This window comes from Mytilus edulis, chromosome 12 (assembly GCF_963676685.1).
Source record: "Mytilus edulis chromosome 12, xbMytEdul2.2, whole genome shotgun sequence".
NCBI lineage: Eukaryota > Metazoa > Mollusca > Bivalvia > Mytilida > Mytilidae > Mytilus > Mytilus edulis.
In genome coordinates this window covers 25776337-25848425 of record NC_092355.1, presented here as the reverse complement: position 1 = coordinate 25848425, position 72089 = coordinate 25776337, and the positions used below count along the sequence as shown (strand labels likewise).

The following is a 72089-nucleotide window of genomic DNA, read 5'->3' as shown; positions in this document are numbered from 1 at the left end:
ACTCAAATAGGGGCGAATGATACCAAAGGCACATTCAAACTCATAAATCGAACTTAAATTCCAAACGCCATTATTATAAAAAAAACAAAACAAACATCCAACAAACAAACAAACAAAATTAATGAAAACAAACAATATAGAAAAAGAAAGACTAAACAAAACGAACTCCATCAAAAACTTAGGGTGATTTTAGGTGCTCCGAAGGGTAAGTAGATCATGCTCAATATGTGGCGGTCGTACATTATCGAGAAATATATCAATATATCACTAGTACTGGTGGTATCATGTTCGTTACTATCAGATCTACCTCCAATTAACTCATTCGTCCCCTACTACCACGTCAGAACTCACAACACCGTTGTTGAAAATAGGAAGATGTGGTGTGACTCCACCAGAGTCCAAATGACCTATAGAAGTTAGTGACTATAAGTCATCGTAAAGTACACCGCATATGCAGCTATAAAAGTCCCCCAAAATGAAAAATTTAAACCAATTGAAACAACAATTCACTCGTTACCTTTTAAATATAAATCGATTCATTTGGAATAATAGTGTCATGGAATCAATATTTTAAAAAACTTGGAAAATTTCCATTTTGCTATAAAAATTTCCTTAAACATTGCATATTTTTGCATCTATATAAGATAATTGAATATCTTTAAGTAAATTATTCCTGCAATGTTGAGATATTGGCCAAATGCAGAGAAGTTGAACCATCCTCTAAGTATTAAATTCTTTAAACTCTATTCATGGAATAGTAACGAGCAAATTTAAATTAGTGTTTTTAAAAACATACCTGAACCAACTATTAGGCTAGCTACAAAAAACAACAGCATCTTCGTTTCAAATGGAATTGATAAACTGAACACTATCTCTTGCTTTATACCGATACTGCATTCACATCTGTTTGATGATTTCTCTTTGAACCTAATTAAATCACACACTTATACATTGTTTAACAGTTACTAAAAAGGAAACAGTCACTTGTAAAATACGTAATTTTTCTAATATTTTTTTTTATTTTCCTTTGTTAAATTATGGTTTATACAATGATCAAACTAACTATCTATAGCATTACCAACATCTTACAAATATCATAAAAACTGTTACTAAAAAGATAAGTGACTTGTAAAATACATATTTCTTTATATTCCTTTTTTATTATCCTTTGTGAAATTATGGTTGATACAACGATCAAACAAACTATTCGTAGCACTACCAACAGCTTATAATTACTTATATTAAAAAAAACTCATGGAACATTTTCTAGAAATATTGAAATGTTCAAATTGTTGCTCAGATCGTATGCTTCTTGGATTTTGTACATCCAAATAATTCATACAATTAATTTTAAAGGAGTACATGTACTAGCTACGAGATATATAAAAAATATGAGATATGATTTTTTTTAAGTGAAATAGTGAAATAGTGAAATAATATATCGCTGTAAGCTGTCTGTAAGGACTTTTCTCACAATAAGCTAAGAAACATTGATGATGAATTTTTCACTTTATTTTTGGTTATTCTATTTAAAATGGAGACCCTTGCAGACAACCAGGGTATGGCAGCAGTGGACGACACAATTGCTTGTCAATCTAAACAGTGACCTACACATAGGCTTAACTGATCTATCGACACTACCAACTATGATCCCCGTTAAATTTCAAACCATGCTAAGCACGCTGACGGGTCAACACTTGAAAAAAGCTGGTGTTATTGCTAGATTCCTCATGGATTTGAGGAAAGAACAATAAATCAGACCAGTTATGAATCTGATTATATTCAGGCGAATCTGTTACTAGTAAACACCTCTTCAGATGACAGATATTCCAAAGGATTCGAAACGTCGCGGAAGTGGTGCTTGAATTCTTTTACACCGCCGCCATATCTCTCGGTAACCGATAGCCGGCATTTTCCTTCTTAAACACGAGATTCAAGACATGGAGCTTCAAATTTCTGAAGTATACTCAATAATGTTGAGCACAATTTACATATTTAAATATGACTTTTGAGCACAAATCAAAATTTGCAGAAATTATCCCGAGTACTGAACAAACTTTTATGCCCGGAAGGCCTGGGTTCTTGTTAATTCAACGTTACTCGGTTCTTAGAGTACACATAATTTGTTCGAAACACCATCGGATGTTGGGTTGATAGGTTTACCCTGATCAAAACTATCTCAATTGTAAAACGAACTCAAGGAAAATGCAAAACAAAAAGTCCTTTAACAAAAAAGCAAAATCAAACCTCAAACACATTAAACGAATGAAAAACAACTGTCATTTACCTGACTTGATACAAGAATTTGTTATATAGAATACGGTGAAATAAAACTGGGTTTACAGTTAGCTAGACCTCTGATTTGAATGACAATCGCATAAAGGTACATTATACTGACAATTATGTGTGAGCAAAACATGTTCTTATAAAACATAAGACAAATCAAGAATTGTAAATACCCTAAAAATTAGGATGTGCTTTTCCGATTTGAATCTGTTTTTTTTAAGTACAGTCATGCTTCCAAACCAAATCTATGTATCTATGGGAGACTGAAGCAAAGATTTAAATCATTTGTGATAATAACATCCCTGGTTTTATAATATACATGTACCAGTAATATATAAATAACGCTCATTGAAATCCAATATACTTCTCTACAGACAAGGCGAGTTCGGATATAAATACCGTAAGACGGTGCCAAAGGAGCATCATCGTCCAAAAAGGAAAATTAAACATGTTGTCTTACAACAGTCTAAACAATGCATGTCATTAACACACAACTATATGTAAGCCCTTTTTAGATATATGAAGATGTGGTATGAGTGCCAATGAGACAACAAGGTCATTATACGCGTTTCAGAATCTTATGTAAAATCCAATTATTGAATACCTACGAAAAGGGATTTTAATAAATAGAGAAAAAGGGAAAAGAGAAGAAAACATTGAAATTAATAATAAGAATTGAGGAATATGGACACAAAATAGAAAAGAATAGATAATAATGGAATAGTGAAACAAAAAGAATAGAGAATAAGGATACAAATAAATAAATAACGGCCGGGGGAACATTAGGTTAAAAGTTTACAGAAATAAAGGACCCCTTCCAAAATCTTTACAATGATAGCATGACGCCATCTAACTTCTTTAAAGTACATATTCGTGTTTCTAAAAAGAGAAATGGTAAATTGATTATATTTATGCATGCTTTATGATCAGAAAAACTACTTATTCAACAGTAAGAGGTTCTGTATTTCAACAGCTTCCTTTTTCACGTGTTACATTAATCATGGACATCCTACTTCTAGATCAGTATACGTGTATTGAAATATGCGTGAAATCTTTCTTTTCATCCTTTGATTATTTAGACGAGAAAATGTCTAATAATCCATAAACCACTTATGTACCTTAAATGTCTCTTTTCTTAAGATCTTATGAATAATATTTCGACTAGCTTTATATCAATTTGTAAGTATCATTCAACCATTCAGCGAGGAAATAGACAACAAAAGACTTCTTTTTTGCAATAAATAACTATGTACTTTTTGAAACAAAATGTCGATTGTCTATAGATCTGATAAAAAATATTTAGTCAAGCTTAAAACAAATTACAAGAATAAATCAACTATCCAATGAAAATGGTCAGAAATATACTTCTCTTTTGCCATAAATAACCAGTGCACAAGTGTAACTTTTCTTATTAAAATGGCGTTTTTCTGATGATGTTATGAATAATATTTCGACTTTATCTATATAACAAATTTGAAGTATTGATATTAATAACCATCCAGAGGAAATATCCAGAAATAGACTGAATTGTTGATATTTTGTAAGGTTGGTTGCAAGAAGTACAAAATGAACGGCCAATTGTGCTTATAAAATTAAAGATCAAAAAGGAGAATTGAGAATATAAGAGTGCTTCAATGGTAAGAATAGAGAATACAGGTCACCAGAAATGAAGAAAAAAAAATGTCTTCAAAGTTGAAGCTCAGTATTTTTGCTATTTTACTTTATTCAGCAACATTGTTCAAACAGTGTTATATGTTCTTAATTTTCACAACTCCCGCGGATACTTTTCATTACTCCCGCCGTTACTTTTCATTACTGCCGCCGTTACTTTTCACTACAACTGCTATACTAGGATATCCAGATGACGATACATAATCAATAAATAAACTACCTTATTGACTTCAGACTCAAAGTGGATCAAAGTAAGTAATATTATTAATGCAAATTGTACTCTTCTGTAAAATTTTGGTTGCATTTGCAGATTAAATGCTTATTAAATATTTATTTTACTTTCCCTGCCGAATAAAATGCAAAACATTTAACAAGTCAAAATGATAATCACTAATATAGTGGAGCGGCGAACGTTGATAAAGTCGCTTAGTTAACAAGTTTAAATTACCTAAAAACCTCATGGAATTTCAATATCTTAAATTATATATAGATTATTCAGCTTCAGAAAAAAATTATTTGTCGTAAATATCAAATCTGGTACAAATGGCGGGTCTAAATCATTTTTTTTCCTAATTTAGGATTTCTCTATATTTTTTCATCAATGAACTTTATCATATACTTAATAGAAAAACGAAATAAAAACATGGGGTCACCGTTCATTTAAGCTCACAATCTGCCTTCGAAGGAAACATACATTTTTGTTAATGTCCTTTTTTTCTGTTGAACTTATAGGAGACATAAAGGTAATATCGAAATAAAAAAATTTATGAACTAAATTACAGAAATCGCTAAAATTTTACAATTGTTTAGCTTATTTGAAAACAATAATTAAAAATATAGGTCACCGATGAGTTAAAAAAGATATTTCAATTTAAATGCTCAAAAATGGCTTTTTTTGCACCAAAGGGAGATAATTTAGAGCTTTTTTCAATGACAAAAACATTTTAAAAGTCATCTGGGCCAAACCGAATCGATTTTGTTGGTTGATTTTTGTACCATATCATAAAGTAATAACTGATAGTGTTATAAATAAAATTTGTAATGAAAAAATATTACATGTTTAATGTTTTGCCGAAATCTTTGTAGACAAACTGTTTACAGTGACCCGGCCAACCAACCAAGATGGCTGCCATGGCTAAAAAACATAGGGGTAAAATGTAGATTTTAGCTTATATCTAATCAAAGCATTTAGAGCAAATCTGACTAGATAAAATTGTTTATCAGGTCAAGATATATCTGCCCTGAAATTTACAGATGATTCAGACAACCCCTTGTTGGGTTGCTGCCCCTGAATTAGTAATTTTGGGGAAATTTTGCAGGTTTTGGTTATTATCTTGAATATTATCATATATGGAGATACACATAAGTAAATATCATGAGATCATCATGTTTGATGAAGAATGAAACAGTAAAGGATAATGCTAGCTACTTTTCATTGTTTTTGTTTTACTTCTCTGTTTGAAAATCATAGAAATTTAAGAATAAGAGGTTTCAAATTGTCTAAAATTATCATGATTAGTGTTAACATCTTGACAGATTAAAAAAAACAGCTTATTAACTTTAACTGTACAATGGACAACAGCGTGATAATATGTAAAAGGGTGACAAAAGAAGTCTTTGAAAAAGTGATGGCTATATATCCCTCATCTGAGATCTATAATGGCGGCGACTATCTACCTGACTATTTCGATATGCTAATTGATATGCCAAACAACGAGATGTATGCTGCTGTAATTGGAGATAAATTTGTATGATTAAATTTTAACTTAAGCTTCGTCATAGCTATTTATTCAATTATAAACAATGCACGATTTAGAAAAATGGATTGAAATCAAGAGAAACATAAAAAAAAATCATTGCAAAAAAAAAAAGGCGGATCATCATTAAATCCAATAAAAAAAAAACGGGTTGTCTAGGGTGGTCTAGAGGGATTTTGAGATCCTGTGCAATATTTATTTCTCTGTAAGCTGCGACTGGTGTGTGACGTCATGTCAAATGTGTGTACTTTCAGAACTCAGGATTGGAAATACATGTAAATAAGGTATATTGCTAGACAATTAAATGTTTGTAAACACTTCAAACATTTAAAAATGCTGTTTTATTACCATTATATATCTTTCCAAATTTGTCTTTAAACTAAATTACAAATGTTCCCCTTCCTCTCTTCTCATTACAAATGACTGTTGCTTAGGTTATCAGTGTTTTGACAGAGTCTAATTGTTCTATACATGTATTTAGAATATATATACTATATATGTAATTCAGTTTCAAATGGTTATACGTGATATGTCTGTAAATGTTTTTTTTTAACTCTCTATCTGCTGTCGTTCATCTCAGACGCATTTTAATGAGCTAGTTCCCAAACAAAGGCAAAACTTTCAGTTTATTGACGACGCCCTAATCGTCACATAGTCGAGAGACCCTTAAAAGATTTTAAGAAGAAATTTACAAAGCGTTGAGAAATATCTGTGCAGGTTTCACGACACAATCAATGTCATTTCTGAAAATGTGACCCGGTATAAGAGTACTAGTACTTGACACCTGTTTGTTATTCGCCAATGTGACTAGGACATATTTTATGAATTATGAGATCATTTTGACCAGTAACTTATACGACCAAAAATAATTTATGGCGCAATTTTTTCCAGAAACACTTTTTTTGTTTACTCTCTGTCTGATTAAAAACAGTCGTTTATGTTAGACAGGTTTTCATGAGCTAGTTCTCAAACTAAAAACTAAAGTTAAATGATGAGGTCCATAATATAACACATTTTAAGCTTCTTGTAGTAGCCAGCACATTATGACGCTGATTTTGAATAAATTTGACATAGGGTAATGTGAGCTTCTACCATTTCTTGGCGTCCGTCATACCTCTATCTAGGTCTGCTGTCCAGAGTTTGCCTTTCAACTCCTCAATTCCGAAACTGTTCAATGGAATGATATCGAAGTTTGTCTCTTCCACCCACTTAATTCACTATGCAACTTTTCGGTTTCGATTTAAAATTACAGTTTTAATTGATATCTTGAGAAGTAAAAGAGTATAAGAAAACTAACTTGGGAAAATGGCCAAACGAGATACATGTATTATCTACCCTTAATAATGAATATGCTTAATCTTTCTCATTATATATACGCTGATAACCTTCTGCGTAATTCTTTACTACACCTTCAAGATAATGATAGATAATAAAACAATAAACCTCCTAGCTGAATTCAGACGCAATTTAAAACTGTGAGTATTTATAAAAGAAGTACTCTTCCGCAAATTTGCGATTATGTCCTGACTAAATGTATATATTTATGTCTTGTAAGTTATTTATTATATCACTGTCGATTAAAGCACGAAATATACGAATACAAAATAGTCGAATACCTTAAATTTGAAATGAAGGGTGTAGTAAATGGATCAACATTACAGTCACTAGTGGTATTGGTGTTATTTGTATATTCACATAGATTTGTTATAATTCATTAGCAAAAAACCTTTCGCAATTAAACCAAAATATTACAAGGTTATACAGCAATGTATAATGCCATACAAAAGCAGTGATTATGTATCAATTTTGACCAATTGAAATGTGTACTGCATCTTGAACATTTGAGACAATGAACCTTGTTTGTCTTATATCAAATTTAATTGCTTGTAATTGACTTATATCTCACGGACCAAACCCCTTAGATATAAGAAGCTTACATATAACATTCTATGATCTACAAAAAAACTGTCTTTCGTACGAGCACGTCTTATCATAACGATACTGTACACAATGGATAAATGTACGCCTTATATATGTAGAACTCAAATCTATAGTGTGTTCCAAATCTATGACAAATTTCTAATCTATGGCAAATGTGACGAAATCTATAGCAGATTTATACAATCCTAATCTATGGCGGATTTTTATAAGCCTAATCTGTGGCCGATTTTTGTTTTAATTTATGGTAAATTTTGTGCAAAGGAAGAACAATGCTGAGTACAAATACAAGCACTGACCTGACTTGAATAAGTTGAAATGTACGACAAGGTGAGCATGTCTATACACATTTGAGATAAATAAAAATATATATAAAGATCAACCAAGTCGTGATGTCAACCATATAAAAGTGTAAAAGTGATATACCATAATACAGAAATGAAGATTAAAATGATCGTCTCCGGAAAAAAGCATTTCCTAATCTCTGCATGGCATGTTCAACCCATTAATCCAAATGACTACAAAAAATGAAAATCCCTTAACAAGAAAGTCAATTTTCTTTTAAACAGTATGATTTTTTTCTGAATATTTTAAACACAGGACTTCAGGAAAGTTTAAGAGGCTACATGGCGTTATTTTATTGTGACGTTATATTTCACACTTTTCTCCGGAAAATTATATAATTCATTAATCTGCCATCGATAAAAAAAACAAAAATCTACCAATGTCTTAATTTATCTTGACAACAACAAAACTAGAATCTTATAATGTTATTGTATAAGTAACCAGTATTAAGGAAGGTAAACCCATGCCGGTGGGGGTAGTGGGGCTACTGACTATCCTTTTGTGTATAACTGTGCCGACAGCACTTGCAAAATCGTACCCTGTTCTAACCAGAAAACATTGAAAAACATACCATATAAAAAAGAAGATGTGGTATGATTGCCAATGAGACAACTATCCACAAAAGACCAAAATGACACAGACATTAACAACTTTAGGTCACCGTACGGCCTTCAACAATGAGCAAAGCCCATACCGCATAGTCAGCTATAAAAGGCCCCGATAAGACAATGTAAAACAATTCAAACGAGAAAACTAACGGCCTTATTAACGAAAAACAAATATGTAACACATAAACAAACGACAACCACTGAATTACAGGATCCTGTTATCATGTTCTTAACAGATATATGGAAAAATATACCCTGTTCAAGACCTTATAAAATAGATGCTGTTCTAGACCCGGATTCTAGACTGTATACTAAACAGTTATATAAGTTATAATGTTTTAAACAAATACTTTGTTATACAAAGACACTGTTCTCACCAGCAGGGCATGAAAAAGTGACCCTGTTCTTATCAGCAGGACATGAAAGATATATACCATTAAAGATATAGGAAGTACCCCACCCCCCCCCCCCTTTATTTTGAATGTCCTTTATTACGGTATTGAAACTGGTCTTCAACAAAATAATCAAAGAAAGGAAAACTCCTGAAAACCTCAAAACCGGAATTAAAACCTGGTATGCAAACAAGGTAAAGACAGCAGCCTGTAAGACAGCTATAGAGGATTGACAGGCTCCTCAATATTAGGGAAAACATTTGAACATGCATTACTCAATAAAATTATTAAAAACTTGATAACAACTCATCTAAAAAATTTGGCTTTTAACAAGGATTATCCCGTCTATGGCAGTTCTACTATTTTTGGAAGAGAAGTGAATATATGTGTATTCAATATTAACTGCAGTGACTAATCAATATAGCTGTCGTTGAATATTATCACCTGTATGCTTGGAATTTTGTACGCTTAACGTAGCATTAATGAATCGTTTTATGTGGCTTGGTTTTCTCGGTAGAATAACAGTAACATTAGTGGCCTTGTCTTGCTATGTTGTGCTGATAACAAATAAACCGTTTATCATTTTTTGAAAAACTAAGGCTTTTCTTATCCCAGGCATATATTACCTTAGCCGAATTTGGCATAATACTTTGAAATTAATTTTGATCCTCAATGCTCTCAACTTAGTACTTGCTTGACTTTATAACTATTGAGATATGAGTCTTATGTAGACGACACGCACGTCTGGCTTACTTAATTATAATTATAGTACCTTGATTACTGATTATATGAAAAACTTTTAAATATTTCAGTCTGAAATTTTTAATTTGTATGTATATATTAACATTTTTAACAGTGCATACTTTTCTGATAGAAGTTTTTAATTGACTCTCTATGTGGCATACATTTGAAATGGATAATATTCATGGATATTGTGACCGTTTAATATCGGAAAAAAATAAAGTCCGTTTGGATATGCTCCTCATTAGCAGGAGGAAGATACAGAAAAGAAGAAGCAGAAACCACAATGGACAACAGCCTGATAAGATGTAAAAGGGTGACAAAAGAAGATTATGAGAAAGTTATGGCTATCATACCTCCCTCTGAGATCTATAATGGCGGTGATTATCTACCCGACTATTTCCATATACTAATTGATATGCCAAACAACGAGATGTATGCTGCTGTCATAGGAGATAAATTTGTATGATTATATTTTAATTTAAGTTTCGGGAAGTCTAGTGTTTATTTCTCTACTTCTTTTTGGAAACAATTAACAGAACACTATCTAACATCTTAAAACGAGGTTGGCTATAGTGCATCGGAAGTACAAGGAGATGCTGAGACAAACTCATTAAACAAATGCAATCTACCTATCTCTGGTAGCTTCCACTTGGTTTGTAAAGTCATGACAAATTTGTGTAATTTAAGAAATGAAGGATTTTAACACACGTAGAAAGTAAATTCACAAAAATACTGAACTCCGATGAAAAAAAACCGGAAAGTAATAGAACACAATAAACGAATGGACAACAGCTGTCATATTCCTGACTTGTTACAGACATTTTCAACATTAATTTTCAAATGTAAAAAATTGTTGATCGAAACTGGTTTTATATTGCTTAACCTCTCAATTGTATGACAGATGAATCAAATTCAATTATATTTTCAACGAAGTGTAAACAAAACAGACATAATAGGTAGATGAGGTTTATTGTTTGACAATTCAATGTTTGTAAACACTTCAAACAATTAAAAAAAAGAAAATAAAAAATGATTTATGCATTATCATTGTTTACTTATATTTCCTATTGTCTCATCTCATTACTGATGACTTTTGTTTTGGTTAGCAGTGTCTAACAACATGAACAATTCAAATGTTCTTATCCTGATAAAAACCCAATATTTCAGGTTATACATTTTGTCAATTTCTTTAAGCAGGATATGTTCAACGAATCTTAGTAGTAGTTACATGACGGGCAAGGAACAGAAACCGCGTACTCATCGATAATGGACGAATTCATTACTGTTTGGGGTCGTGTGGCTTATATTTTGTTCGTGCTGAATGGTTGACTTTTGATTGTCTTTTTCTTAAACTGATATATTGTTGATTGGGCTTATTAAGTATTTTTGTCAATTGTTTATTTTTGAAATAGATACGAACAGAACAATTTAGGAACCTGAAATATAGTGTTGATGATATAAAATGATGTTTCATACTCTAGGTAGGATTTACTTTAAAGACAACGATAGATAATGGTAGAAGTGTAGTTACTAGGGCAGTGAGAGTTTCAAAGAAATATGCTGGTAAAGGAATCGCTGGTATTATGTCTGAATGGATGGATATAGGAGGACCTCTTTACCGACCGGAAGTAATTTGGCATAAATTTACTGCAAATAGAACCCATTCACCATTACTTCAACTGACTGACAAAGGAATCCACATAAAAACATCAGAACAAGTAAGTTCATCAAGTTTTCTACCTCAAATCTTATAAAATGGGGTAGGTAGGAAAATCATTTTGTGTATTATATTCATGAACTTGACAACACATTTAATGAATATGCGCAGTTAAAAAAGACGCGAAAATTATCAAAGGACATTCAAACCCATAAGTTGAAAAGAAACTGTCAAAAGCTTAACAGAAAAAAAATCAACAGACACACAACATGCACACAACCCAACATAAAAGCTAAAAGCTAAAAGATTGAGCACGTAGCTACTACTTAAACATGGGTGATATGAGGTGCTCCGGAAGGTTCAGTAGATCCTACTCCACATAGGTCAATTGTTGTGCTACTCATGATAGCACAAACATGTAACTATGCAATTAATGTATGCTTTTGGAAAATATAAGAATTAATGAACTTTAGAAACAAGACGAAAAGCGATGCTCTGCCGAGATTTTCTACTGTTTCCTAGCGAGTACAAACACATTTTATATTTTTTATGTACATATATTGTTTTTATCCTGAAATTAATCAAAATACTTGAAACTTCAGTTATCAAAGTCAAAATCATTGTCTATAATTTCTCAAGAAATCGACATAGTTGAAACGAGGACTAAGAAGAGGACACCAAAATGAACTGATTAGGAAACAGAAATATCCATTTTACCGCTTGCTTCACGTGAATGTGGGGTAACAGGAGATATTATGTGTACTGGTACAAATAAAGCAAAATTATATTGTATTCCTGTTATTTGTACAATTGTTGGCTAATATTTCAGGATAAATTAGTCTTATTTCGTAGATTGCATTCCGAGAAAAGGGGTCAGAATTGTATTGGCATACTATAATAGTCAACCAACGAAAGATGGCGCCTGTACAATTTACGAAGAGGTGATATCAACTTCACCAATTGAAACCCTTGGTCACATTCGGAAAAAATCGGATGTGATTGTAGTCACGACATAAGAAACATAATTATCCGACATCATCTTTGAAACGGATATTCTATAACGGTAAAAAGTAAAATCACAAAAAAACTGAACTCTGAGGAAAAAGGTTTTGAATGTTACACATAGACCTAGTTTGTCATGTGAACGTGTCCTCGCGTTTTTTTTTATGATTTACTGCTTAAAAATGAAAGTTACTCAAAAGTTATCAGGATTGACGATTCTATTTTTTTCTGTAGTTAAAAGATGATGTTGCATCTTCCTCTTAAGTAGTTTGATAGGATCGTCTTTCGATTGATCAATAATATGTTCTATAAAGTTGCATTACTGTCAGTACGTATCAGTTTGACGACTTATATCAGTCTCTGTCTCCTGGGGCATAGTTTAAAGACTTTTAATTGGCTACTTTTTATTAGTTTAAAGAGTTCTGCTTAAGTTACTTTGATATGAATCTATATTAATTAGTATTCCACCTATAGCATGGTCCCATGAATTTGAATTAACAAGCAATGTTCGATGTTTTCTGTTATAAGTTATCTGCAGAAGTCAGTTCAGCTACTTACAATAGCAAAAAATATTTCCTACACTACTGTGTGTAGATCTCATGTTTTCGACAATATCCAGGCCTTGTCAACTGGATCAGCGATTGAACTAATAAACAATGCTGCTGTAAATCTTTTTTTTTAATTGTATACTGCTGGCGAGATATAGTTCACCAGTGATGCCCGTTTTATTTGATTACTTTTCGCTTTACGAACTAGTAATGGTAATAACTTATCAGTCGGCAACCCGGTTGAAATAGAACAAAAGAATCGAAGCTCTTTGTTAGAGAAGGCAATAAATGTTTACTATAGTGACACAAATTTTAAAAGTTAATAGAAACTAACAAAATTACAATTTTCTTCTCAATTACGAAGTGTTTTATTTTAAAAACACCATTTGCATAAGTTTTTAATTTATCTAGTACATAGCTAAGTAGAACAATTAGATATCAAGTCGACGACATGCGTATCTTTCAAGTTGGATGTAGAAAATGCATAACCTCCGATTTTTTTTTTAAAAATCACCACGGACGGAAAACATATCAATCCATTAGTTCAGTGATTTTCGTGTCTGCCCTTCAATTATGTGACTCAAGAAAAAATTCCAAAAAATGGGTAACATTTGTATCGAAAAGAGAAAATCGAGTGCACCTTTTTATGTTAAGGCGTGTTTCAGTTGAATATTTTGTCTTGATATCGTACAAAGCAAGACTTTTTCATACATCGTCTCGCTTCAAATTCTATCATTTTTGTATATCAAAGCTACAGGTTGACTTTATAACATAAAAAAATCACAGTACTTAAAGATGAAATATATGGATCAAGTGAAATACCTATCTAATGAATCACAAAAACAGAGTAGGTGTGTTCGAATAGCTATTGTTTTACTAAAAGAACTTGACGACAGTCTTTCAAGTTGGATGATGAAAACGCATATCTTCGAAAAATTATTATTTTTTGTATGTGATAACTAGGGTTTATAGTCTTCAACCACTAAAACAATCTAGTCTGTCCTTCCACGAAATATTTAATAAAATTTTTTTTAAATGTTTATGAAAATTCCACCTGACAACCGAACAGTTTTAAGTTGAATCAATGCAGACAAGATCATTAACTGATGCTCATTAGCTAGTTGATACATTTGTCTTGAAATACAACTGACATATAAGGATCGTAATGGTGCAATGTGGATAAATTTATCGGTTTCCAAGAGCAAAATTGGTAGCGCGTCATCCCTACAATGGCTTCCATTTCTACGATTGTGAAATTGAACTGGCGTAATGGGGAGATAAGTTTGACGAAGTAGAATCCTGACTGTTATATGCTAAAAATTAATTAAAAACATGTATTCTTTTCAACAGGATTTTGTATTTTCCGACACGCATAAAACAACCTTACAGATAAAGTACAATGTCATAAAGAAGAAAAATCAATCTTTAAAAGCTGAACATATTGATGTCAATATGCTAGGTCAAGTGCTGGCATCGACTGACCATAAGCAGTACTTATTCCCCGAGGATGAAATAGTTGCTGACTACGTACCATATATGGCTATTACATCTAATGCTCCACTGATCGTTTCAAAACGAACTGCAGTTGTCGTGTCTGACTTTGATTGTCCACAAAAAACTGTACTCTCAATAAGTAACTTCTATCAAGCACCAATCGGAATGATTTTTGTCCTCAACATTTATGGCTGTTTGTCTGATAATATCAAAGAGCACCTCATTTTACACTTTGCTAAGTTTCTTTGTCGGTCAACGAGTTACTATATAGTACTTCGTGGAATAGCAAGCAAATGGACTAATTGGACGTTTTTGGACAACGCCGTCGCAGAATTAGGATTAAAACGAATAGAATCTGGAACAGGTGTAGTCAGTGCCAGAAGAACAATACAACACAAACTGTAGAAAAAATACGATAATTTACAGCTTTGGAAGAATATTTGGGATTGACATGGTCGCCTCCTCTTCAGGGTGTTTTGTAAAAGTTTTTTTCTCTATTAAAAGGGTTTCGATTTATGGATTATTTGTTAATACAAAAATATGCCGAAGTTAATGTCTTGGTTAGAGAGAAAAAAACTCATGAAATGTGTATCAGTTATCAATAATACCTAAACATCATGCAAACGCAACCAAGGATTCAAAAGGCTTTTTGATAAAACCAATAAGAGTACCTCACAATATTTTAGATTAAATATATTAGAGTTGATAACACAAATGAGATATCCACTTTATCATGCACTACCGCCCGCTTATTACCCGAGTATTTCTATTCTATAAGTTAGTATTGGACATCATTCTGTCCCGTTTAAACAGGTTTTAGTCAGTAAGAACGGAGTAAGAGATATTGAGATTACTGGTTTACACAGTTTATACTCATTTAAATAGGCATGATATATGCTCAATGATTTTATAAAAGAAATTGATGTCAAAGATCATAAATTGGTACCCAAGAATAAAAGTATCTACAAATCTGCTTTATAAATAGTCGTTCATTTTTCCCAAAAATGTCAATTCCGTGAAATGTTTGCCTACATGTTTATTAACCGTACAAATAAATTTCGATAAATATCCCGCACTCGAAGTTAAAATGTTACATTTGTTAAGATTGGAAGGATATTAGAGAGATGTAACACAGCAATACAACGGACAGCGGACAACAACATGGCAATATCAGATGATGGAAATAGAAATAACTTTCCATATATACTATAGTTTCACTGGACTTGCTGGTAATTGTATTTAGGGGCCAGCTGAGAAACACCCGCGATTGCGGGATGTTCACGCTGCGTTGAAGATCCATTGGTGGCCTTCAGCTGTTGACTGCTCTGTAGTCGAATTGTTGTCTCTTTCACGTATTCCCCATTTACATTCTCAATTCTATATTTTGTACTGACAAGGTAGCTGGTTTTTTTCTAAGAATACTGTTTGGTACTTACATTCGTTATTCTATTTCAGACTTTCTAGTAACTCTTTCTAATAAATGATATATATTTATTTTATTTTTTGTTTAGCAGGTGTCTTAATATAGTTAGGAGTTCAAATGTCAACATGTCATATAAATCTGATGTCTTTAAATATGCTAGTGTTTTTCTTTTCTTTCCGTTTGTTGATAATGGGACTAACGGATTCTTAAATTAGTTTTATGCACTTCTCCTTTTTGAATTTAACTTCAGGTTTGGCATTTTCCTTATATCTTTTCAATATATTTTGCCCGTATATAGAATTGTAATATATTGAATTAAATCATAAACCTGGTACCTTCTGATAGCTATTATGCGTATGTTTCGCTGTGCTATATGTTCTACCATTTATTTGTATTGTAGTCCTGACATGTAATGTTATATTTTTCATTGCCATAAAAGCAGGAGGTTTTGTTAGTCACAAAACCAGATTCAATACACCATTTTTTTCTTAAAATGTACTGTACCATGTCAGGAAAATTGTCATTGTTATCTTACAGTTCGTTTTTGGTTGTGTTACATTTTTGTGTTGTGTAGTATTTCTCCTCTTATCTCTTATATATTTGATGTGTTTCCCTCAGTTTAAGTTTGTAACCTTTTTTTTTTCCCTAATCGATTTATGAAGTTCGAACAGCGAAATACTACTGTTGCCTTTATTTACTGCCATAAAATTTAGCAAAACCCTTAAGATTGGTTTTGGTCCTCCGATATTTTAGTAAAGTTACACAGTTGGACAAAAATAATCTTTGCTTATTTCGCTAATGAAGTCGTTTGCCTGAATACTGCCTCGCTTTTTTTTAAGTTTGAACACAAACTATGCTTATTTTGTTTTGTATTTCATTCAAAATCAATCATTTTACATTGTACTTTTTTGTCATGTACTACAGTTATATTGTAAAGGCGTTTAAAAAAACTGGACCAGGTTTCTTCCAGAATAATACTATAAATAAATAATGCTTTCGGGACATTTGAAAGTGACATTACTGCAGTTAGGTGAATGACAGTAACATTTATTCCCTTTTAGACCTCTGCCAACGCATCAACGTTTTTATTATGATCACCAATTTTTACCCTGTTTTGATATAATGCCGATATTCCGTGACTTCAATTTAACAATAGCCTTGCAGTATTAAATAACCCAACTAAATGATGCTCATATGTTTTTGTAGACGCTTTATATTTAACTTTTTATTATGTATCGGTCCTTTTTCTTGTATATATTGTTTTGTACAATGAAACGCACAAAAAGAAAGATTACTAAAGAGACATTCAAATTCAGAAAAGACGACTCACAGCACACAACACATATAATAGATAACTAAATAGAGAGCAACACAATCCCCAAGTGAAAGCAGAGCCTGTTTTATATGTGGATTATGTAGTGTTACTCCTGTAAATACAAACCCGTAGATAAGACTTACTTATTCTGGTCACGACAATCAGAACATATACGTCATCATCTGATGAACAAACATTCAATAACATTCAACCAACTAGTGATGGTGTTAGTAAAAGTTTCGAAGGTGGATCATTTCAACTTCAATACTTGGAGGTCTTGGTTTGATGACTTTCTTAAAATTGTGAAACCTTTTTTAAGGACTTCATGATGAGACATGCAAGTTCTTGAATACCGTTACACGTGAGACATATATACTCAACATACAGGCGCTGCTTGAATGTTGGTGCATACCAATGAACAGTTAACAATTTGGAAGCTGCAATCATTTGTTTTGTCGTTAACTTTTGTTTTCATCCGACTCTTATTGTCAATTTCAAGATAAAAGGTACACTTGACATTATCTGTTATCTGTTACTTTTTTTATTTTATGTTCAATGGGAAAGATGTGTTCAATATAAGTTTAATTCCCAAAAACCTTTAAAAAAAAAGTAATATTCCAAGAATTGTGTATGTGCTTTAAAAGCACCAAAACTGCAAGACAATCAAAACCAGGTTTGTTCATAAGCATTAATTACAAACGATCAGTCAGACTATATTGACAACTCAAATGAAAAAATGACTAACGTCGATTTGACAAACAATATTCACAAAACATACTCGGTCTGGAATATAGTTAAGAAAATCCATGTCATCTCTGACAAAACTGGGCACTTTTATACAAAGTGGTTTAAGCAGAATATCTAGGAGGTTGCTTGGCCTTTGTGTACTACATGAAGGTCCTGCAATAATCGGTATTATTTTTAGATTAGTAGGCCTGTTGATTTTTATATACATAGAATCACAGTTTATTATATGGTCTTGAATTTCCTTGGATTTGTGGATTTTCGGAAGGCCGTAAAAATTGCTGGTTTTAACCTCAAAATTTTTAAGATAATCTATTTCCTTAATTGTAAGGTTGTTAGAATATTCCTTTATTAGTTTTTTTATTTTCGACATTGTGCTTTTGTCTCTATTTCCATTCAGATTTTGGTAGAATACATTTCTTTGTAGTGATCTTTGTCCATAATCACTATACCCCGCCTTTATCCGCCTCTTTTATTATAATTGATTCATCATTTTGAAGTTTCTTTATAGTCTTTTGCTGAGATTTCGGCATATTTGATTTTACGTGTGAATCGACACTATTTGTGTTGGCGGTTTGTTTTAAACAACTGATATATTCTTCTAAATGTTTGTCCCTATTCGGTTGAGGATTAGTAACCTTTTAGTTCCGTACCAGGGATCCATCTTCATGATTAGTGTTTCCAAAGAATTCACGAAGTCTGAGTTTTCTGCAGAATTCGTCGGTAACGGTTATAAGATCAACATTGTCAGATATTGGTGTTGGGGTAATTTTAAACCATGTTCCAAAAGTTTGATTTTCTGGTCAGATAAATCTCTTCTTGATAGATTAATTACCTTCGGTTTTGTCTTTGAGAAGTTTGGAAATTACTTTTTTCCTTCGTTTTTTCCACATCTGACCTTCCCCTAAAAAATGATTGTTATTTCCGGGATTAGGTGTTCTATCTCTAGAACGCTAATAAGTATAAGCATTGCTGTGTCCCTCATTGTATACGAGGTCTTTGCGGCAAAGCGTCAGGACGGTTATAAGAACTTTGCTCTGCTCTATTATTTGATGGTTTATAACGTAACGTCACAAGTCGTTACTATTAACCATAACAATTCTGTCTGATGAACCGCAGGAGATGCGGTAAAAGCGCTAACAGAAACAATGTTCGATTTATGACATTTTTCCATTCAGTATACTACTTCTGTGGATGGTTGTCGGTTTTATTCCAATTTTGAGTTTAGATCGGTTTTTTTTTTGTTTTTTTTTTAATATTTGAAAAAAAACCAAACAACATCATGTAACCATAGTTCCTTCTCTTTAATTAATGGTAATGGAAACATTGGTCCATTATTTTAAGCTTAACATTAAAAGGAAAATTTCTCATGAATATTCATGATAACGACAATAATAAAGTTAAACTTACTAGTACATGTACCAGATTTGAGAATGATATCATCAATAGCAATATCTTCTAAATGTTTGTCCCTATTCGGTTGAGGATTAGTAACCTTTAGTTCCGTACCAGGGATCCATCTTCATGATTAGTGTTTTCAAAGAATTCACGAAGTCTGAGTTTTCTGCAGAATTCATCGGTATCGGTTATAAGATCAACATTGTCAGATATTGGTGTTGGGGTAAATTTTAAACCATGTTCCAAAAGTTTGATTTCCTGGTCAGATAAATCTCCACTTGATAGATTAATTACCTTCGGTTTTGTCTTTGAGAAGATTGGAAATTACTTTTTCCTTCGTTTTTTCCACATCTGACCTTCCCCTAAAAAATGATTATTTCCGGGAATAGGTGTTCTATCTCTAGAACGCTAATAAGTATAAGCATTCCTGTGTCCTTCATTGTATACGAGGTCTTTGCGGCAAAGCGTCAGGACGGTTATAAGAACTTTGCTCTGCTCTATTATTTGATGGTTTATAACGTAACGTCACAAGTCGTTACTATTAACGATAACAATTCTGTCTGATGAACAGCAGGAGATGCGATAAAAGCGCTAACAGAAACAATGTTCGATTTATGATATGATTTTTTGTGTTTTTTACTTTTAAAAAGGGGGATCACGATTAATTTGATGGTGCAATCTCTAAGACAAAGGCGTTAAAACAAATTTGAAATAAACTGATGATTATCAATAAACATTGTTAATCAGGTTGAAGTCAGATGTACGCTTCAGACAAAAAAATATACCTTACAATAATTTTAAACACACACAAATAATTAACTTTTTGAATGTAGTTACACATTTTGACACGAAACCTCAACACTAACCAATGAACCGTCGAAAAGGTCTGCAATGTAGATATTATACCATTGACTTATGCACATGGGTAATGGTTAGATGATACCTGTCAGATGGACATGTACATTTCATATTCATTTCATATACCAACTATAGTGTACCTTATGAAAATAGTGTCTGCAAAACAGATCAAAACCAAAAAATAATAACATTGTCAAATTAAAAATGCAAATTAGGCCAATATCAGACAAAGCTTGCCAGTGTGACATTACACCTTATGATCATTCCATACACCATATATAGTGTATCTTCTGCTTGTATTAATAGTATCTGCGAAATGAACCCTAATTATGTAATTTTAACCTGTATAACTGATCCATGGAATAAGGTTGAGGTGAGGTGAACTCTGCTTGATAAATATGTAGACCTTGCAAGAAATCCTTAGAAAAATTATTACTCACGATAAATATGCAAATTACCTAAAACAAAGCAGTCAATGAACTATTAAAATAAGATCAGCCTCTTTCCTGTTATTTATAGTTTCAGTGCAGTATGGAAATCGATGGAGGTTATATTGACTCATGCTATGATGAATGAGTGACCATAAAAGAAACTAACAGGAAGCATTATACCCCCTGTCTTTTAAGGCAAAACAATATATAAAGAAAACCTATTTCAATTATGCTATTTTTTTTAATCTTTTTTCATCATTGTATAATCTGATCATTATAATTAAAAGGTAACTGTTATTACCACACGTTCATTATAAAGTACTAACTACTAAATATCACCATGATCATTATAATGAACAAGCAACTATGAATATCCTACAATCAATGTCATCGTTTTTTTTTCTTCTGTTTTCTATTCTCTCTCAAGGATCTAAAAAAGAGAAACAAATAGTTTTACACAATGTCCCTAACCTTTTTATGAGAATTTTCTGATATTGAGAAACATTATGAATGTAAATGTCTTATTCTCGACTGTATTATCTAATGTCATTTCGGAAGAAAGAATATTTATCTAATATGTAGATTATGAAAGACACGTCTTTTTTACTGTCTTGCTTTCTAATAAAATTTACAGAGCATGTGTTCATATTCTTTGCAAGCCTTATTTTTACTTAAGTTGTGTAAGTCTTTTATGAGACGGAACTATGCTTGTCGATTGATTTACTCAATGTGTAATCTTTATGATATACTTGTAACTACTCAAGGATGTTTCATTCAAACGTACATGAGACCAAGAGAAGGCACGATGAAAATAAGGTAAAAATCTGTTCACTGTACAACTAGTTTAACACCAACCTATTGTTGGACTTTTGAATTGCTTCTCTTGGTATTTTGCATGTTTTTATGGATTTGCCTTTATTAATATCTGTAGAATTTCAATGTAAACCTATTTTAACTCTTAAGGTTCAAAACCAAATGCATCTCATGCCTTTGAATACAGTAATGCGTATGAATTTGGTATGGTTGAGTCAATTTTGATAAATCAATATTTCAGATAACTAGAATGTCCCATACCTGTCGATTTTTGCAGCAGAAGTAAAATTTAACTCCATTTTTGTTTTGTTTTTAATAGAGTAATAAACATGTTACTTACTCTTACAATCAAACAATTTGTTTGTTAACACTTTAAATGTTATAATTCAAAAAAAAAATAACAACTTTGTTGTATTTATTGAACAATTGGTGTTATATTTGATGTTTTCTATCATCAAATTCTTTATGGAATATTTCAAAAAACTTAATAAAAAACATTTTTTACATTAAAAAAAAACGTAAACTATTCTTCACTTGTAATCCACATTGCCCAATAAATGTTTGGAAAACATAGATATGCATTTTATTAAAGTTATCTGTTATTTGGGTTATCTGTGAGATTTTACTTTGACTTAAAACTATGGCAGAGACCATCTTAATAAGTTAGTACGTCTCAGTAAGTAATAAGTTCTTATCATGAAATATGTATTATTTTTATAATGCGAATACTATACAAATTAAACGCGATGTAAGGTATATATCTATGATACGGCAAATTAAAGAAACCAAACTGAAAGACATAAACATATCAACATAGTGTGACGGACCATATGCAGGGATTAACGACTTATACATGTTAAACATGGGGTATCAAGCATTTATCTACGATTCATTTCAAACTGAATTTTAACTTTGAGTCACTAAATATTTACCGACGAATATAAGCATCTGATGCAGTACAATTCGTGCCATTAATGGTATCAAAGAAAAAATAAATTTTCTCAACGATTGTAAATAAATATTTTTTATCTTGTTTATATATAATTTTGTATCAGCTTATTTCTCCCATGACAATTTTGAAGTATTAAACATTTTAAATCGATTGTTTTCGATTAATCTCTTGAGACATATATCAAAGTTTCCAATGCAAAATGAATATAGTACGAAATGGTCGATTAATTTTAAATGCAAAACATGCAGACATTTTTCCATTCAGTATACTACTTCTTTGGATGGTTGTCGGTTTTATTCCCATTTTGAGTTTAGATCGGGTTTTTTTTTTTTTTTTTTTAATATTTGAAAAAAAACCAAGCAACATCATGTAACCATAGTTCCTTCTCTTTAATTAATGGTAATGGAAACATTGATCCATTATTTTAAGCTTAACATTAAAAGGAAAATTCCTCATGAATATTCATGATAACGACAATAATAAAGTAAAACTTACCAGTACATGTACCAGATTTGAGAATGATATCATCAATAGCAATGTCACTCAACGAACCACCGTAACCACGAGTCGCGTTTATGATGATCTGTAACAAAAAAAAACATTTGTGAATGGTAATGCAATACACTGACACAAACTGTATTAAATACGTTGGTACTTTTTTTTCACTTTTACGTTTTAAATAAAAACTTTTTTTTTGATGTATTGTTAATTGTAATTTTATTTTTTTTACATTGAGAAAAAATTACCATAATATTTAATTTATTTTCTATATGGCTGTAATTCATACGTGATCTTGATCTTGTTTGTTTTGTTTAAAAGAATTAACAATATATACCAATATCTTTTAGTGAATTGAGATATCAAGTTACAATAATTAGTACATACAGTGAATAGTTTTAGTGATATCACAATGAAAGAAAGCATGGAACAAGAAAAAGTAAATGCAGTGAACATATCTGTGAAACATTTTTTTAAATATCGGTCAACAGGTTCTTCATGGATACACAATAATTACTTATTAATAATTTAATTGGGATATATCAAGTTACATAATACTTACAAAGTGATAACTAAGTGTGATATGTCAAGTTACACAATACTACCAGGATGTTACATAAAGTGTGGTATATCAAGTCACACAAAACGTACAGGTTGATAACAACAGTGTTGTATGTCAAGTTACACAATGGTTACAACATGAAAACTAAAGTGTGGTATGTCAAGTTACACAATACTTTCAGGATGATAACTAAAGTGTGGTATGTCAATTTACACAATACTTACAGGATGATACCTAAAGTGTGGTATATCCAGTTACACAATACTTATAGGATGATAACTAAAGTGTGGTATGTCAAGTACACAATACTTACAGGATGATAACTAAAGTGAGGTATGTCAAGTACACAATACTTACATGTACCAGATAATATTTATTAATAGTCGTGTCCATTACCAATCCCAGCAAAACATATTAATACCTTTGTCAATAAGTGAATTATATATTGCTTCCTGTACAGACTTTTTTGAAAAAATGTATTGCGTAAACTATACCTTTATTTTGTAGTTATTTTCATCGTAGCCTGATTTGACCTTTCTTATGTAAAATAATAACTGGTAGAAAGGTGTGTGTCTGTTTTAAGCTGAGGTTATAAGATTATGTGTGGTAATCAAGTAGACGTCTTCGATTTCCAGTGATGTAAAAATGATTAAGCTGCACCTGGTGTTTCAGATATCATTTAGGTCATTTTTGACCAAGGCCGTAAATCCTCATCAGGTACCCTAGCCTTGTATCATTATAAATACTATGTAATTACAATTTGATTAGTTCTTGCTCTGGTAACATATCAAATGTAGTGTTATTTTTAGGGCACTACTTGATTACCACACATCATTATAATCTTATAACCTCAGCTTATAACAGACACACACCTTTCTACCAGTAATTATTTTACATAAGAAAGGTCAAATCAGGCTACGATGAAAATAACTACAAAATAAATGTATAGTTAACGCAATACATTTTACAAAAAAGTCTGTACAGGAAGCAATATATAATTCACTTATTGACAAAGGTATTAATATGTTTTGCTGGGATTGGTAATGGACACGACTATTAATAAAGTGTGGTATGGCAAGTTACACAATTCTTACAAGATGATAACTAAAGCATGTAAAGTGTGGTATGTCAAGTTACACAATAATTACAAGATGATAACTAAAGTGTAGTATGTCAAGTTACACAATACTTACAGGATGATAACTAAAGTTGGTATGTCAAGTTACACAATAGAAACAGGATGATAACTGAAGTCCGGTATGTCAATTTATACAATAGAAACAGGATGATAACTAGAGTGTGGTATGTCAAGTTACACAATAAAACAGTATGAAAACTAAAGTGTGGTATGACAATTTACACAATAGAAACAGGATGACAACTTAAGTGTGGTATGTCAAGTTACACAATAAAAACAGGATGAAAACTAAAGTGTGGTATGTTCAGTTACACAATACTTACAGGATGCTAACTAAAGTGCGGTATGTTAAGTTACACAATAGTAACAGGATGATAACTAAAGTGTGGTATGTCAAAATACACAATACTTACAAGATGATAACTAAAGCATGTAAAGTGTGGTATGTCAAGTTACACAATATTTACAAGATGATAACTAAAGTTTGGTATGTAAATGTACACAATACTTACTGGATGATAACTAAAGTGTGGTATTTCAAGTTCCACAATACTTACAGGATGATAACTAAAATTTGGTATGTCAAGTTACACAATAGAAACAGGATGATAACTAAAGTGTGGTATGTCAAGTTACACAATAGAAACATGATGATAAGTAAAGTGTGATATGTCAAGTTACACAATAGAAACAGGATAAAAACTAAAGTGTGGTATGTCAAGTTACACAATACTTACAGGATGCTAACTAAAGTGTGGTGTGTTAAGTTACACAATAGTAACAGTATGCTAACTAAAGTGTGGTATGTCAAGTACACAATACTTACTAGATAATAACTAAAGTGTGGTATGTCATGTTACACAATACTTACAAGATGATAACTAAAGTGTGGTATGTCAAGTTACACAATAATTACAAGATAATAACAAAAGTGTGGTATGTCAAGTTGCACAATACTTACAGGATGATAACTTAAGTGTGGTTCTTCAAGTTACACAATACTTACAGGATGATTTAAAGAGTGATATGTTAAGCTACACAATACTTGCAACATGGTTAATGAATTGTTGAAAGTCTACTATAGCAGTTTTTAGTCACGTTAGTAACACAATAATTACAACATTAATATAAGAAACAGATCAAAGTGGTAGGTCAAGTTACACAATACTTAATACTTGATTAATAAAGTGTTGTATGTCAAGTTTCACAATAGTAACAGGATGATAACTAAAGTGTGGTATGTCAAGTTACACAATACTTACAAGATAATAACTAAAGTGTGGTATGTAAAGTTACACAATACTTACAGGTTGATAAATAAAGTGTAGTATGTCAAGGTACACAATAGTAACAAGATGATTACTAAAGTGTGGTATGTCAAGTTACACAATACTTACAAGATAATATTTAAGGGTGTTATGTCAAGTTGCACAATACTTACAAGATGATAACTAAAGTATGGTATGTCAAATTACACAATAGTAACAGGATGATAACTTAAGTCTGATATGTCAAGTTACACAATACTTACAGAATGATAACTAAAGAGTGGTATGTCAAGTTGCACAATACTTACAGGATGATAACTTAAGTGTGGTATGTCAAGTTAAACAATACTTATAGCATGATATTGAAAGATTGGTATGTCAAGTTACACAAAACTTACAGGATGATAACTAAAGTGCTGCTGTGTCAAATTACACAATACTTACAGGATGATAACTAAAGAGTGGTATGTCAAGTAACATAATACTTTCAGGATGATTTAAAGAGTGATATTTTAAGTTACGCATACTTGCAACATGGATAATGAATTGTTGAAAGTCTACAATTGCAGTTTCTTTAGTCACGTAGGTAACAGAATACTTACGACATTAATACAACAAACAGATCAAAGGAAACCATTATGAATGTTCGATTTAGTTCAGTGACGTTGTGTCATTTCAATTTGGCATTCATGTTTGTGTTTGTGATATTTATCCATGTCATGGATACTTTTCTGATTATCAATCATATATAGATACCACTTTTCCGTTTTTCCATATAATGGGTGTTTTTTACATTTAAACGGCAATATGACACACTTTGATAGCAATTTCTGCTAAAGGATGTACTAAAGTGAGGGTTTGTGGAATTCAAAAATCAAGAATTTAAAATTGATACCTTAAGTCAGAATAACGTTAGTTAAGGAATAAACTAAGCTAAAATATCCATAGGTCATGGAGCTCCTTTCGAGATAACTATTTTTATAAATGGCGGGAAAAAGCTAGCTCGGACTTTTATCTTATGTTACATTGGTATTATTTTGGTCTCAATCCATAGAAAAAAATCTAAAATCTACTTAAATTTAAGCAAATGACCCTTTATGGCCTATTAAGTCTACATAAAAAGATAAATTGCTGGGAAAGGGTAAAATGTTTTACATTGCATTGTATGAAAAAAAACCAAGGAGTCTGAATATTTGACACAATTTCCAAAACCTCACGTAAGTACATTCTAAACTCTTATTTTTCATACATTGTTTATAAATGAGTCGTAGTATACATACACGAAGATTACTATATTGTGGGATATTTATGGTAGCAGTTTTCCAAGAGGTAGGATTAAGTTGCTGTCCACTTTTAATCCATATCCTACTCAAAGAAGATGTTTTATCTCCTGCAAATACTCTCAAAATTCCTGTATCTTTTCCGTTCATATGGTACTGGAAGGACAGACACCAAGGACAGGCTGGAAAAAATCAGTAAATGATCAATATATTGAAACGACATCAATGAGACATGAAATTAAGATGTGAAGAATGCAATATTATTCACGTGCCTATTTTGATTACTTATTCGTTCATCTCAAAGGTAATTTCCCATCGGCAGATAGTTTTAAAGTGGCATTAGCTACTAGTTCGATTTGAAATTAAATATATATGTTGTGTTCTTCTTTCAGAAATTTACCATGTTTACTGAAGAGGTATAATTATGTTGTATTGTAAAATTGACGTCTGGCGTAACTGACGTATAATTGAAAATCAAATTGCAGAAGCTTTTTTTTTATAAAAAATACGAAGTCTATAAAAAGGACCATGAATGCAACCAGCTAATTCAATACAAGTAACCTAGATTATGATCGTTAAATCATGTCAGTACCGAAGTAATTATATGGCCTTTAAAATACTGTTTTGATTCATTACATCTCTGAAGAGGTTTTAGTTGTCAAAATTCGGATATGATGTACCAGTGTTTTGCACCTCATGTTTGCAGTATACCATTTTTTGATCAAGTTTATCATGTGTTTATTGTTTTCTGTTGGGTATAAAATTGATAATTAAGCACGTTTCGTTATTCTGGTGATCCGTTTATTTGGCAATCGAAATGGCAATCAGTAGGGTTTAAGAACATCTGTGCGTTTTGGTAAAATATACTTTCCACTTTTCTGCTCTTTCTGAAAATTTTGTCTGTGCTGTATTGAGTCATCGCTACCAAGATGGTTTTTTTTACATGCACACGTATAAAAATTTTGGTTTTTTGTCCGACAAAATTATAAGTTTGAACGTTTTGAATGCTTATAAATTCATTCACAGAAAACAGCGATTTAATATTGCTAAATTAACAAAATAACAACCTAAAAAATGTTAAACAATTTCTGTTTAACCATTCAAATAAATAATTTACAAACACAGAAATTATAACGTTTCGTAATCACTGATATTAAACTGATAACCGTCACTGGAACTACGACAATCCCAATATTGCGACGGCAGATATAGGTAAAATCTTTACAGTCATTGTTCTCAAATGTAGCATTTTTTTTGTCAATAGTTACTTATCTGCAAGGTTTTTCGATACCATTACACCATATTTGAATCGTTCAAGTGCTATATAATTGTCTAAAGGCTATGAAAATTGCCGTAAAAAATTCGGGATATAATCGTAACTCAATGACATTTTTCTTTTTTTGATAATCGTAATTATAATGCAAATGTCCAGTTAAACGATGACATTTACGCAAAATACAAATAAATGTAGAAACTTACAGGTTTTAACCTAGGTATAAACTACTTATATAGTGTATTTATAACTGACAATACTATGCGTAACCATTTAAAAGAGGGACGAAAGATACTAAAGGGACAGTCAAACACATAAATCGAAAATAAACTGATAACGCCTGGCTAAATATGAAAAAGACAAGCAGTCAAACATATAATTAATATATACATGTACTTGTTAAAGACATGGAAAATAATGCAGCTGTCGAGTCAGTGATTGTGGTAAGTAAATATTTTAATTTCTTTCAAAGTTTCAATGTTGTGTTTAAGGGTATTTTCGGTTTGTTTTGTTGTTTTGTTGTTTTTTTTTTATTTTGGGAGGAGGGGTGGAAAGGTGGGATTAGCAATATTCCATATCCCAAAAGTGCAATCCTTTCAATTCATTGCTCAAAAGGAAAGTCCCGTATACCACATTTTAATATACCATATGTTTTGCCTCAAATATCACGTTTAAACTAATATTCTGTGCGAAATGTGCAACAATTACTTTATAACTGCATTATCGGATTTAACAGTTGATAATTTTATAGTTGGATATGAGTGTTCAATTTGCCCTTTCACTGATATTTCAATAAAAATGCATATAGTCTAATTTTGGAATGAAATGTATAATTACGGATAAAATAGTCGTTCATATTTTTTCCCGTGGATTTTTTTTTCTGTTTTATACTGATATAATAATATGATTTTAAAATCTACATTCACATGTTTTGATTAAATACCCATGTAGGTTACAATACACCATTAGATTGAATGGGCGCAGCCATTTTATGAGCATAACAGAAATGACAAGTCTTTTCAATGCTAGGACGATACACGTTTTTTAAGTGCAAAATTGATAGGCATGGGAGATAAGTACAAAATACGTTAAGAAAAGCAACGCGAACCTATATTTTTTGGACCAAAAATGACTGTCCGAATAACTTTTCTGTAATTCTAGCAAGGTTTTGTTACAAAAATCGACTTTCTAAAGTCTGTATCACAAAAAAGGCTGTCATTGTCGCCTATGGGGAAATTAATTGTTTATTTCAATCTGTATGTTAGGACGTTTCATTAAACAATACTAGTGTGGATGGTAAAGGATCTAGAAAAGTTAATTGTTACTATTTAAATTCATAAACTTCAAATTGCCTCTTCGCTCATTCCCATTTTTTGTGACATTCCTAGTTCTTGGAAATTTCTGTATTTAAACATAGTTCGTGTTTTCCCCAATTCCTAATTTCCTGAAGCTTGCGGTTCACCCTTTCAATTTTATGATATACTAGTACGTAGCTGTTTACATTCAAACTATTATTCATACATGAACAAAAAGAAATGTCATAAGCTGTTGGAACGATTTCGTGATTAATTCATCACCATAATTTTATTGTATGCTGTCAGATATACGTTTCAGTGTCAATAACAATAAAACACTATCCAATTACGATGGTCCTCTCATTTTTAATACCATAATTACGATTATCTTTTTTTCCGAGTTACGATGACCATCCCAAACTTTTCAACAGCAATTTTCAAAGAGCTTAGACAATTTCAGAGCACCGTTACGATTCAAATATGATGTAATGGTATAGAAAAACCTTGCAGCTGAGTAACTATGTACAACAAACATGCTACATTTGCGAAAAATGACTGTACATATTTTACCTATATTTGCCGTCGCCATATTGGGAAAGTCATAATTATAGTTACGGTTATCACTTTTATACCAGTGGTAATTAAGCCTTGGACTTTATACCGACGCGAAAAATCTCTAGGAAAAATATCCTTAAAGATATATAAATAAAATTCGCAAGAAAACTGATGAAAGCATTGCTTCTATGAATAGAAAATTGTACTGCCACCTAATCATTCATTTACAGAATAGTCAGACAATTTGGTGTTCCTAGTTTAGGCGACAATCCTATAGAACGCTTATTCCACACAAAAATGTAACTTCCATATTAAAAACCAAATAAAACCCCCAAAAAACCATGACAAAAGAAGAACTGCAATGTATACGTACTTCACGACACATTCAAACAATTACTAGCAATAACGCAGATAAGAACAACATTACAGTAGTTGAACATAACAACGACTACGCCAATGAGGGTGAATATTAGTCAAACGACGAAATAGACTATGTTGAAAAACTAGAAATCAACATAAAAATACCATGATTTAAATCAATGAAATGTGTACAACATGAATAACGACAACTACTTTGACGAAATTATAGAATTTAATTAAATGAAAATGAAATTCATTTATCGAATTAACATATACATGTATTGAAACTCGACAAATCGAGTCGTCCTTTACTCTTATTATGCTAATTTGAGCATGTGATAGCCGAGTAGTAAAAGTCCGTGCATATTAACGGTCACATTTATCTTGAAAATCGAACGGAGAGGACGTTAACAAGCTAAGACCCGTCCTCTCCCACCTTTATCATGCTTATGAATTGAACTTTGTTTGCTGCTGGTTTTATTTATTTTTCAGATGCTCCAGTCTTCATGCAAATATCCGTCATAGTAACAAACATGCTGAAGCACAGTCACACAATCGGTGCGAAATTTAACTCATTTTATGCAGACTATGGATAGAACAACTGCTAATTCTGAAATATTGCTGAATGGACCGCCCTTCAGTACACCAGCTTTGGATCGCCCAGCTGTGATACAATGATTAGTTCAATCGTCATCAACATTTTATTAATTGACAAATTTTTGTTGTGTACTGTTGTTGTTGTTGTTTGAATGAATTTTGATTAAATGTTGCCATGCCAATTCAATATCCAAACAAAATCAGTGTTTGTTATTTGGTGTAGTGAAATACGAATCCAGGCATCAATGGGGTCTGTTCGTCAGTTCTGATATTTGGTTAATTTACACCAAGTGATAACTTTGATCAAATGTATTCAATAATATCGAAATACATCAAATACGAAAACCAATATATAAAAACACCCTTTGCCTACTGTCTGCCTACTGTCTGCCTACAATCTATAAACTGGATAACGAAATACTGAATGACATATATAAAAACCAAACTGAAAATATATTCCAAGAACCAACAAGTTGTATCATTTCACTTTACAACGTTCAGTTAAAAAAAATCGAACAATAGTTGAAATTCTACTTATTGCCTATCGTTAAAACACGAACGACTATTTGTAAAGAAGATTTGTAGATACTTTTATTCTTGGGTATCAATTTATGATCTTTGACATCAATTTCTTTTATTGAATCATTGAGCATATATCATGTCTATTTAAATGAGTATACACTTTGTAAACTAGTAACCTCAATATCTTTTACACCACTCTTACTGACTATAACCTGTTCAAACGGGACAGAATGATGTCCAATACTAACTTATAGAATAGAAATACTTTGGTAATAAGCGGGCGGTAGTGCAGGATAAAATGGATATTTTATTTGTGTTATCAACTCTGATATATTTAATCTAAAATACAGTGAGGTACTCTTATTGGTTTTATCAAAAAGCCTTTTGAATCCTTGGTTGCTTTTTACATGATGTTTATGTATTAATGATTACTGATATACAATTTCATGAGTTTTTTTCTCTCTAACCAAGACATTAATTTCGGCATATTTGTGTATAAACAAATAATCCATTAATCGAAACCCATTTTAATAGAGAAAAAAACTTTTACAAAACACCCTGAAGAAGAGGCGACGACGTCAATCCCAAACATTCTTCTAACATCCGGGTATAACCTTCATACTTTCAAGTAGTCTGTTATTTCGTGAACATAAAGTAAAATGAACAAAATAACTGGGGAAAAACAATAACCAGTAATTATGAAAGTCCTACCTTGAAAGTTTGTACCATCTGTAGTGAAAGAAGCCTGTTCTATAGCAAAATTTCCAGTTGCCTCTATGAACATGTAGTATTTCCCCTCGGCTGCTGATGTGGGACCAGTTGAAGCGGTAGGGGTAAAACCCTAAAGCGACAACAGTTTAAACATAAAAACCAATAAAATAATATTTATTTCTATCCACGTTCATTGCGTTATTTGCATAAAAAACATGTTGAAGGTGTACCTTATCAACTTAGAAACTAGCAATCATTGTAAAAGAGGGACGAAAGATACCAGAGGGACAGTCAAATTCATGAAAGGGAAAGAATTTGGCGAAAGAAATATATATAACGATTTATTTTACTCCATCTTGCTTATTTACTTTTTTCGAGTTTCTCGGACGTTACCCGATCAGACAATACTCGGAATTCACCTTAACCTCATTAATATTTGGACAGAAAATCAATAATCAGCTGATTGCATTTTATAGCTATCGACAACAAAGGACTAATTAATAAAGGTGTTGATTAAATTGTTTGACAAAATGATATGGTTAAATGACTTCTGCTAAATGTCACATACAGAATTTATTTACCACTTTGCGACGCACGTGTTTAAAGCAAACTTTTTACGTCTCCTCTCCTTTTAAAGATAGTTTAGAAAAGAAAGCTGTTGTTGTGACGAAAAATGTTCAAAAGTAAGATTTTTTTTTAACTTTTATATAGGTAATTGATTAGGGAGACTACGTATATACTTTAGACACACGTGTTTCAAGCATAGTTTTACGTCTAATCTTTTTCATTTACGATGGTCAAGAAAAGAAAACTGTCGTTATAAAGAAATATGTTAAAAAGGTTTGAAACAAGCCCTCGAATGAGAGTAACCCTTCAATGTAATGACTACACATAAAATGAGGGATCAATTTCATGTGATAAAATCTTTTGTTTTGTTGTAAAACCACTTCTTAGTACAAAAGGGTTCATCAGTATTTTTCTTTTAAAGAAACTTTCCCTACGAACTATACTGGTATCATATGATCAAAACATGTTAATTAATTTTGTTATATTCCAAGACTCGTATCTTCTTTATTATTAAAAGGATAGTCCCCCTTATTTACAAAAGTTGTTTAAAAAACAATGAGTATTTTTCCCTTTAAAGTTAAAAAAAAATCTGTTGTTTTAAAAAAAAAATGATGTGTTTATTCATTAAAATGTAGACTCTAAAATAAGTTTGAGAGAATGATCACAATGATGCAAAATCGACTTATTTAAGGGAGGAAAAGGGGGGGGGTAGAAAAAAGGTAAATTTTACAAGAAAAATATATTTATGTTACTTGGCGAAAAAAAAAATAAAGTGGCGAAACATATAATGTTTTGGCGAAAGAGGTGGCGAAAAAATGATTGACCCAGGGGAAACCCTGCAATACACTCATCATAGATACCAGGATTAAAATTTTGTCAACTAGATTGATCAATAACGCATGAACTCTAAAATTTATAAATTACGACATTGCAGGGCATCGACGACCAATTTTTCCAAAAGGGTTTTCCTTATACAATTAAGAAATAAAATTGAGAATGGAAATCTATTTCAAGGGATTAAACCCCTTGGTTTTGAAAATTTAAATCATGAGCATATAAATTATTCAATTCACACAACTAACATGTAAAACAATGTGCATGTCTCAATCGATAGACCATGACTGATGAAGTTATGTCATATCAGGTTTATAGATACGAAATGTGAAAAGACTTATACAACTGTATACCAAATAAAAGATATAAGACCACTAATTCAGGCCCGGTCGGAAAGAACATACAACAAAGTAATACATATTCTAAACAATATATGTCCTACACATAGTTGTATCACTGTCAATAGGTTAAATATTTAAATAGTTTTTTGGTATCAAATGAAAGCTTGGGGATTATGGATTACTGTAGAACCCTTATTAAAAGTTTCTTTTGATTATTAAAAAACGTATATAAAACTATAATAAGAAGGGACATTTACCCTGTTGTTCAGATAGCGTGTACCTGTTTTGTACTATCAAACATCAGGGAACAAGTACACTCTTATATGCAATTAACGGTATGTTGAATTTTTCATCACAAGTCAGGATAAGGTATGGTTTTGACATGAAATGATTGCCACTTTAATGCTTGAAATTGCATATTTTAACATAAAAGGCTAAGGGGCTATACATTATTGGTTTTATACCATAATTTAGTAACCGTACCACGTTTTTATTACTGTTACAGTTGTTAACTATGTCGCAATGACCTTAACCTATGGCCATGTTAACTCAGGATCGATTGCGGTCTTTTTTTGTAATTACACCTCGTAAGCTCACAGGTTATGTCCATTCTCAGTCAAGTAAAGTCAATCTCTTGCTTATAAGTAACTAATATCATTGAAATCTTTTATTCTAGATTTGCATGTTCAACCCAGATTCGGTAAAGTGAGACCACTTTTATCGTCATTGAATATGAGTATTAATTTTCTACAGAGTATCCAATTTTCTCTCCATTTACTCGGTATTTGTTAATCGATTAAAGTTCTGATAGTGGCGATTAACATAGATAAACAATCAACCAATCAACCAATCAAAATGAGTTTTTAAGCCGTTTTGTGCTGAGATAGCGTAAAGCAACAAACAATTTAGCAATCAGTTTAGATTTTGGTGGGTAGGCATCTAGTTTTTGCATCATTGTACAACCTCCTATTCTTTTTATCTAACGCTTATTTGAGTTGTTAAAGATAGCAAAATACTAATCAAATTGTTGTTTTAATTCGAAAGCATTACCAGTTAGCTTTGAACTTGTGTGTCTAAATATCCATTTGATATCTTTCTCTCTTTTTAAAAATATACATCATGGAGAAATGGTCGGGGATTGTACGACTTTTTGTTAAAAATAGACTGTGTTTAAGGAACTTACAGATCCCCGAGTCCAATCAAAATCATCATTACTAGTTTGTTTGAAAAAACATTGTTCAGTTGTCTCAAATCCACAGCTATGGCTTATTTCTGGTTTAACTGTAAAATATATTAAATCGTATTGTTTAAGTCGATGGAATCATGTATTAATAAGATCAATCAGTGTTAACTGTACATCTAATTCAGAGGTGTCCTTTTGTCTATTTTGATTTATATTTTACTACAACATGCGTACAATGTAGCATGTCGAAAACTATAATAAAAACTGTTTCTGTTCATATTTGTCGCTTTTAATTTTGCATCTGTTCCAACCAATAAGCATATACAAATTGAAATGATTATCCGTCGTTGGTTCTGTGATACAGGGATCATTTTTGCTAGATTTATTCTACTACTACTATATTTGATAACTTAATTAGCAGTTAACGTTACAGTCAAAACAAATAAAATAGCAATATGACGACATCATTAAGGACAAGGTCGAACTATAAGCAATCTACCTGAATTGTTTGGTCTTCAACGGGAAAAGTTCAAATCGGATATAGTTTGTATAAATATGTTAATTTTAGATCTAAAATGACGTTGTTGTCGGATGCACTTGTCGCCACTATCTTTGAAGTCAAGTACAAACTATCTATGAAAGAGGAGGAAACACTTTTCTATGAATTGTTTCAAAAACAATTTTTTCAATTCAATATTATTTGCAACGTGGCAGCATGGTATTTTATTCAAACACTTGCCTGTGGATTCCTCCTCTCCGCAACACGGCTTTTCGTTGCAGCATCTGCCCTTATTAATCCATCCTTGTCCAAACTTTTGTTCACACGTTAGACCTTTTGTTCCACATTTACCATTAGAAGCCAGACATTGTCCAGTGAGTACTAAAGAGAACAGTACATCGATACAATATGATATCATTTGCTCTTGTTTATTCAGTGATGATGTGATACATGTTTTAATACTAAAGATATAAGTTCATAAAATGTAAACAATTCCATTATTGGAAAAGTGCTAAATATTACCGTCAAATTGCTGAAATTTATTTCGGCAGTTATTCTAGCAAATAGATAGAGATATACCCTCCAAGCTCTAGTATATCTAATTATCAGATCAAACATGGTATTTCACAGAATTTTGAGGGAAACATGGAAAAAAATACATCTAAAAAAGAGGATGTGGTATGATTCACAATCATATTTTCAATATTACCCACGTAAAATATAGGACATAAATAAAAATGTGATATTTTTTAGAAAAGTGTTGATTTTTAACATTCATTTAATGTATTATGATATTGTGGTATTTATGATTTCTTGAAAACCACACCTCTCATTTTAATCTCCGCTGGCGGGGTTTAAAGCTGAAATCAGAATGTATGTATCTACCTACGTGTTCTTCAATTGCTACTGTAACACGACACCTTACTTACACGCAAATTATGAGTTAAAGTTCCATTGCCAATTTGTTCGAATTGTTTATTATGTGCATACGTATGCATCTAAACAGGTTGTTTTTGTTTCTGGTGAAATGTATTGAATTGAATATTAAACGTAAATTGATTAATATTTACTTGAAAAATCTTATTCATCAATGTCAGCATCCCCAATAAGGAGTTTCTGGTATATTTACAACGATCATACGCATTTCTCTGGTGAGTCTTTTGAACATCAACACTTTTCGACCTGAGGTTTTATTCCTCTTTAAATGTCTTCTAAACTCTTCTCTTGTGTTAACAAATGTTGTAAACAGTTTATCGGTTGCAAGCAATCTTGTACGCTAATTCTAGTTTGATTTAACTCTGTTTAGCTTGGTAAACCAAGTTCAAAGTTATCTTGCACGTGGACCTTGTTTTGACCCTCGCTCCAAATCTCAGCACTGTACATGCCGAAACATAATTTTTTTGTGGTCAAAAAAGCAATTCTAAAAATTCGTCTTTGATCAAAGAGCGAACAAGCTATACTACATGTAGTTATGACATACTTACTGCCGCCATTAGTCACATAAATTATGCAGGGGATGATTACAATCAAACAACAAAACTTCATCATAATTCTGAAATTGATATTCTTCTATATTAATTCTATATTCCGGATTATTGAGAAAGAGCTAATTGCCAGAAGCAAGTGCAATGCACTTGTTTTCCTTAATGATCAATTTTGATTGCTATTTCAAGCTCGAAAAAAAAAACTAAAGTCCAAACTTACCAATAAGGACAACCTGACGGGTTCGGATTGTTTCATATAACACTTTCAAGGTAGTATGCACTGAAGCGGCTTATACATCATGTACATTTTGCTTTCGAATTATTTTAATACCTTATTACGACATTTTAAAATCAATTTTCATATGTTTAAAGAAGAAATCGTTAACCAGGGTTTGCAATTAGTCTGTCGAATGCCAAAAATATTACAGTCGAGTTTATTATTTATCATTTAAAACCGTGTTTAAAAAAAAATCCACAGTCGGTCAATTCTGATTTAAAAAAAAAACTATCTTCGAAGTAAATGTCAAAACACAACCAAGCTCGCCAGACGTGCGTTTCATCTACACAAGACACAACCGTGACGCTCAAATCAAAGGAGATGGAATGCCAAGTAGATAAAACAAAAACAAATTAAACAATTTCTAAATAATTATCAAATGAATACAACCAATGAAACCATCTTTTCATTTCAGTCTATCAATGCAAACTGGTCTGTAAAGTTTGCTACTGGTTTTAAATCTGTATGTTTGTATTGACTTGATTAACAGTTGTTTCCAGATAGTTGTACAGAGAATGAAGTATTGAAACGGATGAGAAAAACGGTTCGTGCAAACGTAATGAATATATAACTGCTTGTTTATCAATCATAGAAGGTCATTAATAGATACATCATGAAGAGAGAACTAGTAAAGCACAAAATAGACTTTGCAGAGCAATAAGAGCAATTTGTTTTCCGTATCACTAAAGCTTTGATAACAAGTTTGTATGTTACAGGGAATTTGTAAAACCAGGGATTTTGTAAAATCACTGGACTATTCAGTAATTTTGTAAACTCACTAACAGTTTCAGTGGTTTTGTAAAATCCCCGAAATTGTTAGGGAGTTTCCAAAATCACTGAAAATAGGGCTAGGGATTTTGTAAAATCCCTGATTATAATTAAGTATAATTTGCTTTCAGAAATGTGTTTTTCTTAATATAAGAATAGCCTAATGATCACTAATGATTTTGAAATATATTTGTTTAATAAACACTGTGAGCTAGAACTAGTGTATAATGATAATAACTAAAAGGCATATAAACGAATATTTAGACCACTGATAATTTAATTATTTATGCATGGCAAGTTTGGACAACTTCTACTGTTACAAAATTACCCTGCTTTTCGATGCATGTCTGTATTAAATCAACCTGTCCTATGGAAAATTGAACTCTTTGCTTATTATAGACTTAACGAAAATACCTTTACTGTAGCAGCTCTACGTTTGTTTTACTCGGTAGTTGGTATTCCTCTCAAAATTTTGAAACATTCTAAAGCTTTGTTTGAAACATTTGCACCATTTTTATTTGCGTACCTTTACTAACATTTTGTAACTACCACCATGACCAATTTATTTGTGAACTTTCAGAACTAGTTTACATGTCTTCAAGACTTACATAATATTTTTAAAACATCTTTCTGTAATGAATTATACCGTTTTTAACGATTTTTTAAACGAGTAGATTACCTTAGACGTATTTGGCACAACTTTTGGGAATTTTGGGTCCTCAATGCTCTTCAACTTTGTATTTGTTTGGCTTTTTAACTATTTTGATCTGAGCGTCACTGATGAGTCTTATGTCGACGAAACGCGCGTCTGGCGTATAGAATTATAATCCTGGTACTTTTGATAACTATTTCAAATCTCCACATTGAAGAACTTTATACATAATTTAACCAAAGTATCTACTTTTATTTGGATTAAAAGAGTTGAGAAAGTTTAGAAACTTAGTAACAGATATTTCACTTTGTGGTCAAATACAAAAAATGTACATGTAACTGATATATGACCAAAGTAAGTAAAACTGTTTTCATTTTTGCTTCGTTAGAACCTATTCATAAACTTCTTACCTATATTTTCTATTGTCTTTTTATATTATTATTTTGTGAATGTAATTGTTATTTTGAAGGCAGCAAATTTTAATAATACAATACTTATTTGCTTTTTTATATATTAATTTTCATGCAACAACAAGATGTTCTTGCTCTGAAATGTATTTTTCACAGAAATTCTTATAAAAATGAATGAATTTATTTTACAAATTCACTGAATTTAGTCAGTGAATCTGTAAACAAAAATCTTAATTATTTTAAGTAAAATCACTAGTCAAATTCAGGGATTTTATAAAATCAATAATCAGTTCAGAGATTTAACAAATTCCCTGAAATTTCAGTGATTTTTTCAAAATCTCTGATTTCACAAATTCCCTGTAACAATTTTTTTCTTTTTAAATGTCTTTGTTATCAATAAATTATGTCGTAAATGAATCTAGTCTTCTCTCGGAAATAATCATAAATAAAGGCAATAGTAGTATACCACTGTTCGAAATTCATTAAGTGATTGTGAAAAAAACAAATCCGGGTTACAAACTAGAACTGAGGGAAACACATCAAATATTTTTAGGAGAACTACAACACAACAGAAACACAACACTAAAATGTAATACACACAGAAACGAACCATAATATAACAATAGCCATTTTCCTGCCTTGGTACAGGACATTTTTAGAAAAAAAATAATCGTGGGTTGAACCTGGTTTAGTAACTAGCCAAACCTCGCGCTTTTATGGCAATGTTAATTCAAACATTCAAATGACAACATTAAATGATAGGACTACAATACAAAAAATGGGAGAACATACAGGACAAAGAAACACACAAATAATAGCTATCAAAAGGTACCAGACTTATCATTTAATACGCAAGAAGCCTTTCGTCTACATTTTAAATCGCTGTCCGCATGTTTCGTCTACATTTTAATACGCCAGACGCGCGTTTCGTCTACATAATACTCATCATTGAAGCTCTGATAAAAAATGTTCAATAGCCAAAACAAGTTCAAAGTTGAAGAGCATTGAGGACCAAAAGTGCCAAAAAAATGTGCCAAATACGGCTTAGTTAATCTGCCTGGGATAAGAAAGTCCTCAGTATTCAGAATTAATTCATACTTTTTCAATTAGTAAATTTATACACATGACATGTATATGATGATATATAAGATATACATGTGAACACCGAAGTGGTGACTAACTACAGAATAAAAACGAACACGTAAAACAACCCGAACAATGTATTATATGTGATCCGAAGAGATCGACCCACAAAGTGACGTCAAATTTAAATTTCTTAACATTTCCAAAAAATAGGATAGAGTTCAAGATTAGGTTTGTAATACTGATATAGCATGTATTAATAGCAACGTAAATTACAATACTAATTAATATAAATTTTTGGTAGTAATTAGATAATTAATTGTATTATCTAGCTATGTCGGTATTTCTTCTAAATCAAACAGTAAACCAAATACATGGTGTGTAATTTAGTTGATCCAAACCGAAAACCGTATAAATGAATTCGGTGATTAATTATCGTTTCCGTAACACACGAAAAGAACAGAAAAAAAACGATAAGACATTTGACAAAGTCCGATGAGAATAACAATCATAACATCAAAACTAAATATATGAGTTTTGGATAGCAAAATACAGTGACAGTTCGAATTCACACTCAGCAAAACATTCGCAATCGTGAATTAGCTACGTTCGGTACTTAAAAGATCAGACGACGTAATGACAAACCTAACACGTGGTAAAAATGTCCTTAATTAGTTTGGACAACAACACATCGTATAGATCAACATATTCGTGATTGTGTCCATAAAATTACGAAGTGATATTTTTAGTCTGTCCTCCTCGTAACTTTGTTGCAGCAGTTTCTGTGTTAGAAGCACACTTTTGTATATGAAGTCCGTATAGTGTGAACATGCACGAGCATAACCTATAAACTGAGATATGCAAACACCATACAAAGGGGTAGAGGGTGTGTTCCTGCTGAGAAATGGGAATTTGATAATCGGGAAGTTGAAATCGTCCTGCTCATCATAGATTTTCGTATGAAGTCGTTCATCTGTGTCAATATTGAGGAGAAAATCAAGGTATGAAGCAGTCCTTCTAGTGTCAGTAGAATCCTTAATTTCAAATTCACTGGGATATATGAGATGTTATTTTTGGCAGAAATATGGGTTATTAAATGATAGGAAATCACCAATATATTATATAAAAGGAAAATTAAAGAATTTCGCAAGGTGCTTTTTCGGTTTGTCTTTTAGAAAGTTCTGAATGAATTCTGCTAGCACTTTTACTTAAGTTAATTTTTATAACGGCAGTTAAATTGTTGGTTTAAAAAATATTTGGAACATCAAATGGACCAGAGTGATACTGTATATTTTCTTTTCTTGATTTGGTTCTTGTAACATGCCAAAAATCTGTATATTTAATAGAGTTTAACATTAAATTAAGCGTTTTACTCTTAACAGACGTATAACCAACCCGATTAACAGACCAATCGCCCATATAGCCGCATACTCAATATAGATTAACCGACCAATCTCTCGGTTAGCCGAGTGTCGGCCGTACTATAAAGCAAATAAAATCTAATTTCAATAATATATTGGCAAAAAAAGATAAAGGACTTAAATGAAAGTATTAAAATTCTCCTATACAAAAATATTAAGATTAACTTGAAACAATAATTACCTAAAACATAACCATTCTGCCTCCAGAAAACTATTAACAAAATTCATCATTAGCGAATACACTCTTTTAATAGAAAAGGTCAGACATATTAAGATTCCTAGATATCAGAGATATTGCAAATTCTGTAATGAGATTGAGGACGAAAAACACTTCTTTCTCAAATGCTCTTAATATAACTTTTATAGAAAAAAAATATTTTGACTCAACGAAAATCAATTCGGAGAGGAAAACACTGTTAAAGATGAAATGCTTAAACTTACAATATTTATACTAAACCCCACATCTCACAGTCAATTAAAAAATACAGCTTCCTTAATAAGAGTCATTAGAACTGAGGACGGGAGACCCAAAACAATAATTTGAACTGCTACATCTGTATTTTAATATTGTACTGTAAATTTTTTTATATATGTTATGTTTGTCAGAGATTAGTTTTTTTTTTTATTTATATGACAATAAAAGTATTTGATTATAAAAATACAAGGCAAACGTGTTGTTAATAGTTCGTTAGAAATCATTGAAATATATAACAATTTTCAAAGAATATTGTTCATACACACAAAAGTCATTATAAGATTGAGAATGGGAATAGGGAATGTGTCAAAGAGACAACAACCCGACCATAGAGAAGACAACAACAGAAGGTCACCAAAAGGTCTTCAATGCAGCGAGAAATAATGTCTGCATCCATTGCTGCATATATATTCTTACGACGCTAAAAACGACGATTTTCCAGTAAAAATTTCAAATATATTTGTCAAATATGTGAGAAAATACGTAACCCTACGACATAAAAACTTTATTTGGGTATTTTGATTTAATTCAAGATAAAATAAACGCTTGATAATGATCAAGCATGTGAACAATCTTCTTTGAAAATAAGTTTTATTTATGCATAGGTCGACTTCGTTCTCTACTTCTATTTTTTTGAGTGAAGAATGAGTACAATACAACTGATTTTGTGTCAAATACAGTTGAACAAATTGAAGTTTTTAACGACCTTGACTGGCTATACAGATACAGCCCTTGCACGGTCGGCCCTGGCTTGCGCCTTATTGGGCATTAAATAATTTTTTTTTTTACCATGTGGTAATTAACATAATTTGGAATGAAAAAAATATTAATAAAAGTTTACTGAAAGAGCAAAAATTTGAATAAATAAATGAATAAAAAATTGATAAATAAGTAAATAAGTAAATAAATTAAAATTTAAATACAGTTGGGTACGAAATAATAGCTTAAACCCTTTCAAACTATTCTAGAAATCTCTCCATGCCGTATGGCATAGGTTATGATTAGCCCTTGGGGAAAACAGTCAAATGTAGGGATAATTATGACAAGTACGTGTATTCCCGACAAACACTGACAATTACCAAATTCGTTTATTACGTGAACATGAATGCATTTTGTATAACCATTAAATCTGCATATATATATATATATATATATATATATATATATATATATATATATATATATATATATATATATATATATATATATATATATATATATAAAAGTCTATAAAAACGACCAACCAGCAAATTTACTATGTACCGGATCGTCTAGAATAGGCGATACTATGCAGATAACGAAAAAATTATATCAGTCTAAAGATTTGCACAACGGTACTGATATAAGATGTTATAATACGAAAATGTTGTAATTAAATCGTGCTGACAAATATTTCGGCTCAACAAATGGCCTTCTTCAAGTGTCACAAGTTTTAACAATACTGAGTATTGTTAAAACTTGTGACACTTGAAGAAGGCCATTTGTTGAGCCGAAATATTTGTCAGCACGATTTAATTACAACAATTTCGTATTATAACATCTTATATCAGTACCGTTGTGTAAATCTTTAGACTGATATATATATATATATATATATATATATATATATATATATATATATATATATATATATATAAGTCTGAAAATTACACCAAACAGTGTTAGAGTTAGATTTTCTACTGACAAATTTTTGTCCGTCCCTCAGCGGGATTCGAACTCACACCTTTGATACACTACAGCACCAATCGCTTAGCCTCATGTCCAGCGCTCTAGACCACTCGACCACATCCGCTATATAAAAATATAACTTCAATAGTCGTAGTGTTACCTTGTCACGGAAGGTAAATCTAGAGATAGACATGAGACACGTGTTTTTTAAGCGTGTGTAGATGTTATATTATTATTTTCATACACAATGTATTTATTATTTATCAGCAATCTAACTCAACAATTTTTATATATCATATAGGATCATGATTCGTTTCATTATACAGTCACTAGAAATAAGTATATCATACAAACAAGTCTAAACAAGTGACAAACCATACAATATACATGTCCACTGGATCTAAGAGTGATATAGATACAAGGTTAATGCAAATATTTATATAAGTCAACGTTCGGTATAGTCAGGGACTGTTTTACACCAGGAACGGTGAAATCGAAGACATCCAAAACCTTTGATAAACATGGAACTATTTTATTGCCAATCAGCCAATTATTGTACAATAATATCTTTGACTCATTGGCACTCATACCATAATGCATATCTTCTTCAGTGGCGGATCCAGAAATTTTCATAAGTGGGGGCCGACGGACTGACCTAAGAGGGTGTTCGTTTCAGTCACGCTTCAGTGATTCCCTATATAAACAACCAAATTTTTTCCCAAAAAGGGAGGCCCGGGTCCCCTGCCCCCTAAATCCAACTAGGTTCTTATATCTATCTTTCCGATTACGTCGCTTCTATATATCATTGTCCATATTTAGCAAATGACAGTGTGAATATTTTGTGTATGAGTGACAAATGATTCGATGACATACTTATCAGTCTTCGGTAGTTGTTAGTGTATAACATGTATAATGCAGGCTTTAATCTTTCAAATTTCTTCCTTTATATGTCATGCATCAAATAATAAGTAGTATTATACATGTGAAAATTAAGGTGATAAAATCTAAGGTATAAAGTAGTGATTAAGACCAACGAGTCCGTTGTGTATATACCGCAACGGATTTCTTAGTGCACTGAGAAGAAAGTTTTAGCACCAATGACTCTCACTAAAACGACGTTTTATGTCCCCAGAGAACATGGATATAAGAGAATATAATTATTAGGATATAACTCATATCTATGGTATCAATAGATATAGTAATTGTGAAGTTAAATGACTTATTAATCAGCGTGTGCCACTCGGCACGTGACCAAGATCTTAATGCAAATTCCCAATTATCACAATAAAAAGGGTGAAACAGCTTGTATGATTGGAGCTTTCAAACTAAATGGTAGACCCAACCCCCAACATAGCAGGGTTCAAATTTTGAGTTGGAGCCGTTAGACTGCTCTATAATTTGATATAATTTGTCTCGAAAGCAGAATTACACTGCACTGTGAGTATTTGTTAGATAATCACGCGCGATTTTATTATTTAAAGGAAATGCTTTACGAAATAACTAAGATCAGTGTATTTGTACTCGTAACAAAAAGGAGAAAAGATTGGGCTGCCTCTCTTCAATTTTGTCCAGTTACCAAAGTAAAATCAAAATTAAATTCTCCGACAATGCACATGGTGATATATTGTACATGTCATTCCAACACTTACACTTGTTCTTTTATTTGTGTGGCAATTTTAATGAACATTTTAATTCAAAGCTTGGATTTGCATCCTTCATTCTCCAGTACGTTTGAATTTCAACATACATCACAGTCAGTAATTAAAGTTGTGTGTTAAACGTCAATACGAAAGCAAACAATCCATTGTAAAAAAGATATTTAGAGGGCGCATATGTATTTTTCGTCTGACAGCACGTATACACCACAGTTATCGTAAATTATATAAACATATAAAACAAATCGAAAAAAAAAACATTATTTTTTTAAGACAAAACAGAGAAAAGAACTGATAAGTGCGGGTAATCCATGCGCCTTGCCTCCTTTATGTTTCGATATCTTAAAAATTGATTATTCTTTTATCTATTATAACACGTGAAAACTACACCGGTGAGTTCCATACATGTCATAAACTTACAGCTGGTCCTGAACATGCATGAAGTATTTGCCACTGGACTTTAAACAACAATCAATCACACTACAACTTATAGTATATATAGTTGTGAAATACAAAATGTATATTATAATAATACATTTAGATAAATAAATAGAATACAAATACACACTACTTTATATAACTGACACAATTTAAAGGAATACTCTCTAAACTATATAAGTAGAGAAGCGAAACGTTTCTTTTGAATACTAAACAAACTTCCTAACAGTACATGTTTTTTTTTAAGTGTTTTCCATGCGGCACTCAAATATTTTGCATGGTCTTTTGGTATAGTGTTTAGACATATATGATATTATAAGAACCTTTAACGTATATTAGATTCACATTCGTTATTTTGCTCAATATAAAAAAAACATAAGCATTAATTTATATTAAAAACTGAAGGTCAGACATCACTAATACGTGTATACACAAATTCATTCATTCTTTATTAACGTTTAGACTTTTTCATCAAGAATGATGATGAGAGTAATTGTAAAATATAATAGGCATGTACTTTCTTACGTTATGGATCATTGATTTTGTTACCTGTTGACCCGTTTGATTACTAGCACGTGCCATTGAACTCGACCATTTTAACTAAACAGATTTTATTTTAAATTAACGCCATATACTTATATACAAAGTATAGACAAAGTACTATATACATATAATATGGATAAGAAAATAAATATTATAAGGATATATTGTTTGAATGAACATTTTTATACGGTGATACTTTAACATCGTCTCGACAGAGACTGAATGCAGTATATGATCAGGTTTCGGGATCCGGGAAGTCTTTTTTCGAATTTCCGGATGTCGGGAAATTTTTGTTCCAACTTTAATAGAGTAACTCGCACGAAAAAAATAAACATACAAAAAAAGCAACAGCTTCAAGGGTAAACTAGGACATATATCAACAGAAAACGAATTAAAGAAACTGTCTTGCATAAAACAAAAATATGCATGACTGTGTTAATTTACCTCTGTTGCATTTCTGTGGATTGTCTCATTGGCAATCATACAACATCTCCTTAACTTTTTTAGGTTACGTTTAGGATTTTCCGTTACTAATCTTCAAATACAAAAAACATTTTCACCGGTGTTCACAACATTTCAAGGTTAAATTTATGGCATACATTCTGGTGTGTATACAATTAACATACGTCCTTGCATTTAATTATCAATATATATTTATATAAACTAACATTTATTAAAAAATAAACAACATATATAGACGAATAATTTATTAGTTCCTCAACAAAACTAGAAAAGAAATAAAGAATCAACACAAGATTTAATCTTTTTTTTTTTAATTGATCAAAATATACTTCAAATTCTAATATTAAAATACATAATATATACATGTATTAATCTAAAATGCATTATCGAGTAGAAGGGGCGCAACTCGTGGTATCAAACCGGTATACTGAACGGATCTAAACAGGGTCTGAAAATTTTAAACGTTCTTTTGTATCCATGGTCTGTTTTGGTCTGACGCGGTCTTAACGGGTCTAAACAACCCGCTAGACGATTCAGTCTTTTCCGTCTTGACATGCCTTAACGAACTGATTTACCTGATGAGGCTATCGATCTGAACGGCGACTTAACGATCTTAAATATCTTGACTATTTTTTCTAGCGGTAAATCCAGTCAATCAAGATGTGATCAGACCAAAATGACCGTTTCAGACTGAAATCGTGCTACTAGTGTTAATGTCTACTACAAAACGGGTCATATCGCCTTCAGTCTGTTTTTAAAATTCTGAAAAAAATATCACTGTACAGCTTGGTACGCGCTTTGAATAATAGAATAATTTTTGTTACTATTGCAATCACTACAAACTGCTCAGAGTCTGAATTGACCAGTTTTTGTGCTCGACCAGTAATATCGAGTACACATTTTACTCGACTAGTCTCGACTTTGTCTCGACTATTCTTAACTGTACTTAAGTGTACTCAACTAGGTCTCGACTTTACTTAATAAGTCTGATTCAGTACTTGATGATCTTGGTGTAGTCTAAATGGCCTTGACCAAGGCTCGACCTGTCTCTACTAGTCTCAACCAGTCTCAACCTGTCTAGACTAGTCTTGACCTTCAAATTTAGTTTTGACTGGTGTAAACTAACGTAAACTAACATCTAACTAAATTAAATATTGATCTTACAAAATTCAGGCTTTTTTGGTAGTTTGATTTATTGCTGAGAAATGAAAGAATTTAATTTTACAATAGGAAAAAATGAAAATTATTATACAAATTCAGATAGGCATCTTTAAATTTTTTTATAACTTTTTCAAATCAACCTGGATTTTCATCAAACCATGTAGCTATCTTAGATATATATTAATCTTACTGAATACCAGGTCATTTTGTTTTTTGTTGTATGGCTGTCAAATTTAAGTATTAAATTAATCTTGGTAAAAAAAGGATTTGCAATTCGGACAAAATAGAGATAGTACACTTTAATTTTTTTAATAACTTTTTCAAACCAACTTGGATTTTCATCAAACTATTTCTATTTTGTCTAAACTGCAAATCCTAGCTTTTTAGACCTAGCTAGATTAATTTAGTTCTTAAATTTGACAGCAATACAACAAAAAACAAAATGACCTGGGATTCAGCTTCGCTCTCACTCCATATGGAATTTACTGACCCCATATATATCGTATTAGGTCACTAGCACACTATGTAACTAATAATATTTGTAATGGTGAATCTGCAGCGGTACAAGTTCGCAATTATTGCAGTTATTCAAGTTGGTAGTTAACGTTGGTACCAGTCCACGTTTAGTGGAATACGTTAACCTAGTACGAGTTTGTAATAGTATGAATGGACTTGCTATCCAGGGAGGAACATTATTCATCGGTCCTTCAGTACGAAAGTAATGAGACACATATCATAAAAATGTTAACTTCTACGGGGATCAGGGGTGAGGTCTGACTGACCTCCCCATAGTAAATGTAAATGACCCCAACCTTCACCCTAAGTCCATGATGTCACTCCATACCAAGTTTGGTATAAAATGACAGGTGATTATACAACAGTTGGTCAAACATTTTTGGGCTTTACACTGCTTGAAAAATTTATATGTTTTCTTTAAAATGAGCAACAAATGAATTTTTTTATAGGCCCAGAAATATTCAAAAGATAATTAAAGTGAATTCAATCAACCTAGATTCATTTTTTTCATCAATTAAATTTTATGATAAACAAGAAATAACTGTAACAGAATGCTGTAACGAGGTCTCCCAAACAAAGCTGCCATAATTCGTCATTCCTATGGTCGCCTGACTTTGGGTTAAGTCTAGTACTTAATGGTTCAGTGTAGATACACATGACCAAGTGATATGCAAACATTTGTATGTGACGCCGACGAGATTGACCCTGTATGTCATTCAAATCTTTTTAAAATGACGAACAGAAATAAATATGGTTTAGGAGTGGGTATCTCAACCATTTACAAGTTCTAAAACCAGAGCGGGTTCGGTAACCCCATTTTATTTTGTCCTATTTATGAATATATGTGGTTTAGGGCGGGGATCTCGATCGTTTGCAAGTTCTCAAACAAGAGGGGTGGGGTGACCCAAATGACGTCCCCTATATTTCATTTGTTTTGTTATATTGTCTAGGACCTGTACATGAATATATATATGGTTTAGGGGTGGTCATATCGACCGTTTACAAGTTCTAAAACAAGAGTGGGTTGGAGACCCAATGTTTTATTGTCCCATTCATAAATATATGTGGTTAAGGGTGGGGATATCGACCGTTTCCAAGTTCTCAAACAGGCGGGGGTGACCTAAATAATTACCCCATCATTTCATTTGATTTGTTAAATTGTCCCATACATAAATGTATATAGTTTAGGGTCGGGGATTTCGATGTTTTCAAGTCCTCAAACAGGAAGGGTTTGGTGACCTCAGTTTATATTTTTTCCTATAGTTTATATTTAAACCTATAGTTTATGTTATTTCTTTGTTTGTTCTATACAAGAATATATACGGTTCAGGGTGGGGATTGCGATAAAAGCAAATTTTCAAATTGAAGGGGTAAGATATAACCCCAGTTGACTCACCCTACATTTTTTATTTGTTTTATTGTCCTCATCTCATTACTGAAGACTACTATATACGTGTGTCTATCACTTACTGTTTTCGAGTAGTAGTCATTTAAAAATAAATAAAATCCATAGGGTTCTACAGTCAACCCCTGCCAACTTAAGGCCCCTAAAAATACCCCTTAAATAGTCCCGAATGCACAAACGAAAGATTGATGGATCCTCTAGTTAGTCGTACATTCTATGAAATCCTACGTAAATCTAACAAGCGGTCCGAGTTGTCATCTTAGACGGTCCGACTTGTCTCTGGGACGAGTTGTTCCGCATTTCTTAAAACATCGACATGATTGGTCAACGTTTTGTTCATGAGATAAACGAAATAATCTGATAATAGAAAGGAATTTAAATGTGCATACATTTAATTGAAATTGAAATCAATTAAATAATCACATTCTTCTTAAACTTAAATATTATCGTGATTAACAATATTTTGTTTAATCGGACTTTATAAATTATCATCAGATATAGGATGCTAGCATCAGGTAGCTTTTTAAACTGCCTAATTTTGATCGTCATCTGCAAAGTCTGGACAAAAATTGTTTTTAAGTCTTGTTTATTTTTTTTGGTCCCCCCTGTTTCAGGCGTGTTGCCTGCCATTAATACAGTACATTTCAAACAATTTCCTTGTACGTAAATCAGTTCTGATAATGCTTTTTTTTCAAAATCGAGATTGCTCATATGAGACAATAGACAGCAATATTATTTTAGAGTGCCATGCAATAGTTACTCTTTAAGATAAGAAAAATTGACCTCAGCATTGAAAGCTGATCATTTTTGTACATGTTGTCAATTTTTAAGTTATCCTACAGGGGTAAATACAGACTATTGATTGATTGATTAATTGTTGTTTGCTTTCCGCCACATTAGCACAAAAAAGGTTATATCGCGGCAGAGAGCTTATTCGAATATTTTTACAAATTAAAGTATATTTTAAAAATCAGAAAACAGGTCTTTCAATAAACTAAGATTCTTGACTAAGTCAAATAAAGATAACGTGATAAAAATTAAAATAGTTTTAAATATAACATGACATTTTTATATCTTATTAATTATTCCAACTTCTTTTAAGAATGAAAAATATTTGTAATTGGAACACTATTTAATAAATCATACATATTATTGACATGATTGACATTGAAATACTTCCTGCGAATATCAGCAGAGACAATACAATTAATTAATTAATGTTTAATAGTATACTTGCAGGTAAACATTGTGGGTCATCTTCATGTTTCAAAAGATGCTCGTGTTAAATATAAAAGAAGTGAAATATAAGAAATACCGAATGCCCAGGAAAATTCGAAACTGAAAGTCCCTAATCCAATTGCAAATACATTTGAGATAGATAGGGGAAATATTTATATGAAATAGAAATAAGCAAACTTGTTAACTAAGAATACATTTTTAATACAAATTACAGCCCTATCTGTGTAAAAAAATCAAGAACATTGAATGTATCAATTAATTGTACAAGCAATTTTACCTTTTTTTACTCGGAACACTTCACAGAAATAAATTATTAGTAGATTTCACAGTTTGTATAAAAAAACACATAAACCAAAGCTGACAATATTTACACATGAGTATGACAGGGAAATAGCGGTATCACAAATCCGAAAACAAATTTCAACTTAGAAGTAAGAGAATCAGTGTTTCTTTCTATTTTCGATGTACTGCACTATCGCGAAAAATACTTTCTTATTTCATGATGGTTTGTTTATAATCGAATATAGGACTTCATCCATTCAAACTGACCATATTTAAATTTGTTAATGGAAATTATATGACGATATTATAAATCAATAATTCTTATATGATTTGCATATCTTTAAATACGTAAATTGCATTTTCCCCTTGGTTTACACTTCGATAAACCATGTTTCCGAAACTACTTTCATAAACTTCAGTGATCTCTTCCTGCGCAATACAAGTACATAAAGGGATCCCGGGATTTTCAGCAAATTGAGACTGATTTTCAAAAAACATAACAGTAGACTTCTTTCTATTTTAATAATGCATATATAACAGAAAAGAAATATTGCATTAAAGCTTTGTTGTGATTTTCAAAAGCCCTCGGCAAAGAACATGAGCTAAACATTATTTGATAAAATACTGCAATCTCCGAAACAGCGGTTGCGTCTTCTTTACTACGCTACGTTGACTTTAAAATGATAGTTTTGCGAAGCAATGTCACCATTGTTTCGATGTTCGAAAATACTGTTGTATTCACAAAAACTTCGTATCTAAGAAAATATTTCAAAACTTACCACGAGGTGTAATAGAAGACCTGTAGATAGAAAGATTACTTATAAAATGAATTGCCTACTGATATATCAAGTTGAATTAAAGAAATTGATGAAATATTCTGCAAGGTGTGCAACAACGATTAGTGGCATATGTTGTTTAATTAGCTGACTACGCAAATATTTTTCGAACGTGTAACATCTTTTCTCTGCTGTTAATACTTTGTCACTTAATGATCGGTTTTTTAATTACATCAGCAAATTTAGAATGTCTTTTGCAAATAAAAAGGCAAAATATATCTACACGAAAAAGTAGATATACAAAAGAACACCTATATGTAAATGAAAGTAGTACTATAAGTTTCAATGAATATTTCTGATAACATTTTCATTGATATTTCTATTTTTTTGGTGTAGATAAACATGATAAAGCGATATTGTCCCATATACTATATGTGGTTTAGGGCAGGGACCTCGACCGTTTGCAAGTTCTCAAACAGGAGGGGTGGGGTGACCCAAATGATGGCCCCTATATTTTATTTGATTCGTTATATTGTCCAATGCATGAATTTATATGTTTTAGGGGTAGGGATATCGACCGTTTACAAGTTCTAACAAACCTGCTCGTGCATTTTTCATTGTTATTCAAGGCAAAATAATTATCTAAGATACCTGGGACGATCTCATTTCACAAAGGATTTCTTTTGTCTACTTATTGTACCTCGAACGTATTTTCCCAGTGTCTTCAAGTTGAGGTTCAATTTACATAAAGTTAATCAGGCATGACTTATTAGATAACCCTCTTAAAATCAGGGGGTCCGAAATAGGATCGGGAAAAAACACCAAGCAAAATACCATAATTTACAATTTAAGAATTTTTTTGATTCAAAGTGCTTTTGGTTGCTTAAATATCTCCGATCGATAATCAAACGGTATTTTGTGAAAATAATGACCTGTCCCGAACCGGGAGATGTTGGCTGCAATAGGAATTTATTTATAAAAAAAGTCCATATCTCATTTACTTTTAGTGGCCGTTATTGATTTAAAATTCATGACATTTTGTTTATGGCATTCGTGTATCGTGGAGAAAAAGAGAGAAAGATGGCTAATAGCTTAACTTACGAATTTCGATCATCATGGTTCTAATATATTCTATTACGGCATACGTTTTACCTCTAGCAAACGCTCTGCCTTGTTAAAATTAAATTAATCAGCTTCATTTAGTGATGTCTTCAGTTGATATTTGTCTCAGTCAGTTTTCCATTTTTTATATATTTCATTTTTATTTACATTTAAAATTTTTAAGCGTAAACCTTAGCATTTCTTCACTCATTTTTCTCTCTGCATTTAATCTGTTTATTAAACATTAAAACATTGTCGTAGTACACATCAGGGGTTACATTGTATCCTTTCCAGCAAAACTAATAGGAGAGGGGATTAGAACTGAAAAAAACAATCTTCATTGAGTGGCAATAAATCATATATTGAAGCGTACAATGACGGCTGTCTCGTCTAGGTGACAACATTTGTTGTCTCAAGTTTATTTATATCTCAGAATGGTATATAATAGTTGTAATAACATCAAAAAAATTGATAAAAAAATGTTGACAACAATTGATAAAAGGATTCAACTTATTTTGGGCGTTTAATTTTTTGATAGTGTCTTGCTGATCGGTTTTGTTATATTTTTCATCTACTACTGTCCTAGCAAAAGTCACAAAAATGTTGTTAAAATCAACCATGCGACTTATTTGAAAAGATTTAGCTGACCTTTCTTGTTGTTTACACATTTAAATCATTCAACTCGTGCGTAGATCATCTTTCCCTCTAATGTTTTTTTTTAAGTTATAGATGGCGTAAAATTCTCACTACACCAGGCATCGGATATACATTCCTATTATATTTGGATCGGACAAAGCTTCGTATTTATATATCCGATAAGCCAAACGAACGCACCCATTTAGCAAGTGTATACTGAGGGACGGGAGAGGTCCAGAGATGTCAATATTTCTATACCCAAGTGAATCATTCGGTTTTGAATAAAAAGAGATAAAGGTATACATTAATGCGACAGTAACCCAAAGACACAGATAAATCAAAATATTTAGAGTCATCGTTCATTTTTTTATATATATAAATAAGGCGTACGTTTTCTCGTTTGAATTGTTTTACATTGTCATTTCGGAGCCTTTTATAGCTGACTATGCGGTATGGGCTTTGCTCATTGTTGAAGGCCGTACGGTGACCTATAGTTGTTAATTTCTGTGGAAGTTTGGTCTCTTGTGGAAAGTTGTCTCATTGGCAATCATACCACATCTTCTTTTTTATATTCAGTCTTTTTATGTAGAAAGATGCGTATAAATACAGAATAATTAGCTCAAAACCGACCCATGACTAAATAGTAGTTATACGGAGTTTAGAAATTCAATAATATTTACCGTCAAATATTATGTATCCGAAAAGGCACATTTGATTTAATATTATTTACCGTCAAAGATATTCCCAAAAGCATAAGTGTTTGGTTGAAAAATTTCACCTGCCCTATTTTAATTTTTATCGGTGAAAATTTAAGAAGCTGTAATATAAACCAGTAAAAGAAAAACACTTCACTGTACAATATAACGTAAAAATAAATCATGATAATGGATGACGACCAGCGGCAAATAAAATTAATATTCAGGACGATAACATGTAAATATAATAAGAGTATTAACCCCGTTTTTTAATAGACTGACCCGCTGAGTCGTTTTTTTTTATCGTGTAAGTTCACAAGTGTAAGTTCACAAGATATTCACTTTGGTTCTCAGGAAGAAAAGTCACCCGACCCAGATACCTTTCCGACTCTGAGCCGGCCAGTCTGTGCTCTTACTCTATGATGCCACGTGTTTAGCGTTGAAGTAGAATACCAATTTAATAAACGTATTTGTTTGACCCGTTCGGGATTCAAACAAATGACCTCCAGGTCTCGAGGCGAACACCCCTACGAGACCAACCAGGAGAGCGGCAGTGATCGGTAGTACAGAATATCATACCAAAAACTAAAGTACAATACACAATACAGTTTCACAGAATTATCACAGTTACTAAAGCGAGCTAAAAGTATCTAACCTAAATTGGATACGTGAAATGATATTGTAAACTACACGTAAACATCGATGATCGACTTCAGGGTAGATTTTATGGATCAACGCTCTCGGCAAATTAAAAAGTCTTGCATCTATTATTTGATTGGTCCGAATGTGACCAGCTGTTGCAAGTCTTTTCTGTCCGTATTCAATATACCCTCATTTTCCAGTGGTGTTTAAAAGTTTCACGTCCAACCTCACTCTCGACCTCCTATTACACGACCTACCTATTGTATTTAAAATTTATGTGCTATAGTCATGAACATCCATGAACTATTTGCTACTGGACGTAAGGTAAACACCAACCAATCAACTTAATTAATTCCCCTGTACTAGTACTTAGCACACAAAGACAAGATCTTGTAAAATGCTATAATGTACAATTTCCATTTAAATTTGTATGGGTTTTTTGGGTTGTTTTTCCTCTTCAATATATTACATAACTGACTGCTTACTAAAAAGTTTTAAATATGTTTTTTACTATGGTTCTAATCTACTGTTTTAATACGATTTATAACATATGATTTTTTGACAGGCAAAGATAAAACTAAGAAACATAAAAGGTTTTTTTCAGGTGTTTTTGCTTCATTTAGACATGAAAAGGGAATAACGGACGACTAAATTAAAGAGTTTGTTTTCATATAATACATTGAACTTGCGAATATATCTCACCTAACACGTTTTGATCGGGCCAGTGAAACATAGTTTAATACGGTTTTATTAATTGAAGTTTGCATGCATAGTTTTTATTTTTAAAAATCAAATAAGGCAAGATCTATTAATCAATTGGACTGAATAGACAAAACTAATTGTTTTGCATTCGCATGTAACGTAATGTAGGAAAATTACCGAATAAGAAACAAAATGAACATTTACCGGATGAATACTGTGAAGGACCTCATGCATTTAGGTCTGTTCGATTATAAGTTCTAAAACAAGCTGTTTAAAAACCTAATTGTTTGAAGAGTTTACTTACTGTTTTCTAAGGTCTGATCTTTACGAATCTATTTCATGATTACTGACAGATAAAATACATCAAGTATATATATCAAGAAGTTGTAGGGCAGAAAATGCATTGGTCAGTTATAAATGAGTCGATATGGGGTTTTGATTACCTAATTTATTAAATAAGAAATCGTTATTTTGAAAATATAAATGTACCCCCGAATTTTGTAAAACTATCATTTGCTGTTATATTAATGCTAAAAAACATTATGATAAATAAATAATTATATGATGTAATGCCATTTAATCGGTCCGTTTTCATTGAAATTTGGTATCTTTTAATTGCATATATCAGTCTGAGTACTGTTTAACTATCATTTAAGTTGAACATATTTAGACTCGTCCAATTCAGGAGAATAAGTTTCTGCAAATGATTTTTATGTACTTTTCTTAAATTTTTGACGGTTTGTAAGTCAGTAAAAGTTCAATGATCAAGTTAATATTGACATTAAAAGACCTCCTCACAAAAAGGGCTGTTTAAATCCCTTTTTGTTCGGAGGTCTTTTAATATCAATATTAACTTATCACTGAACTTTTACTATTACTAAAACACGAGTGGGTTGGGTGACCCCAGGGACTCTCCCTATAGTTTATTTCATTTCTTATTTTGTTCCATACACGAATATATATGGTTCAAGGGTGGGAATTGCGATAAAAGCAAATTTTCAAATTGAAAGGGGAAGGGATAACCCCAATTGACTCACCCTATTTTTTTTTTCATTGGTTTTATTGTCCTCGTCTCATTACTGAAGACTACGTGTATCTATCACTTACTGTTTTCGAGTAATAGTCATTTGAAAATAAAATCCCATAGGGTTCTACAGTTAACCCCTGCCAGCTTTAGGCCCCTCAAAATATCCCTAAATACTCCCGAATGCACAAACGAAAGATTGATGGCTCCTCAAGTTAGTCGTACATTTTATGAAATCCTACGAAAACCTAACAAGCAGTCCGAGTTGTCATCTTAGACGGTCCGACTTGTCTCTGGGACGAGTTGTTCCGCATTTCTTAAAACATCGACCTGATTGGTCAACGTTTTGTTCATGCATAAAATAACAACAAGGTCAGAGATAAACAGAATAATTTGATAAAAGAAAGGAATTTAAATGTGCATACATTTAATTGAAATCAATCAATCAAATAAAATATTAGTAGATATTTCACAGTTTGTATAAAAAAGCACATAAACCAAAGCTGACAATATTTACAATTTATTATGACAATGATATGGTGGTATCACAAATCAGAAAACAACTTTCAACTTCGAATTAAGAGAATCAGTGTTTCTTTCTTCTTTTGATGTACTTCACTATCGCGAAAAACACTTTCTTAATTCATGATTGTTCGTATATAATCGAATATAGGACTTCATCCTACCTAACTGGCCATCTTTAAAAAAAAAATTATGGAAATTATATGACGATGATTTTAAAATGATAGTTTAGCTTAGCAACGTCACCACTGTTTCGATGTTCGAAATTACTGTTGTATTAACTCATTTATTGAATTTAACTATTTCAAATCACAAGACCTTTATTATCTAAGAAAATATTTCAAAACTTACCACGATGTGAAATAGAAGACCTGTAGATAGAAAGATTACTTTAAGAATGAAATGCCAACTCATATATCAAGTTGAATTAAAGAAATGAATGAAACATTCTGCACGGTGTGCATATGTTGCCTTTCGTCTTTAATCAGCTGACTATGCAAATATTTTTTGAACATGTAACATCTTATATCTGCTGTTTATGCCTTTCCCTTAATGATCGATTTTGTAATTGCATCAGCAAATTTAGAATGTCTTTTCAAAATAAAAAGGCAAAATATATCTACACGAAAAAATTAATATACAAAATTACACCTATATGTCAATATTCATAACAAGTTAACAAGTTTGCTTATTTATATTTCATATGAATATTTTATAAAAGTAGTACTATAAGTACTATAAGTTTCAATGAATATTTCTGATGACATATTCAACAAGATTTCTTTTTTCAGAATGGTAAAAACAAATGTTTAACATTTCAAAATGTTAAAATAACATTATGCAAGAATTTTCGTTATTTGTCTGTAAGGTACCCTCATTACGACCCTCATACGCATGACTCATCAGTGGAGCACACATCAGCATACGGATGAAAAAAGATGAGTATCACTGATAACCAAATAGTTCTGTCAAATCCTCGATTAATTAAGTAAACGTTCCCGTGAAAATAAAAAAAAAGATAAATAAAAAATTGCATTCATAGAAAAGAGTTGTTAGTTTATTTGTAAATATAATAGCATGTTCTAGATAGATGCAGGGGATGTTTTACTAATTGTGTGGTCGATTTATTTTAAAGAGAGTGCTTATTAGAATAAAATGATAAGTGATGAAAATAAACGTGTAAGTAAGTACAAAATTCATTCACCTTATCTCTTAATGTAATATCGTGCTTAAGAATTCATATAGGGTAAACAAATATTTTAAATAGTTTGTCCCGATCTTTATACAGGGTGTTATTCTCTAAATCTGTGATCTGTCTTTTATTATTCATTTAATGTGTTGTCCTTACATTAAGAAAGATTACACTTCTTTGAATCTGTATTATGTTTTGCTTTGATAATTTAATGTGTCTTCCTTGCATTTATAATGCATTTATAATGGGTGTGCTTTTTAAATCTGAATCTGTGTAGGATGTTGTCCTTACATTTATAAAGGTATGTCCATTCAGATGTAAATCAGACATTGTATGGATCTGTTGAGTCGAGCCCTTTTCAACGGATTTTTATAGTTTATTTATAAGTTGTGCTGTTACACCATTGTCCAAGGCAAATTGAGGGTTGGACACCTGGATAAATGTTTAACCCTGTCATATTATGTATATGCATGTCCCAAGTCAGGAGTCTGTTATTTAGTTGTTGTTGTTTGTTGCTATATCATTGTTATGTACATAAATACGGGCGTTAGTGTTCCGTTTTAATTGTTATACTTTTTGGAATAAATTCTGCTTATTGATGAAGGTCGTACTGCGACATATATTTTTAACTCCTATGTCATTTGCTCTCTTGTGGAAAGTTGTCTCAATGGCAATTATACCACCTTTAATTTGTAGTTGTAGCAAAAGTTGCTGTAACATTATTTAATCATATTATGTATAACATTTAATATATTAGACATGTTAGAGAAAATGAAAAATACATGTATGATACGGACAAGGTGTGCGAAATTGATTTGTGACAGACTCTATGTTAATCTCATTGATTATGCAATTTCTACACTTTTTAATGATGCAAATGTTACGTCTATAATATTTTATTCCAACATTTTATTTACCGATTGATTTATAGTTATATTATGCTTACGTCTGTGGAATATCAAATGGTTCTTTCAAAGAGGACATGCAATTTAAATGTATACATGAAAGGTTCCTTGATACAGGAATTGATACTTGGAAAATAAATTACCAATGACTGATAGAATAACATGAAAATTATAAAATCGAGTCTTCTTTTACAAGCGCTTTTGTCCTTTTGTAGGGAACTGTCAAGATTATGTAAAACTTGTCAATGAAGAGAGAAGAGGAGACTATGACTTATACCATTGTTTGTTAGGAAGTTCTGAAACTCTTGAACTAAGCGGTTATTTTTAGCTGAGGTTTAAATATCTTTATATCTTTATGAAATACTGTTCCATTTCATATAGGTATATTTAGAACCACCTGTTGCACTTGAAAAATGATAAAATTTAAATGTTCCATTCACGCACGTTTCATTGTGTATTCTGAATAGAATTTGCATGTATTTCGGATGTTATTTGTTCTGGTGAATTCGGACCCTTTCAATTAATTTTCCAGTTTGGCCTAGGTAAAGTTCCTTGTAGTTAACACAATCAATTCTATTGATTTATTTTCTAATATACATTCACGGAGAAATTATGTCCAATGTGGAAATATTTTATATTGCCGGTCTTAAAGATAATTATTCACGCATAATAAGCACGCACCAATTTTACTGCAAATCACTTTTGGTTCGAATCATTTTTAATTAGATACATTTTTCAATTTATAAGCTGCGGAAGCTTATATATATATATCAGTTCTTCCATCCTTCTATCTGAAAGGTATGATTTCATGACGTTGAGTATGTTTGTCAATTTTGGTTCAAGACTGCATACAAATGAAATTTGTTCTGTATTATCCCATTTTTCTAATGGCGTTCAATTTCATTTCAAACTCTTTCATCGAATGCAAATTATCGCCTGATTCTTGTTTTTAGGAAGCAACGGGTCTCACATTTGACACAAACACAACGTAGATTGATTATGTTTTAAGTAACAATATACTACAAATAATCAATAAATACACAACATCTACATCATGCTATAACTATGCGTGAAAATCTTTATGATATCTTATATGTTCCTTACGTAACTACAATCCCGTTCCGTTTTTATGAATATGAACTACCGAATTATACTATAGAGCGGATTTCTTATAACATGGCGGGTGCCACATGTGGAGCAGGATCTGCTTACCCTTCCGGAGCACCTGGTATCACCCCAAGTTTTTTATGGGGTTTGTGTCGCTTAGTCCTGTACCAAATCAATAGAATGGCAGTTGTTATTTTACAGTTCGTTTCTGTGTGTGTTACTATTTCGTTTTTATTTTGTTGCACTTCAGTTTTTCTGTTGTTTAGTCAACTGCCCGGAGAAATTAGGAATTATCTCGCTCGGGAGCATTGTACGAAAAATTGGCTATTACGAGATATTCGAAGAAGCATACATAAAGAGATACAAATCATGGAAGCCGGACAAGTTACTCATACAGACAGTGTATAACGTATTCAACTTTTTTAGCCGTTGCTAAATCACAAAGAAAACACAATGCAAGTACTAACAATGCAGATCAGCATTATCAAACATCAATTGTATCAAAAGTACAGATATAATGAATAATAGAGACAGGCCATTTTGAACATATACTAGGGGGAAACTTGATGCACAGGGTTATCATTTACTGTTGTATTGCATTTAATGGAAAAGGAGTACTTTGTTGCAAATAAACCAAGATTTTTTTAGAAAATCCACAGCCTTTAATAAAGAGATTTTTGTTATAAAATTTGAAATATAGATTACTCACTTGCTTTTCTATGATGTGCTAGTGTTTATTTTTTACAACAAGTTCTATCCAACCTGTAAATTCCAAAATACCTCGTGCAGAGTAACTAAAGTCGAGCGCACCCTAAAAGGTGTACTTGATTTGGTCCATATTTTTGTTTGTTCTAACCAATAACTACATTAATAAACTTGTTTTAAGGAAATCAATGCTAGCACTGCATGCACTAATCCTATATCTATCGGTCATCAAATTGCCAAATATAATAGAACAAGGATAAAGGCTGTGGATTTTCTATAAAATTTCCATATGTTTAGCATTGAAGCAACACAAGGGTACATAATCCTTAAACAGTTAAGCCCTGCATTTTCTCTTAAGATAATCATTCACCTACCAATTGCCCGAAAATACGTGACTAACATGAACACCTGGCTATTGTTAAACGTAACAATTTATGTTTCAACTGTCTCGGTGCACATCAAATATAGGAATGCAAATGCCGTAACTATAGTTAACGAAACCACACTTAGTGTATATGAAAACATCGCAAACCTTGATAAAAGATGTGAAAACCGTTTCACTGAGTGACACAAGTGATTCTGTTCACAGTTGAACGAACGAAAGTACGACATATACATCAAGTGGGGTAAATCTTGTGAAAAATACCATACAAGAACACTCGAAAATGTTACGCTCGACAGCACAATTTCGCTCAAATGTATTGTTCAAAACTGCTACGGCCCCCGTTTAGTCAGATTGTCATTGTACAGATACGAATATTTGTTTGATAAAGGCGCTCAAAAGTCTTTTGTAACGGAGAGTCTTGCGCATATATTTAAACTGCAGAGAGAAGGAGACGACAATCTTCATTTGGAGAAAGAAACACGAGTGCTAGCTTATGTTGAAAATGAAACTGGACATTAAACTCCCAATACAGTTGCTAATCGTCCATTTGATAGCAGCTACGCCGTTACATAACCACAATCGTTACATTGACAGGAACAGTAACTATTTAAAAGGACTAACACTCACACTTCCATTAACGCAACAGGATACCTTTAAAAAATTCACTATTAATTGGGGCCGATTTTTATTGGGAAATAGTTGAAGATAAATGTGTACGCGGAAACGAACCCATCGCAGTCAAATCAAAACTAGGGTACTTACTTTATGTTACATTAAAAAAAATCACAGTACTCAACAGCGTCTAGTATCAGCATTGTACCTATTTCACGTTAAACCGAGGAACACGACTTAGAAGGCTTTTGGGAGCTCGAGGCTATATGAATTGAATCTCCTGAAGTGCACGAAAAAGAGAAAGATCAGATACGAAATTACCAAGAATCTCCACACTGTTATTGAAAAACGCCCATATAGGGAATCATCGAAGCATGACTTGAGCGAGCCCCCCCCCCCCCCCCCCATTAAGTCAGTCTGCGCACCCTCCCCTTAAAATTGTCTTTTCTAAGAGGTATCGAAGAACTCATTAATTTTCCCGGAAACTGCTGCATGACCAACGGCAAATATTACAGACATAATGCAAAAATTATAGTAACAAGCTTACCAAACCAATGATCGGTGTAAAACACGTCGTCTGAAATACACAATGATGGATTTATCGACTTTTAGTGTTAATGGCACTTGCATCAGTATTAACTATTGCATGCAAACAGTAATTTTTATTATCGGGAAATACCCCAAAAATCGAGAGAGAAAAACATATTTGGTAGCATGAGTCAAGTGATTAGTTCATTTATAAATATATTTTGTCGCTGGGATGGTGTCTCATTGAGGAAAACTCACATTTCTTTGCAATGTCGAACTTGCACATACCTTTGGTTATTTGTGTCGCTAGGTTGCGGTTTATTGACGTTTACGCCTAACTTGTTTTTGATTAAACTTGCAAATTATCTTCGACATATAAAACAGCCTTTCATTTTGAAAATAAAAATTCTATATCAAATGGTGCTGACCTTAAGTTGCAAGACGAGTTTACTTAAATTTTAAAATGGTTAACTTAGTAAAGACTAGTAAACAAAAGGTTACAACACTTAAATTGCGATGGACACAAAGACCGTAAATAGCAGGTCCTACCTATATTGTTTTGTCCTTCCTACCCTTTATACCTTTATTCATGAACTGGTTTTTTTCTTAGCATAAATTTGATTGACGTTTTCATCATACTCCGGGATTAAAAGTATCTTTTCTAAGAGGTATCGAAGAACTCATTAATTTCCTTGAAATTGCTTCATGACCAGCGGCAAATATTAAAGACATAATGCAAAAATTATAGTAGTAAGTTTGTGATGCAAAACATTGCTCTAGTGAAATAACAATTCAAGTTAATAGATTCTTGTTTACCAAACCAATGATCGGTGTAAAACACGTCTGAAATAAACAATGATGGATTTATTGACTTTTAGTGTTTAATGCCACTTTTATCAGTATTAACTATTGCATGCGAACAGTAATTTTCATATTCGGAAAATATCCCCAAAAAATGAGAGAAAAAGGATATTTGGTAGTATGAGTCAAGTGATTAGTTCATTTATACATATATTTTGTCGCTGGGATGCTGTCTCATTGAGAGAAACTCACATTTCTCTTTAACGTCCAACTTGCACATGTCTTTTAATTATTTGTGTCGCTAGGTTGCGGCTCATTGACGTTTACGCCTAAGGTGTTTTTGATGGACATTTTAAATTATCAAACCTGCAGATAAGGTGTTATTTTATATCTGATACAAGATGAAGAGAAGATAAAAGGACCTAAGAAAAAAAACAAGAATAAACGATCGTGTTTAAAAAAAAAATGACCTGTTAGGTCGCTCGTATTTCGGTTGTCTATAAATATAGTTCCTGTCATTTTGATGAATGTTACCTATAAGAACTGTGTCTTTTAGGGGTACATCAATGGCCTAAAATGATAAGTTATGCTATATCTTGTATAGGAAAGATTATCATCATTTTTTAAACATTATGTTTTCTTCAGATGCATTGTACATCTCAGTGTCAGATTTGTATGACTGGCAAATCTGTCTATTTAACAAATGAAATAGAAACTCGTAGGTTAAGAAATGTGATATTTCCAATGTGTCTATTGACTCCATTTAAATATCTAAGCAGTTCAAATATGTTAACAGTCGAGTATATGTCAAGACGCTCTAGATAATTTCAATCTTTTTTTCACATTCAGTAACTGTAATGAGTGAAGCCAAAAAAAATGTCTTAACTGGGAACTCCAGAGCTGAAACATGAAGACTTGGTAGCATGAGCCATGTGAATAGTTCTTTTACACATATATTTTGTCGCTCGGATGCTGTCTCATTGAGGGAAACTCACATCTCTTTTTAACGTCGAACTTGCACATGTCTTTTGGTTATTGGTATCGCTAGGTTGCGGCTTATTGACGTTTACGCCACACTTGTTTTTGATAGACATTGTAACTTTTCAAACATGCAGTTAAGGTGTTAATTCATATATCATACAGGATGAAGAGAAGATAAAAGGACCTAAGAGAAAAAAGAAGAAATAGTTTTATTTAAAACAAAAATGACCTGTTTGGTCGCTCGTATTTCGGTTGTCTATAAATATAGTTCCTGTCATTTTGATGACTGTAAACTATAAGTACTGTGTCTTTTAGGGGGACATCAATGGGTTAAAATGATCTGTTATGCTATTTCTTTTATAGGGAAGATTATCATCATTTTTTAAACATTATGTTTTCTTCAGATGCATTGTGGATTTAAGTGTCATATTTGTATGGATGGCAAATCTGTCTATTTAACAAATAAAATAGCAAATCGCAGGTTAAAAGATGCAACTTTTCCAATGTGTCTATTGACTCCATTTAAATATCTAAGCAGTTCAAATATTTTAACAATCGAGTACATGTCAAGATGTTCTATAGAATTTCAACCTTTTTCTTCATGTAGTAACTGTATACCTCAAAGGTGTGAAGCCAAGAAAATGTGTGCACTGGGAACTCCAAAGCTGAAACATGAAGACTTCAGTTTAGCGGGGACTTAACTCGCAGGCTAGTTTTTGATCATTTTTGCATATAGGAACTTTACAGAAACAGCTAGTGTGAAACAGTTGTGCTTCACAAAGACATGTCTTCTTAACTACAGAATGATGTATTTAAAAAGAGAATGCGCGATACATTCACAGAATTTTTGAAATTCTTCAACATATTAAACACCCTTTCATTTTGAAAATAAAAAATCTATATCTAATGGTGTCTACCTAAAGTTGCAAGACAAGTATACTTTAACTTTGAAAAATTTAACTTAGTATAGACTAATAAACAAAAGGTAACCACACTTAAACTGTGATGGACACAAGGACCTTAAAAAGCAGGTCCTACCTATGTCGTTTAGTCCTGCCAACCTTTTATACCTCTTTTTTAAGTCCTGTTTTTTTTCTGTTTACAAAGTTAATTGGCATTTTCATCATACTCCAGGATTATGTTTTGTTTGTGTAACTAGCATGTTATCTTGGTTGAAATTGATAATTACAAATCTGAGTTGCCGTTGAAATGCACAATATACTGTCAGATACCAGCGTCATAATGATTGATGGAGTGTAGGAAAATAGTTCCGGAAACGATCACTGTACAGAGTTTGGCATTATATATAATCAATATGTGCCTGTACCAAGTCAGGGGTCTGTAATTAATAAGGTGCTTGAATGTTAATAGTATATCTGATTTGTTTTTCTTTTTCGTTAATAAATTTGTACGTAAATCAGTTAATTTATTTTCTTGTTTGAATAGGTATCGTCTGGACTTTTTTTAACTTTTTTCTGCATGTGAAGTAGTATCTGCTTGCCCTTCTAAGGCGCTTGAGTTAACTCCCAGTTGTTGGTCGAATTCGTGTTGTTGTTTTACCCATATTTGTGAAATTTTAACCTAATGTGTCTGTTTGTTTTGTCCACACATCGTTTTCAATTTAATGGTATTTAATGGAACTGTCATACAAGTGAGAGGTTTATCTAGCTCTAAAACCAGGTTTTATTTAACAATTTCTACATGAACAAAATGCCTGTACCAAGTCAGGAATATGACACTTGTTATCCATTCGTTTGATGTGTTTGAGCTTTTGGTTTTGCCATTTGATTAGGGACTTTCTGTTTTGAATTTTCCTCGAAATTCAGTGTTTTTGTGATTTTACTTCTTGATTATGTATTGTGTACGTGTATTCGTGAATTAATGTGTTGTTTGGTGTCGCGTTGAATATTTTTTTCTCTTGTGACTTGTGATTTTACAATTAATGGAGTCCTAACAATGATCAATGACTAACTTATATTTCATAAAGACTCTCTTAGACAGTTGTTTTATTGGCAATCCCACCTCATTGTTTTCTGTTTATTTTATTACATTTTTAAAAGAATTGAAAGCGCAAACGTTACAGCGATAGTTGAATAATTTAAAAAAACAAATGTGTATAACTATTACATTAACAACAAGATGGATGCCACAAGAACCGGTTCTGTTAATCCGCTGCACCTGACATCGATCCCGGTTACCGTTTTTGTTGGGTTTTATTCCTCAGTTATTAGTTGTCTAGGTTGTGTTTGGTGAGCTTTTACTCATTGGTCTTCTTTTTTTTTCTTTTTTTATCGCAAAAGCGTTGATTTTTGACTTATGAGGTTAAATGCCTATTTTAAATCTTTCACTTCAGACTTCCTCCTTAAACACATAGACAATCATATTTGTAACAAATGATCATTGATGCTAAACTACCCTTTTTATTGGGGGGGGGGGGGGATTTTAAGGAATAACAATAACTGTAGTTGCCTCATAGCAATTTTTCTCCATGCTAATTTTTCCATGAGGAAGAATTGGTTCGGTCAATTTTTTCCCACGGAATAAATGGGCATGAGCCCACTTTTCCCAATAGCCTGATGATGGGAAACAAATATCAGGCATATCTCACCAAAGTAACACGAGAAGCCCATCTCCCCTTCGTTTTAGCATGGACAACGTCAGTGGAAAATTAATTGACCGTTAAAGGGTAGTAACATTTTTTTCAATTAGTTTAGCGATATCACACAATCATCATAGACACATCAATATACCAGGGAATGTGTTCACAGACAGGTCGAACCATAGACAGGTTGTGGGTGAACCTGTTTAAAAATGTTGAACTCAAAGACAGACATGTAGACATGTAAACTTACTTATGGACGCATAGCTATACCTTTAGGGGAACATGTTGACTGAATGGTGGACACGTAGACAGACTGACAAACATATAGATAGACTGACAAACACATAGATAGACTGGTGAATCTGTCAAATAACTGGTAAACACGTAGACAGATTAACAAACAAACAAATAGACTGGTGAATCTGTCGAATGACTAGTGGACACGTAGACAGATTGACAAACAAATAGATAGACTGGTGAATCCGTCAAATAACTGGTGGACACGTAGACAGATTGACAAACAAATAGATAGACTGGTGAATTTGTCGAATGACTAGTGGACACGTAGATAGATTGACAAACACATAGATAGACTGGTTAATCTGTCGAATGACTGGTGGACACATAAACAGACTGGCAAATACATAGATAGACTTGTTAATCTTTCAAATGACCGGTGGACACATAGACAGACTGTCAAATACATAGATAGACTGGTGAATCTGTCGAATGCCTGGTGGACACATAAACAGACTGTCAAACCCATAGATAGACTGGTGAATCTGTCAAATGACATTTACATCACCTTTCGTTAGATTTTAGGACAATGTTCTCATGAACAAGACTAGAAACACACTTTATGCAGGAATTCGGCATTTACACATTCAAGTGTTGGAAGCTGCTCTTTAAACAGATTAGTGTTTTGCAACAATGAACATTTTACGATCATAGCTTGTTGACCGAAAGTACATGTATGTCGCATTTCTAAAATAAAAAAGCGGTACCTAAAATAAGGATGTGATGTGATTTTCTGTTCTAAATGACACTTTTAAGCACCGCCTTCGGGCTATTTCGTGGCGGGCAGATTTTCGTTGTTGGAGGTAGCCGGAGAAATCTACTGACCTTCGATAGAAAAAATGACAATCCTAGTCAATTAAGATTAGAGTCGAGTGCTCCCGCACGAGCGCAATTGGAACTCACAACATCAGTGCTTACAGGCTAGTGATTACAATAGTAACTTCTTAGACCACCCTTGCACCGATGCACCACTTGAGACAAAAGAAATACGTACATATCAGAAGTAGCACGTCAACATCAGATGGATTAGGAATTCCATTATCATTTACAGGTCTGCATATGTCAAAAAGAAGAGGTTCACTAGCATACAATGTTTTCGGCGGTGAAAATGGATCTGAAACATAAGATAGCATGTACATCAATCAAAATGCGCAGGAAGCTATTATAAGAACATTTCGTTACAAAAATCTAAATTTTGCTTATTTAAGCATCATTTAAGATGACCTTTGTGATACTATTGCTATGAAAAGAAAAGTGGATAAAACGGGGCAAAATATTTTACCCTGCGTCGTACGAAAACGTACAAAACATACGAGAAGTTCGAACTTCTGACAATCATTCGTAAACCTTAAATGAATATATACATAAATCGTTTTAAATAAAATCATAAAATTTGATGTCATCAAACTGTGAAGTAAAACATTCGTGTGATGAATTGTTGTTCAGTTTCTGCGATATACTAGATGAAATAAAATAATTCAGTGAATGTTCTTATTATGTCATGCTGTTGCCTTCGAAAACATCGTCACTTTATTGATAATGTAAAACAAATATCTTACCTGTTCTGTTTATCGTAAATGATGCAATTTCAATAAAATCACTAGAGATAACTCTTATTTTGAAGCACCAATATAAATGTTCACCGCTTACCAACAAGAGTATGAAACATATAATTCTCGATACGAAATTGACAAATAAGTTGAAAACACGATCATAACAAACGGTACCACACGGTTATTTGATAGTCGAAACCTGGAATTAAAAATTTTGAAATCCATTTGTGTTTAGTACGTTCCATACCACGTAAAATGATGGGTTTTTTTCACGATGTACGTGGCATGAGGACATTGATACCCTTATTGTAAAAAAAATCATATCAATTCATATACAAAATGTATATCATTGGGAACTTAAGTATGGTATATAATGTTATAGTTTAAGTCGGTACATAATTTTATTACCGAATTTTACTTACTGTGTAAACAGCCTAACCTTCAGAACCACATGTAATTCTACCCGGTTTCTTTAGTTGGGTTTACAATGTTTAGTCTGTGGCCTCTGTGTTACGTTTTGTAATTGTTTTTTTTTGACTTTCCGTTTTTAATTTTTTTGCCATGGTGATTTCCATTTTTTTATTTTGAATTTATTAAGATGACCTCAAAGTATCTTTCTTATCTTTTTTTAAACATTTACATCACATTTAATAAAAAAAAACTTTTCGACGAAGCTTCAAATGCCACACTTTAAAAAGGGAACACAAACAAATATAAAAGTACCTAAACATGTAAAAGTCTCCATCTCTTTCAAGGCATTCAAGTAAATAATTTCCAATGGATTGTATGAAGAGTCCGACTTTTGTAACAGTCGGAAAGCTGACCCCGGTTTGACCCAATTTCTTAAAGCAACAATGGACGTCATGTGATTACCATATATGGGCATTTTTTTACCAAAAAAAGTGAAGCTCGTTTTTTGGAATTTGTAGTTTTTTGCATGAATTAAAACTAATTTCCTTTTAAGTGAACATTCTTGAGTATATAAGAAACATATTACTCAACTCAATTATGGATTAAACTATTTTTTTTCTCTCAAAATGTGTCTTCAAAGTCAAGGTGTTGACGAAAAAAATTGGTCACAGAAAATTAAAAACGTAATTTTCTTTCTTAACTTCTCGGGAAGCTATGCTGAATTTAAATTATGTTATGTAACATAACTTGGACTATGATGTGTCAAATTTGTGCCAGTTGATATGCTAAGATACGCAAATGTGCCAGTTAGATGTGTCGATATTTCTGACGAAGCGGGGCCGACGGTAATTCACGAGTTACGTCCCTTTGTTTGACACTATCATGAACAAACTATTGTTATATCAAGCAATATGCTGTTATTTACATGTGGATATTATTAAAAATTATCTTATTAAATATATTTTGATACTGTAAACATGTGCCAAAAAATAGAGAAACACATTTTATCACTTTTCAGAACTCAGTCCCTGTGAAATAGGCCCTATGTGTCCCTATGTGCCATAATAGGGTTAATAATTTAATATTAATTTAATATTCCAAGAGTTAATTTAATATTCCAAGAGGCAAGAGTTAATTTAATATTCATGTTTTTGTAAGTATTTTTACTGCTGCAACCAAATTATTTTAACACAGAAATAAATGTCTACTCAATTTATACAAGGGGTAGTCTAAATATTCATGAATAATGGATCAAGACAGTATTAACAGGAATTCCTTTTCATTACTGACACTTGCAAGTTGGTCCTACCTTTTTCATTTAAACATAAAAGAGATCATAATGAAAGTATTCTGAATGTAAAATCTTCATTATTTTAAATTTATAAAAGGAAAATTAGTTTGCAATCCTTGTATGAACAAACTAAATATAACCATGTTGTCTCATTGATTTCATGCAAGTTATAGTTCTAATGAATGGACTCAAATTATAAAAATAACACACTAAACCAATAAATAAATGTTGCTGGTCATGAAATTGAAAATAAATAAGAACAAAATAGACTTAGTAATATTTTTCTTTTTCTATTTGAAAAAAAATAATAATAACATTAAAAAAACTATGCATTTTTACATTTATATAAAAGTATTTCAGAGCAGTTTCTGGGGGCTAAGTCAACAATTATGTTTTAGATCACAAGTCAAAATTAAGTCACACTTCATGTCAGTATGATAATGCTTTGAATACGATTGATTAAAATGATACTCTGAAAGAGATTATTTGAAGGCAGCAACCATTTGTTTACAGGGAGGGGGGGACTATGGATTTTTTTCCAGACAAGTTGAAAACAATTCTTCTCTTTCAATTTTAGCATTTCATTTAATGGCAGCTGAGGGTAAAACAAACATTTTTTTTTCTCAGGGTCAAAAACAAATTATTTTTTATCCAAAAATTGGAAACAAACTTTTTTTCTTCAAAACAATCAAAAGCCACCACCACCACCCCCTACCCCCTACAGAAAATCAAATGGTTGTTGGCTGCCTAAGTTGAAATTTAGGACAATACTTTCTCATTTACTTTTGCAGGATTCCTTTATCACAAAAAAAAGTATTATTTT

General features: G+C 32.0%; 2 protein-coding genes across 2 annotated transcripts; one reads left to right on the top strand and one right to left on the bottom strand.

Moving 5' to 3' along the window:
* The first annotated feature begins 10024 nt into the window (after nt 1–10024).
* On the top strand, nt 10025–14847 carry LOC139497537 (histidine N-acetyltransferase-like). Its single transcript, XM_071285765.1, has 3 exons — nt 10025–10201; nt 11223–11459; nt 14299–14847. Exons 1-3 carry the CDS (start codon nt 10025–10027, stop codon nt 14845–14847), a joined length of 963 nt encoding a protein of 320 aa, XP_071141866.1.
* Nucleotides 14848–20832: 5985 nt separating this feature from the next.
* Nucleotides 20833–52667, bottom strand: LOC139499414 (MAM domain-containing glycosylphosphatidylinositol anchor protein 2-like). Its single transcript, XM_071288090.1, has 8 exons — nt 52578–52667; nt 37344–37411; nt 36100–36240; nt 35361–35458; nt 32436–32565; nt 27123–27304; nt 22872–22959; nt 20833–21041 (listed from the first exon to the last, which is right to left on the bottom strand). The coding sequence occupies exons 2-8, from the start codon at nt 37405–37407 to the stop codon at nt 21034–21036; spliced, it is 711 nt and encodes a 236-aa protein (XP_071144191.1). The 5' UTR covers nt 37408–37411; nt 52578–52667; the 3' UTR covers nt 20833–21033.
* Nucleotides 52668–72089: the final 19422 nt, after the last annotated feature.

Bases quoted from the DNA above. Each gene is read 5' to 3' on its own strand.
- LOC139497537 (XM_071285765.1), top strand. From the start codon at position 10,025: ATGGACAACAGCCTGATAAGATGTAAAAGGGTGACAAAAGAAGATTAT. The intron at 10,202-11,222 runs GTATGATTATAT...TTCATACTCTAG, and splicing joins CTGTCATAGGAGATAAATTT to GTAGGATTTACTTTAAAGAC. The intron at 11,460-14,298 runs GTAAGTTCATCA...TCTTTTCAACAG, and splicing joins ACATAAAAACATCAGAACAA to GATTTTGTATTTTCCGACAC.
- LOC139499414 (XM_071288090.1), bottom strand. From the start codon at position 37,407: ATGATGAAGTTTTGTTGTTTGATTGTAATCATCCCCTGCATAATTTAT. The intron at 36,241-37,343 runs GTAAGTATGTCA...TGTTCTCTTTAG, and splicing joins TTATGTGACTAATGGCGGCA to TACTCACTGGACAATGTCTG. The intron at 27,305-32,435 runs GTAGGACTTTCA...GATTTTTTCCAG, and splicing joins AGATGGTACAAACTTTCAAG to CCTGTCCTTGGTGTCTGTCC.